Below are 70,297 nucleotides of genomic sequence, written 5' to 3'. Positions count from 1 at the left end.
TTGGGGGATTAGAAATTGATTTGTATAACAGTTGACAATGCTAGTGCTAATGACACTGCAATTGATTAATTCAGGCGGAATACGATGGTAAAAGAGGATATCATTCATGAGCACGAGTTTATCCATGTTTGATGTTGTGCTCATATCATCAACCTCATAGTTGCCGAAGGGTTGGAGGAGATTGATGATTCAATTACCAAAGTCTGCAATCTTGTGAGACATGAGAGGGCTTCCCCCCAAAGGCTTCACAAGTTTAAAGCTAGCCGAACAACTTAACATTCCATCTTCTAGTGTGTTGAGCTTGAACGTTTCAACTCAATGAAATTCTACATACACAATGTTGAATGTAATGTAGAAGTATCAAAGAGCGTTCGTGCAGATGGAGGTCGAGGATGGGGGCTAGAGGTATGCTTTCCTGGAGTCAGTAGGGGGGAGGTATATTTGGGCCAATGTGAGATATTTTGTTCAAATTTTGAAGTTATTTTATAACATAATTATGTGCATATCCAGTTCCAAATATTGTACTGCGAACATATACTTCGAGGAGCTCTCGAGATTTTATGACTACTTGCTACAAAGTTGTACTGATACTGTCTAATCATTGCATGGTATAACTATGAGGATGAAATCCAAATATAATAAATATTGGAGGATGTTGAGAAGATAAATAGATTATTATTTGTGGCTGCGATTCATGACCCCTGATATAAGTTAGCTATTGTAGAATTTTGGACTAGGGAAGTCCTCGGTGTTGAGAAGTCAGATTAGTTTATTAGAGAGCTGAAGAGTGATATTGATGACTTATATATAGGGCTGTAAATGAACCAGTTTGTTTGATAGTCCGCTTGGTACTTGCTCGGTTAAACTCAAATCAAACTCGATTGGTGAAAAAAAAAAGTTCGTTCGTGATAGCAGATACCCGCTCGATTTGTAAATGACACATACCTAACAAAACTCGACTCGATTCAGATAAGGCTCGTTAAGGCCCGCTCGTTTATGCTTGAGTCGACTCGTTAGGTCGACTTGATTAAAACTCATTCATATATTAATAAATAAATACGTACACGTATGTATATATACATATATATGTATTAACTAATAATATAAGCATGCCACTTTTATAATTAAATATATAATATGTAGTCTAATTACTTATGTCTATATAGTGAATATACTTCATAAGTATATTTTATAATTTGTATAATAATTAGTTGATAAAATTTAATAATTTCATATACTAGTATGTGAGAACCATATGCAAAATAAATATATGCTATTATATTAAGTGTATGCATTAATAATATATGTAGGCATATAATATATTATTATTTTGGATAAATATCAACTAGTTAGATATTAATTATTTATAATTTTTTTAAAATTTTATAATTCAATAGAGGTTATACTTGTTAGTTGTATAATTCAATATTAGATATTTTATTTATTTATTTATTTTATTAATTATTAAGTCTTATTTAAAAAATAAAAAAATTAACAATTCAAGCTGACTCGAACTCATTTGTGAGACGAGTTCAAGCTCGAGTTGAGAGTTTAGCTTATCAAGTAAAGAATAAAAACAAATCTCGAGCTCGGGCTCGACCTCGACCTCGATTATTTTGAGTCGAGCCGAGCTCGGCAAGCCAAAGACCGGCTCAGCTTAGTTCGATTACAGCCCTACTTATATAGCCATTATGACATTAGTGGTCAATCTTCAACCAAATGTGGTAGCTCCTCACACCCCACCGGCTCGACATCTTCCTAAGATGACACACGTGCACAAAGTTCATTTGTTTTGATGCGACGGTATCATCAAATTCGTGCATCGAGAAATATTATACAGTGCAACTTTGAGGTTGAACCCTACTTTATGGAAGATGTCGAGGTACCTAGTGGTGCATTTCAGATATTAACTTGGTGGAATGTTTCAGCCATTTCCCGAATAGTCCGGGATGTGCTAGCCATTCATATGACTACAGTTGTCTCTAAGTCGATGTTTAGTACTAGAGGTCACATGTTAGATACTTATTGAAATTTATTGGCTCCGACCACCATAGAGGCCCTCGTTTGCACACAGAACTGGTTAACTACAATGCCCATTGGATAAATATCGTTGCTGTTGAGAGCTATAAACTTGAATCAGGTAACTTTATCCTATTAAATGATTATTTACATATTTGTAATGTTTTAATTATTTAACTTATAATTTTTATAATTTTGTAGACTTAGCTGTGAATCCCATAATAATTGTGGATGACTAAGAAGGACAGACCGTGGGATGAAGAGCCCATTTATAGGTGAGAAATAAAATACCATTAACAAAAAAGTCTTGTTTGTTTTTGTTAGTTCAAAATAATGTTTTAGTTCTAACTTTTTTTTAATTTCCAAAACAATGCATTAATTTCCAAAACAATGCATGATGCTTGGGACTGGAGGTTGATAGTGGTGAAAATTTGGAAATTCTTAACTCGATGTAATTACTAATTTGTAGTTTTTTGTTTTATTGTGATACATTATTACATTGTGAATTGGTTGTGATTGTGGCGGACGGGTTGTTTGGTCCTGATTCAATCATTGTTGTGGTGGTTGACATGTTGTGAATTTGTGATTGTGGAGGTTGTTTGGTCATGATTGCGCTAGTTGTTTGGAGTTCATTTGCATTTTTGGTTTACATTGTGCGTGTCATTATGCGTTTATTTATGTTTGATTTTGTAATGCATGTAATTTAGTCATTTTGTTTAAGTTTTTATTTAATTATTTTTTATAGTATTTTTTGAAAATGGAAAGACCACCAGGGCTTTGGTGATTTTCTCTTTTCTAAAAATAAAAAATTGAAACAAGTTTTTCAAAAATGAGAAGCCCAAATATCAGATTGGGCGTTGGGTGAAAGTGAGCCCTTGCCCAATCACTCCAATCAGAGCTCCAAACTCACAGTCGGAGTCCGTTATGCCCTCCGACTCTAGTCAGAAGTGGGCTTTCCGACTCCGTCGGAATTGGAACCTACCCGTAACTAGGCACTCTCAGAACGCACCTCTCGTCGACTTCTATAAAAGTTTTGCCAGTACATCTGGCACTCACTGTCTGCAGCTACACAAAATTTTTAGAACAGCATCTGTTTCAATGACAAATTTAATCAATCCTCCATATTGCCATGTTAGCAGACAGAAAAACCATGGAGATGAAAATTTACAGAAAAGAAAAATGTCTCGAATTATACAGCAAACCCTTAATTTTCCCATAATATGTGACAAACTCTATGGTCCTGGTTTGATCAAACTGGTATCCTTTCAGTATATAAAAATAAACTATAAGAAATGGGAAAGCAAATGGGAAAAGTGGGGTAATTCAGGGAAAATAATTACAAACTATTAAGAGCACCAAAGATTCGCTTCTTGTTCAGAGCCGCGAAACTTTTCTGGATAGAGAAGCTTCTTGCAACCACTTCACATGTACATGTTTTGAGACATCATGAACGTCAGAATCCATCCAACTGGCGCATGAAGGGAATACGTGCTATAGCTCGTTAACTTTGATAATCAGCTGAGCATGGCTGGATGCCCAGTTTGGAGCATCCTCTTGATCATGTCCATTCCAAATGTAGAATCTGACGAACTGGCAAATGGCAGCACAACATAAACTCAGCATTCTAATCATGAGCTCGGGAGGAATTTCTTGACAGACATTTATAAGGAACAACAAATAAAATTTCTTGACAGTCAATTTTTTTATTTGTTTATGCATGTAAAGGGCAGTCAATAAATTTTCTCCAACACCAAGCACAGTATTTTAGTTGCATTTGTTGTACAAAGACGGAGCTTGTTAGTTCAGAAGAACAACAAATACTTATCTAAGTATTAAAGACATCTACTTATAAAAAAAAGTATTAGAGACATAGACCTAAGCTTGACCCAATTATCAACTAGGAATAGCTTGTCAAGAGCCAAGCTGATGGTACTGAAGAATGGATGGTTTTGGTAGGAGGAATAGACAGAAAGTGATAAAACAAAATCACCAAATGAAATCCTTTGGGAAACTCAGGACTTTGATCATTGATTGGTATGACGCATATTTTAATTTCTAGCATCGCTAAATTCAGTAAATATATATTATATTGGGCCATTGGCCCTATATTTAAGAGGCAAACCCTTTTGAGAGTTCGAAACCTTTGTCTATATACATATAAAGAAATCATGTCCTAATTTCATCAATGCAGGCATGACAAACAGGAGCAACTATCAGACAACGTCATAACAGAGACCATATATAGCCATCAATATCTTCTTTCTGAAATGAAAAAAATTTCTGAAAGTTACTATAATGAAAGGTATGCATCACAACGGCCTGCCTTTGGTATTTATGTTATTTGATGCAAACTAGCAACTGTAACCACAACCTACCCGGCTCCATAACCAACTATGCAGGGATTTGAAAAATAGGGGGAGGACATTTTGTTTTCTTTTTGAAGGGGGGATGACAACTCTTCAAGCTGATCTACTTGGCCCCATCAACAGTTATACTAAAATTATACAATATATGGTACTGACACCAATTCTGCCACTTCATACCTATGATACATTAAGTTCTTTAGTTTGAAACATTAAAGGTTCCCACAGTCACTCTGCTTCCTTGATGTCCTCACCCATGATCACCAATTCACGCCTTCAAAATAATATCTTAGCCCTAACCTCCTCATTGTAGGAATAAAACTATCTGAAACAAAATATGAGTTCAGACAAGCGAAAAAAAGGAAGAAAAAAGGAAAAATAGTCACAATCAATAAACAGAACCCACCTGCACATCTGGACAAAAACAACTTTATCATGCCTATTTAGAAAATAATAAGTTATTTCGTAGCTTTAACATATATGCAGTTTTCCCAGCCTCAAAGACAAGTTGTAAGTTATATGTCGACTATTTGGTTGAAATAGCAGAAAGCTATCTAACATTTCTATTAATTATATAATATACATGAACATGCCTAAAGGAAAAATTTTGCCAGCATAATAATATACCCAATGAACACCCCATTCTACCAGTGTAAAAAATAGAAGCAACAAACTTTATAAGATTTAAAAAGAATAGAGGAGAAAGAAAATATAGCTTCTAGATCAATGCATTAAACAACTAAATATATCTATAGCAACAAGGACACCACTTAAATGAGATGAGACGAGACGACAACTCACCTTGGGATAGTGATTTCATAGGGAAAACAGGCAACACCTTCAAGATTTGGTATGGGAGGAACATGATCCTTCTTCTCATTCAAAAATTTTATGATTTGAAACAATACCTCGCGGAGAGATGCTTCAAGTGCTGCTCTGCGAGCATTTGTCTCCTCCACTGCACTCTCTGCACTCACAGTAAGCAAATAAGATATTAGTTTACCTTAGGTTAGAGTAAAGCAATTGAAATCTTTAAATCAATGCACAATGGGAACTGCACCTCCTGGATCAAGTACAACTTTGGAATGATGAGACTTGCTAGAATGTGCTTTGGGGTGTTGGGCCACATTCAAATTGACATACCATTGTTCCCAATATAGGCGTTCAATTTTATTGAACCAAGAAGGCGGTTTGTTTTTCACCTCATAGAAAGATAAGCATATCTGCAATATGGCAGTAAAATTGGTGAGATTGAAAAAAAGGAAAAAACAACCACAACATGACAGAGACTAATGCAACAGAAGCTCTGACAACAAAAATAAAATGTGTGATGCAGAAGTCCTCTGAAAACCACTTTCAGTTGTATAATCTATTTTCTAGAACAAAGACCCAAATCCTTCTATTTAGGAAAGTGACAGGAGTTTGGATGCCCACTAAAACGAAAAATAGATATACATTTAAAAAATATTATTTTATGCATCTCTGATAGATAAAACAAGACCTAGCAATGGTGAAAAACAAATGAGGACCAACTGGTAAAGTAGTTAATTCAACTTTGAGTATTGACAGCGTCACCTTCTAGGAGCATTCTATCAATTTATAAAGAATATCTTTAGGATATTTACAACTTACCTTCGTATTGTATCATAAGGTAAAACTTATAGCCACTGAAAAGCCACAGACCTGACTTTTTTTGTTTGGGTGTTTCTCTACCCAACCGATGAACTGCTCAATCTTCTCTTCTAGTTTCTTTTCAAGGTCCACATCTCCACATTGCACCTATACAACAGGAAACGTTGCATTAACAAGAAATATATTTAAAGACTTTAATCATCAACCAAGCCAATTAAAAGTCGAACACAGAATGAAACTAGCACAAGTTGGCAAATACATCTAGAAAATATTTGTAAAAGATGTAATAAGATAATATCCTAATGTTGGACCAAAAAAGGTAGTCAGTTTGCTATCTTAGGCCAACATTAACTGAAAAAGAAAAAAAAAATGCAGCTTCTATTAAGGTATCCAAACAGATGGATATATGCCTCTAATAATGTAGATTGCAACACAATTTGCATGTACCGGTGTCTTCAAGTATACAAGTAAGTGGATGCATATTTCAGTTCAAATTCCTGATTACTTCAGTGGGCCTTAACTACACAAAATATATGAGAAACTAAGATGCATCCAACCAAGAACAACCAATCAATAGGAAAATATGAATAACTTACATATGTAATATCAAAGAGTTCCAAATCAATATCTTTGGGACGCACTAGACCTAAAGCCCGATGAAACACTATCGTGTGTAGTATGCCTGCACTTATTATCACGGAGTTGTCAGAAAAGATGAAATCAAATATTAAAATGCTTTGAAGTTCAGATGAAGTCAACACCAAAAATATAGATATAATAATACAGAAACTACTGTGCAACTTCAAATTTAGATTGCTTGTCAAGAAAATTAATAAACACTTGGCGTGCTAGGCTACCATACAAGTATAATTATCTCAGTTCTAAACATATCCATAAGCATTGGGAAATAATCAATCACCATTCATCAAAGAAAACAAACTGAATACTCTGACTTTCTAGATCCGTCCATCTTCTCAGTCTTTTAACCGTTTCGTCCGTAGCAAAGCATGCAGAACTCAGAAGAAATAAAGTCTTACACCAAATGATAATTTTATTCTGGTTAGAGATCACATCCTTCTACGCTGCCATAAACATAAGTTTTTCTATCAATTTTCAACCGTGTCAAAAGTACGCGTATTAAACACAAAATACCACGAGTTGCTTGACTCTGAGCTTAAATAACTGGTCCTGACTGATTACATACTGATCTAAATACCAATTTGAAAGTTAGAATAAGAAGATATATAGTGTATCCCCAGTAGTGTAAATGTAACACATTTATAAATAATAATATACCCTAATTACAAACTAAATTAACTTGGATATCAGGGTTCAGCGAAATTGTCAAAACTGTACAAATTGAAGAATCAAAGCGTCATACAGTAACCCAAAAGGCTCAGCAAAAGTAACAACTTTAAAAAGCAGGCTAAAAATTTGAAATGGTTTCTTACAGCGTAGAACTTCCCGTATCTCGTAGTGCTCCACTTCCTACAAACAAACATTTATGAAAGATAGAAATTTTACCGATAAGATGTTGCAACTAATTTCAATAAGAAAAAGACTGATCAAATTAATTAGTCAGTGCGCATGTGTCTGTGGGGGAAAAGCTTACCAATTCTTTGAGTTGGCAAACTTCGCAGTTCATGGTGCCCGGTGATCAAAGGGTACTTTTCACAGAGAAATTAAGAGACTCAAACCCTATCTTTTTGGTGCGAGATTGACGGACAGAGTGTAATCGTCGAATCGGTAATGGTCTGATCGGTGTATTTCAAGTTTCAACTTTGAACTTGGAGTGTAAGCAAATACAACCTGGGTTGGGAAAATGACATTTAATTTTGAAATTACTTTTGGATCCTGTTTATTTAGGTTAATCTATTTGGGCCCCTAAGGTAACAAGGCCCCCAAGGAGCAAAATAGTAAATTCCTAGAAAAATGTATTTATTTTCTTTTCTCTTTTCCATTGAACGATGTGTTTGTTCAGTTTTATTATTGAGAAATGATAGGTATACTATTTTTTTTTATAATTATGTAATAAAATAATATGATTTTAAATTTTATTTTGAATTTTTCTTTTGATTTTATGGGTTTAAATTTAATAAAAAATATTATTATATTTAAAATTGTATATAAACTGTAAATAGATTGTAAGCCTATTATTAACGTGTTAGTGTGCCAAACACATTAAAGGTGTACTGAGTAAGTGCATGCAAATACATTTTTTCTTAAATTATTATTCTATTTTGTGAGGAAAAAATAATGTGTTTTATATTTTTTTAGTTATTATTTTCCTTAACCCAAGGGATTGCATGGTAATCCCATGGCAACTCGTATGCATTCACAAGCTTGAGGCCATCGGGCTGGACTATTTTTTCTTATTTGGATTTACAAAAAAAATATGTCTTCTGTTTGAAATTATGCATTCACATCCTTGAGGCCATAGGTATTTTTTTTTTTTTTTTTTAAATTAAGGTGCATTTGTGTGAAGAGAAGTGTAAACGACGTGTCCTATCATCGGTCGTGATCGTTAACTTACAAATTGTTAAGTGGGTGGCGTGGTGCGCTTGTGACACTTTCGATGCTTAAATAATAATGAGTGAGAGATAATAATTCAAAAATGCTTAATCAGATTGATCAAAAGTTACATGTTACCCATATATATAGGTATGGAGAATATTGGATTAATACTATAAACTGATTAAGTTTGCACAATACGAAAGCTTATCCCTAATGTATCGACATATCTAATCACCATGTGGTCTATATCTATAATGTGAGATTTATTCTTTCCTAATAAATAGGGCTGTTAGAGTCTTTGTTAGGATACACGACTCATTTAAATTCTTTATGGGTGATGGGCCTTGGCCCAGTTTGAGCTAGACCACTATTAACTCATTCATTGAACTTAAAAATTAAGAGTTAAAATGAATCATAAAAGCTATGGGTTTTTGTTTGTGTTATAAGAGACAAAAGAAGGGTTGAAGTCTGTCAGACAGCCGTGTGACCATCCCAGCCAGCCAAAGATGGAATGGGTGGAAACGATCCTCTACCGCACCAGTGGTCCGAAGGACGATGCTGTTACTCACGCTCTGGTCACAGAGGCCGTAGTTCATCAACCAGACTTGGATTCCTGTCTCCTAAGAACTCAAGGAAACAGATGTACGTCCCTATAGAACAAATCCTGTTCAAGTAAGGTCGTGACATATGCATGCCTGCTGTTTTCTATATAAACCCGTAGATTGTTTCCTGAGTTTCCAATGTGGGAGACTAGTCTGTTACCTTTGCCCAATTGTCCTTGAAAGAATCAAAGGCAATTATCGTGGCTTTCCAGTTGTTTTAATAATATACATCGATTTCTGAAAAATCAGATCAGTCTGTTATACGTTGAGGCTTTTGTCAAATGAATTTGGATGCTGCTATTCAGTTTTGATTTTGTCTTCATAAAGTTATTATTATATAATTTTATTTTTTCTTTTAAATATCTTTTAAACATCTTTAAATATTAAAAAAAATATAAATTTATTAATAATTATTTCCTTAATTATTAAAAAAATAAAATTAAAATACGTGAGTATTCAAAATGAGAGACAAAATGGCTAACTAATATTATCAAATGAATTTATTCAGTTTTGAGTCTTGACCATATTTTTTTTTTTAATTTTTTTATAGCATTCCAAATGACTTATCTAAATTTTTATTTAAAATATTTAATCAAATTAATCCATTTTTTCTATTTTACCTAGCTAACAACTTTTACAATATACTATATATCAACTTATCTATTTTTTCTTTCTTTCATTTAAATATATATATTTTTATTCATTTTAAATACTTTTCTTACTACCGTTGAATTTGTAATATTCTCAAATATTTTAATATTTCTCATATATTAATGTGAACGTCAAAATAACATCAATAGCCCAATACGAAATCAAAAATAAAATAAAGATCTCATTTATCCTATTTTTTATGAACTTTTATTCTTGTCATATTTTGAAAAATTTCTAAGATGAGTATTTTATTTTTTATTAAAATAAAAGATGAATGGTGCATGTTAAATGTAGAGAAACACTTTAACTCATATGTATTTTATATTTATTCTACATAGTTCAATATATAAAAGCCTTATTTTGACATATTGTTAATTAATTGTTTTACAAAAAAAAAAAAAAAAAAAAATTACAAAATAGAAAAGCCTGCATGCAGCTCTTAGAATTACAGTAGTCAGCTTTTAACGGGATGAAATAATTTATAGTAAGTGGAGGATGCAGCCATGGCCCCCAAGCAAACTGAGAAACCTCAGCCTTCCCAGCTTTAATTATTTAAAAATTAATTTTTTTTTTTCTTTTTGAAAAATAAAAATAAAAATCCATCTTATTTATATACCAACAACTACTGCACTTTTCAAATTCGTAGCCATCATTACATTGAGAATGAGTGGGAAGTTCCCTTCGATATTGCACGTCGACACCCCTGTCATGTAACTTGATGATGATCATTAACGTCGTAATCCCACTTAATTTCTATCATTAATCTTATCAATAATAGGACAAAAACTACTCCATACAATAAATAATAAACAATCAAATATTGTTAAAAGTAATTATATTAATGAAGTGTTTGATATATATATCTGAGTTGTTGCACGAAGAGTAGTATAAGTACTGCATGGCCCAGTACTACTCCGCGCAGATTCTTGATACAACTTGGCTATCTGCCTGCTTGTTCAAGTATTTTCTGAAATATTGTTTATGTCATGCACATAAGATCGATGGAGGGGGCTTCGTTGCTACCCGTTTTCTCTCTGTTTTTTAATTTAGTTTCCGGACAACACATATATATATATATAAAGAGACCCGCCAACATGCAGCTAAATAACGTGAATCTATGAAAGATGTTTAGCTGCCTAAGGTATCTATCTAGCAGTAGATCTAGATTGCACAAGTGCTTCCCCCCAAGAAAAAACGCTCCCCTACCGATGCCTTTTTACATCCCACAGCTTCGGCATATTGTTTACTACTCCCGCTCATCTTCAGCGGAGGAGCTCTTGATTTGTTATCATGCACTCTTTTAAGGAGTTCGATATATTCCTGACTTGGGATGAATATTGCTGTCAGCATGCTTAACACATGTAAGTCATAAAACGGGTGAGTAACACAAAAGAACATGTCTTACTTGGGAAGGAAACAACAGCTGAAAACGGCTACTAATATTACCCCGTAGGCTGAGGAGTAGGTAGCAAATTAAAATTGGAATTTGCACAATTCACAGAATTAAATGATTTTTATATATCGATAATACGTATATATTGCGGAGATCAGTCTTCACCTTCCTGCAAGCATAATAGAAAGAGTGTTCCATTTGTTTTCGTTTTTCTTTTTTACGAGTGACAGCACCTTTATTCGATACCGCGCGCATACATACATACATCATAAATATATATAGTTAAGAATATAATACAAATAATAAAAATATAATTCTTCCCATCAGTTTAAATTTTGTAGACAAGTGGTGATTTCATATGATATCAAAATAAAGATCTTGAATTCGATCCCTAACTTGACACTCTATCTATTTAATTAAATATTATACGTGTTGAGCCTATTCATTAAGAAAAAATATTAAGAATATAATATAAATAATAAAAAACTACCTCCATCCATTAACAAAATCCGCCCAAATATATATATAATATATAATTCCGAGCGAGCTAGCTAGCTAGTCAGCATCTCGATCTTGGTCTTTTGATTCCGCTAGCTTGAATATCGAGATCTGTTCCAAATACAGATCATATATTTGCAAAATCAACATGGCTTGTTCCGCATCATGTTTCATATATATATGGACTAGTGCTACGTACGTACGTACGTAGATATTCGATAACATCTTTAATTGGATAGATCATACATAATGTTGAAATGGACGAATAAATGTCAAATCTGATAAAACAATGCATGCATGAGTAGTAGTGGTTTTTTTAATTTGGAAAGTGACAGTGGCATTATTCTCATGTATATATCTTAGGAAATCTGGAATAATTGGAAAAAGAAAGAGTTCATCTTCAAATGATCCAGTGATGGATAGAAAAAAATTAATTAATGGTCTGCATGTAGGCCGGCAAAGTGGATCACGCAATCGAACTTTATGATTTTGTATTTATTTGCTCCATCGAGAGACGTACAATGTCATTCATTCATAGGATAATTCATCATGCATGTTACATCAAACTTTACAACTATTTGTATTTATATATTTGCGTGGAAGACAATGTCCTAATGATCATGTCACTCGTGAGATTGTTCAATATCTTGTTCCAACCAAAGTAGTTGTATGTGGGCTCCATATATATATATATATATATATATATATATATATATATATATATATATATAGTACGTCAATTTCATTTCACGATCGAATAATGTCATATATATATATATATATATATATATATATATATATATATAGCTAGCTAGCTTACACCACTTAGGGTTGTTTCCATGCAATAATTTACAGATGAGGTACTATATATAGTTTCGTCATCCGTGCTGATGGACATATATACATATACATATATATATAGATATAATATAGTTAGAATTTCGTAATTCAATCTCGTTGAATATTGCTTGCTCTGCAATATGATGCTATATTTGTATAAATAAATAGATAAAGGATTTTGGATTTCTTAGAATTTTTATTCAAACGCTAAGATCATCTATAACGAATGACAGGTAGCTATATAAAGAAGACATAGTGGAAGTTTATACAGTTATAGACAAGTAGGGCTACCTAGCCTACCTTAATTTGTAATATATGATAGCTCCTCCTGTTTGGGCTTTTGTGCTAATTGGAACTATGCAAGTACGTACAATGCATGATACCATTTAGGGATGAAAATCGACCCCTTCGACGTTGTTTTGGGGCAAAACCAACATCAATAGACACTTAAGTTGCAGAGGAGAAAACCGATCAATGGGGAGGAGAAATGCCGACGCCGGCCGATGCTTAATTTCTGTGGCAGTTCAAGGTCAGTTCTCAGACCGAGCTTCGTCTGAGAGAGTATAGACTAGAGAGAGAGAGAGAGAGTTGCAGATGTGTGAGAGAGAGAGGATGAGAACTGAGACGCGATGAAGAAGACGAATTGATATCAAAACGATGCCGTTTGATTTAAACCAAATGTCATTGTTCTACTTTTTTTTTTTAATACGTTATGAATAAAACGACGCCGTTTGGTTTAATACCAAATGACATCGTTTGAGTTGTGTTTAAAACACAACTATAGGATTAAAATGACGTCATTCTACTTAAACTTAAGTGGAACGACGTCGTTTTGAATTCAAAATATATATAAAAAAAATTAATTTCTTTAGTCGGCAGGTTCAGTGGTTTGAACCAAGTTCGAACTGACACTGAACCGGCCGATATCGATTTTCTCAATTTTGTACCACACGCCGACCGGTTCTCCACCGGTTTTAGCCGGTTCCGAGATCGGCCGGCCAGTCTAGTCGGTCCTGACAGGTTCTTCGATTTGTTGTACAACCTTAATACCATTAAAGCCCTAACTTACTTTAAAAGGGGAAAATATGTATATATTGTTTGCGGATGGGAATCTTTTCCCATCAATTGGGTCGATCTTTGATTTTTCTGAAGCACATTTTTATGCATTCTCTGGACTTTGGTAAAATCTAATTAACCACAAACGACACCGTATGTGCCCCAACTATAGGCGTACGTTCAGGTCTCTAGATATGCCATGCATGACAATATTGCACGTTGTCATCCATTTTGACCTAATGATCACTAAGCAGTTGAGCCATCATCTGGCTCTACATTTAGTGGCCCAAAATTAGTAGTCTTCTAATATATATATATATATATATATATATATATATATATGGTTTGCAGAGCATGAGTTTTTTTTTAGGAAATTAATACTCTAGCTAGCCACAAAGATATTACACAAAAACAATCTATCAAACTGATGTGGTTTGATGTGGTTCGTCAGATAAAATTACTTTTATTATAAAGTAGATAGATCTAACGGATCAGATAAAACCACATCAATTTGTGATATTGCTTTTGTGTAATTCATTTGTGGATGTAGAATTACTTTTTTTTATTATTACATATATATACATATATATATATTATAATCATTGAGCCCCAATAAGGGAATGACGATCCTACCAACTCTCGAACTCCACAAGGTGACATTTTCAAAATTAATTCCCTTTTTAAGTAACCAACATCAGACATTCCATATCTCATTCTCAGACATTGATCAGGATTTTCAATGTAGATCCCAGATCACTTAAAATTGGTCTCTAATCACGTGGAAACTGAACCTTAAAATATATGGTACGCTTAAAGAGAGATTAGCTTGTTACCAAAGCCTGCAACAGAAATGCTAACTCCTACGAAAGAAATTCAAACCCTAGTCTCGGGTAACAGAAAAATGGATTGCAAATTGGCAGACAGTACACCCAATGCATATATAGTGGGTGGGGCCTTGGGATGTGAGTAAGAAATTCCCTCTGCGGCCTGTATCATAATCTTTCACCCTTTTGTAAGTTCTTGAGAGCCAATCCAATAAGAATCAACCCACATGCAGAGCATTGTCCAGAAACAATAATAATATTATCTATGCGCGCGCTAGTCCTGAAGGAAGGATCTTGTCCATGTCTTAGCTTTTGTCAGGAATAATATTGAACCCCTCCATTGGATTTCCCAAGAGGCCGAGGGAGGGGCCCTCGTGAGAGGAATGCATGTTACTTGTTTGAATATAGGTAGCTAAGAATCATCCATGGCTCTCCTTACAAGTAATCTCCTCCTCATCTTTAACTGATCTATATTTTGCTTGCCAAATATATACAAGCAATGTCCTTTTGCTTCATCAATGGCGCCTTTAGAGAGAGAGAGAAAGAGTACTATATGTGCATATATGCATTCATATAACCGCGCGCGTATAGATTAATTAAAAGTAGTTCCACTTGCTGTACAAAGTTACAGGGCGCAATAATAATAATAATAATAATTAGGAATGATTAAAAGGGACAATATTTTCGTGTGTTTGCAGTTTGAAAGACTGATTTGAAGTGATGAACGGAACCAGCTGCAACGGTCTAGGGGTACAGTACTACTACGTTGCTGATTGCTGACAATCATGTTGTCGTCCAATTCATTTTTTTCTCCATCCTTGAAGTATGCGGGTCACAATAGGTCACCATATGTATTACGTGCATATATAGTTTTCCTGGTATATATTGTCCGGTTCTATATAAATATAAATATAAATATAAATATATTTCAGCTCTAAGATTAATGTTAATTTGTTGCAGGGAAATATGCTTTTCGATTGGCTTTTAAGTCATTTTAAGAGGAAAAAACAATAGTGATCTGGTCTCGCTTGACACCAACCCATAAAAGAAATTAAGACAAATAATTGATCCAATCAAATGAAAACACATGTAATTGTTGTTATCTGTGATATAATTAATAAATAAAATCGGAGTTAATTTATCAACAAATACAAGTCCCAGTATATTTTCTTGGAACCTTTAAATTAAACTGATCATATTGTCATAATTAAATTTTCATCATGTGTTTAAATCATGATGGCAAAACTACTCTTGATCTCCTTAGAAGAACCCATATTTATCTATATGATCACCATCATAATCTTCCTTAGAAGAAAACTATAAATAGAAGAAACTAATTTGCATGACTCCGACCAGTACTCATGACTTGTTTCGAATTAACTGGATGTGTAGTACCAGAGATCAGGATACCGGCCAGCTAGCTTGTAGTTGATCTTTCTAATATCAACGTTATTTATGCTTGCTTGCTTGCTTGTTTCTTTTTGTTTTGATATGATTCTATTCTGTTATTTACACTTCATGAGAGAAAAATCAAACAGCTAGCTCTCTTTTCTACTAACGAACAGTTTGATAAAACCTGCATGACGACGGGAAAAAAACTGATATTTTGGAAAGGATCAGACAGTTCATGAAGTACTTCATGGAAAATGACTTCTAGCTATGCTATAGCTAGCTAGGATGTTCATGACAACCAGTACCCAAATTATTAGAATGAATTATTGAACGTATTTTAGTAGAAAAAAGGAACAAGCTACCCATATTCTAACTTAAAAATCAATAAAATAAAAGGAATGAGGGGCATGCAGAAGGTGAGCCGGAGACCTAGAAAATCTGTACTGCGGCAGAAGCGGAGACAATGGGAGGGGTCCATAAAGAATGAGGGAATTCGATGCTATCACATCCCCATCTCATGCGCGCATTGTTGTCAATTCACTGTTGAAGGCTGGAAACTACATTAATGCTGATCAAGAAGCTGCTAATATTAATAGGTACCAACGCCCCGGGCCCTGTCCTACCTTTTTAGACCGTGTTAATTTGGTAAGTGAATATTACTTCTTTATTATTCATTATTATTTATAATTTATTTCTTAATTTTTCATTATTATTTACTATTTTTACATTATTATTTACAAATTATCTAATATCAGTACTCAGCAATAATATTCAAACGTAGCCTTAGTCATTCCTCCCCTATCCCTTTATACAGCTAGGCTTGTTGAAATATATGCCCCACCTTTTTTTTGGAGTGTAATGTCCATGCATATTGTATAGATTTATTATTGTTCCATCTTTGTTTATGATGATCTGTAATGCCCTTTAATTAATTATGCGGATAATTAATATTACTCCAGCAATATCTAAGATTTTAGAGGATAAAATTTTGTTTGAAAAGTTTTTAGTAAGATAATTTCAGAACCCTAGAGAGCATTTTTGTCACTGATATTGTTTACAATTTAAATGTATTTTTAATCCTGAATTTCTTTTATCATAATTATAATCTGTTGATACCTTTCACCATACTAGCTACTAAGTGATATCTCACTCGGGGATTATTCGTGAGATGGCATATTTTACTTTTAAAATGAAAACAAAAAGGCCGTATTATTTTAATTTTTCTTATGTAAAAAGAATTTAGAAATATCGGACCAAATACAGTACTGAATCGCAGAACTTTTTGAAGATTTTTCCCATTTCAATGCAAACATCTTTTAAATATGAAAAAATTAATTTCATATAATAATTTACCTAATTTTTCGTAAAAAATTATAAAACTTAAAATAACCTTAAAAAAAATACATATTCACAATTTTTTTTTAAAACATACTTTTTTAATAGAGAAATGGTATTTGCAATTATAGAGTGCTTAAATGTCACGTAATCTCTTTAAAAAAAATAAGTAAATATGAGAATCAGGTGAAAAAAAAAATTAATTTTTTAATAGTGAATCTCACTATTTTTTTAAAGTAATTGCGTGACGCTTGTGTACTTTACGACTGTATATATCATTTCTCTTTTTAATATGGCTACACACAAAATTGAACATAAAACACAGTTGATCAACAAAATTTATAAAAATGACATTGTATTCTACCTACAATATTTATCGTAAAACACAATACAAAATATATCTCAAGTTTTTTTTTAACAAATCTAAAAATTAGTAAGAAACATCTTCACTTCCCAAAATTTATGGATTGTTACCAATATATATATCTATGGAAAACATAAGATAAAATTTTTATCTCATCTCATCTCATCATTAAACATTTTTCAAATCCTCATACAAAATATAATAAACAATTCAACTTTTTCAAATTTCAATTTAACTTTTTCAAATCTCAAAATAATAATAATATTAAAACATAATATTTTAAACTTTCAAACAAAACACAAAATTCTCATCTCATCCACCAAACCTGCCCAGGTACTGATAGTATTTTTTTAATTATATGGAAAAAAAACACTAATGATTAGATGCATCGTTACCATATATATAGGGGTATAAAAAAAACCAGTGAACCAGTAAATCGGATTGAACCAGTGAGTTTGGTCTGGTACCGAGTTTGGTTCGGTTCGATTTCGGTTTTATTTTTCTTAAAACGGGTCAAAATCGGTCCGGTTCTGGTTTTTCTTTTTCTAAAACAGGATCGGACAGAAGGAGACCGGTTCATATATATATATTATAATTTTTTATATTGTATATAATTTTTATATATAATATATAATTATATATAAAATAGTTTTGTATTATATAATAAAGTACTAATTAATATAATATTAAATTTTAAAATCTTATATCACTATAGTCTATTGTATTAATAGCTAAACTAAAACTATATCACTATATATTATAATATACTATAATATATCACTCTATTATATATTATAATATACCACTATAGTTTATAATACAATTATAATATATATTATAATATACTATAATATATTATCACTATAGCATTATATACTATAATATACTATTATATATTATATAATATAGTATATTAAACCGAAAAACCGGACCGAATCGGATCGAAACAGATAAAATTGGAAGTATCAGTTTTTGGAGGTAATCGGAACGGAATCAATTCTTGAAAATGCAAAATCGGTGCATATCAGTTCGGTCTCAAATTTTGTCTAAAACCGGACCAAACCGAACACATTACACCCCTACATATATATATATATATATATATATATATAGCACTTTCAACATTTATATCATATATATATGCAAGCATGTCAATAATTTACCAAGTATACCCTAACATATTAAAATGAGTTTATGGGTTTTTATCATAAGAACAGTAGAAAAAAAGACAGATTTATTACTGAAAAGGAAATCAAAAGTATAAAAAAAAGCAACTCTTTAACTGCATGAATAAAAAAAAAACAAATCTTAGAGCTGACATAAACTTGTTTAAAATGGAACGGCGAAAGGAATTATGGGGGAGAGGACCAGAGGTTGCAGTAAGGGTTGGATAAATTTCGGAGAGACTAGGCGCGAATCGAATCTCTCTTTGTAGGATCCTAAAAAAGAGAAAGCAGAAGATTGTGACTGATCGCAGAGAGAGAGAGAAGAGAGCCCGAGGATCGAGGGGAGCACTGACCTAGCTCCCTACAGACACACCTTTGACGGCGACTAGATTATTGTCTGACGACTGTATCTCCTGCCCTATTTGCCCGCCATGTGTATCAGACGTATCATAGCTCGCGTCGTTTTCTGCTGCCCGTCCCATACTACCAACCCGATAAAGTCGGACGGGCAGCTGAGGCTCGTAATAATCGTAGGGCTTTTAGAGTTGTTGTTATCGGTCTTCCCGGTCCCACCAGGGTCCTTGCGCTCCGGACGGCACGCGCGGTCAGGTTCCCGTATGGTAGTCAGTCTGTACCATCTTAAGACCGATCCAACATCCCCCCAATAATTCCGAGAAACAAAAGCAAAGAACGGAAGAAATAAAGAAAAAAGCCCCCAATCAACGTGTTGTCAAATTTAGACTCCATTTTTGCAAGCTCACAAAACACGGTTTTTTTACCCTTTTTTTTTTTTTTTTTTTTTAATTTCCTGTGGTGCGTTCTTGCTTTTCCTTTTGCATTCATATTTCATTTTCTTTTGGGTCTTAAAATGTCAGTTTATGTCGGTCTCTCCAAATATAATGCTGCTCACGTGCTTTCAGTGTAGACACAATCCTGAGTCTTCTGCAAATTGCAACAATGTTTGCCTAGCTTTTTTTTTCTGAACATGACTCTACCTAATAGAAACATCCACAAACTCTTGCTGATCAGCTTTGATGGGCTTGCTTCGAAAGAAAAGAGCATAAGCTAGTTTCCAACTTTAATGACACGCTTCGTGATTCATGGACTGTCTAAGCCCCTCAATCTGATGAATTATCTCAGCACCAGTTATGTCTCCTAATTAGATTTCCTTGTTCACACTGATCAAATCGATCACGATTTGGTTCGCTCTAGCATTAACCCAACAGCTACCAGCTACCAGCTTTCTTCGTGTCGTCCAAGTTGAGTTTAATTCCTTTGGCTCATGACATTATCTGTTGCATCCTGCCATGGCATGAATATATAGTCTACTGCCCTCTCATGTTAATTAAAAACATTATATGGGGGATGTTTTCAGGAAACCAGATTGTTGGCCGGGATCGAATTTATCTAGTGGCGCCTTAGAGGATATTAAATTTTATGACTTGAAAGAATGTGGACGGTATACTTTGAAAGCAGCCATTATTCAATTAGTATTAAAACACTAATTGAGGCCCACAGGGCTTATATATATATATATATATATATATATATATATATATATATATATATATATAGCAATAATTATACGTTGGTAGCGGAAGATTATGATGATCTTGTGACTTAAGTGATAAGATTTTCCCCTAATTCATCGATCATAATCAATAATCTGATGAGATCTATCAAGATAATATTCATTGACGAAAGGTACCACTAATCTGAGACATGTAGACCCCTCCAATCCTTATCTCCCAATCGCATCGATCTACGCGGTACGTACCTCCATCTATTCTGTACGCGTGTCACTTCTTATAATGATCTTTGTGAGTTGATAATCTGCCTTCTAATTTTCTTTCTTATTTCGTACTACAAGAAGGTTGAATTTATTTCAAACTGATCCAAATACACAGAAGGCATGATAATTATTTGGTCAAAATTAATATATATGCTTAATTATACAGTGCATGGTCTTCAACTAGAAAATTGATTATCGCTAGGGTTACATCGATCTGATTTAAGATTTGTCTTATGTTTCTTTTCTTTAGGTAGAACAGTTATAAATGCTAAATGCCAGACCGACCGAAGCAAGAACACAAGACCTTTTTCAGCGTTAAGTCAATGGTCAGAGTCTTCTGATCCGCGTATCGATCGAGCTTTTTAAATATGCAATATTAATTGTTATTGAAAACTTGCCCTCAAAGTTGTATGGCCGACTGATCATCACCGAACATGTAACCTGTCAACTCAATTAGATCGATCAGTGTTTTGATAATATTCTCTCAAATTCCTAGATGATTGATCCCCTTGGTGGAGAATACGCTCATAATTGCACCGAAATCGAATTAATTGGCCGTGATCTCAGTGATTAGATCATCATCTAATTCGATGATCATATTATTTGCTTCGTCAATATTGTCGTTGAAGCTTCAATTAGCAATAGTAATTAGGTATGTACCGTACGTACGTGCTTGGAGAAGCAGACTATACATGTCATACATGCCTTCATGGAATAAATTCACTAACTCTACGTATCCTAAACACGCTACAAAAATATTACTTATTTTTAATCAGTTATTTTTCATAAAAATAATTATTTTTTATCAAAATAAATCTATTTTATTACAAATAATCATTATCGTCGTAAATAATTCATCACAAATGCTTATTTTTCAAGTAGTAACGTCACGTCTAATTAGCTTGTTAAACTAATTTTATAAAAAATAATTCTACACACAACTATGAAGTACGTAAACGCCGCTTAATCGTTTTAAAAAAGCGTATAATCCATTATTAAAAAATTAATTTTTTCATGTAGGTCTAATGTTTTATTAGTTTTTTTCAAAATGATTACGCGGCGGTTGTACAATTCACTTCACGATTACAAATATATTTTTTCTTTTATAAATACTATAAAAAAATATTTATAATGAATGATTTACTTATAAGAGAATGACTATTAATTAGGATGAAAATAAATTTATTTTAATATAAAATAATGTAAAAAATAATTAATCACATATACACAAGAATTTTCTTTTAGTGAATTAAAATAGAGAAATTTTATTTGTAGTCTCTAAATATGTAAACCTTTCTTTAAATGAAAAAAAATACTATTTTAGTAAAAATATTATTATAATTTTAAAAAAATTTAAAAATAAAATTAATTGAACTTATTTAAGGACTTACGTACCATTGCTGATTAAAATAAGTAAGATCACGAGGCTGGATATCGATGATGACGTCATACGAGTATAACTAGTATGTGGCTAAGATGATCACACGTGTAAGTAGTACAGTTTGTAATGAATTAATCCATGTGTGGTAGTACGTACACGAAGGTATGTGTATGTTTGGTTATTTGGTCGCAAAAATCAAGCAATAAGTTTCGGGCAGTGGCTTTGGTTGGTGTGGGGACATTAGCTAATTTTACACGTACTTCCACGTGATTTCTCCTTTGTACTCGTAATGATGGTTCTTGAACAGCATCTTTCAGCAAGAGCTTCCCCACAAGAAAGATTATTCTTTTAGAAAACTTGATTACCATTATCATTATATATTCTCTGCTCTACTCCCCCACTTGCTGCAAACATCCCTCGACAATACCAAGGGATCGGATAATAATACAACTTATCATTAGGGACCTTAATTGCTATATATTAATTACTATTCATCTCATATCATACACTTAATAATTTTTTTTATAAAGTGTAAAGTTTGAGATAGTAAATAGTAACTGATAAGAAGAATTATTTTATTAAAAAAAAAAAGTTTGTAGAGATGACATAAAGGACACCATGATGAATTAGGAATAGAAGAATGGGTTTGTAACAGACTTTTTCATTGTTTATAGGCTAGGGACGCGGATCTTTGCACATATATAAAAATATAAAATTTTTTTATAATTAAGTTAAAAACATGACTTCTTATAATAAGATGAGAGTATCATGTATTAATATATTCGTACCAAAAAAATACGTAATATTAATTATTCAGATGAGAAAATAACAAAAGCTATAGGGTGCTTCTATATAGGATATGAAAGACTACCATCATATATAGGATATGAAAGAAAGAAGCACACCCTAGCTAATTGGTGGTTAATTATTGCCAAAATACGTTATTATAATTTATACTTGTGGCAATAATTTTGGCTTGGCAAGACCAACATGATCATATAGGATATGAAAGAAAAGATGCATGGCACCCCCTCTTAACCACCAATTCGTTAACGTTTGTAATTCCGACTGTTATAATCGGAATCATTAAGGTAATAATGGGGTCTTGTCGAGTTAGATTTTCGTAGGAATAGCTCATGTATGATTAGAAAGGGTAGTGTGGGAATGGACAAAAGACCACTTCCCTCCAAACCCACTGACAAGCAATTTCCAAAATCCAGAAAAAGCAACTTGTTGATTAAAATAGTCTAAAGTTTTGTGCTTTCTTTCACATTGCATATTATATGTTTATTCTATGTGTGTGTGTGTATATATATATATATATATATTAATGCTTTCCCATCTCAATCCCTACTATTCTTTTACACCCACAAATGACTGGCCAACAACAAAGCCATATAACTGATCAATTTACAAAGGCAAGTTATGTAGTTCCACATGATCCATTCCCTCGCCCCCCCCCCCCCCCCCCTTCTCTCTCTCTCTCGTACATATAGATGATCATATACAATATGCACTCTTATACACAACAAAACCTACTTTCTTAATTAGCTTTTCCACTCACTCAAAAAGACTAACCCTTCTAAATTCTGCTTTTCTAGCTTGTTTTTGGATTGTTGTAGATCTACAAGGAAGAGATTAAAGATGATCCAAGAACTGTTGGGAGGTGCAAGCCTTAATATAGCAGGAGAGAGGAAAATCTCAACTAATGGGGGAGTTTTACAAGCCATACCTTCTTCGTCTTCAATATCTCCTGCAGTACTACCCTCTTCTTCTTCCTCCTCAACAACGAGTACTACTACTGCTACGACCACTACAACAACCTCGAATTCTGATAACCAAAACTTGAGGTGTCCACGATGTGATTCATCCAACACAAAGTTTTGTTACTATAACAACTACAACCTCACTCAGCCTCGCCACTTCTGCAAGACATGTCGCCGGTATTGGACAAAAGGAGGTGCACTCAGGAATGTTCCAATTGGAGGTGGATGCCGAAAGAGCAAGAGTCCTACTATCTCAACATCTGTTGGAAAATCAAGCTCTGGCAGGATGAAGAGCATCTCTTCTGAGATTGGAAGTTCAGGCCTGGGATGTGGGTCTGATCCTGAGCTCTCAACGGGCCCAATTCTGTGGGGTTCGCCTCAGAATTCTCATCTCTTGGCCTTACTGAGATCTCAAAACCCTAACCCTAATCCCTTTTCTAATTCTGTTAATGTAAAGGAGGAGGGAAATATGATTGGATCACACATGATGACTGAAACAGCAGTCACAGCAGGTGGATTAAATGCTCGGACCCTGGGCTTGGATCCTCTTGGCCAGGTCCCTTCTCTTGGTCTATGTGGCTCTTTCTGGAGAAATAATCAACATCAAGCTCAACAGCAAAATGGCCTAGTAATTGGTGAAGTTCAAAACAGTGGGATTCAAGAACTGTATCAGAGGCTCAGATCATCAACTAATTACTATGCTGATCACTCATCAGTAGTCCTGGGCAACGTGGCTTCTTCATCTAATTCATCTTCCTCATCCATTTTGGAGTCAGCTTCGCTTGCTGGGGGTGAATTGGGGTACTGGAATCCTACCTTTTCTTGGTCCGATCTCCCAACAACAAATGGTGCATATCCTTGAAAATCTTTCCTAGCTTTTTTTCTCTTTTTTACTTTTTTTTCCCTTCATATGCTAGGACTAGCTAGCTGCCTCTGGTGCACCTGTGCTTGTTTGGATTGTGGAATATTAAAGAACGTGACTGTAGCATCAATCTTTATCTTTATCTGTTTTTTTTTTTTTTTCCTTTTTTGCCGTGTACGTGTGTGCTTTCAGGTGTGTTTAACTTATGAGACTGTACCAATGACCTAGAAGATTAATATGGGAAATGTTAGGTGTTTCGCAATACTTGATCTTGATGTTGCAAATACAATATATATATATATATTAATTTCACATGAAATATCATGATTTTTTCTTGAATTAGTGCCTAATGCAAAGGGCTTGCGCTTTAAAGTTTAATGATCTAGTACTATAAGTTTTGGTATTGTGGGTTAATCTTAGGCAGATGAATAAAGAATTGTAAGGAATTAATTAAAATACCTTAATTACGAGTCAGTATATGTGTGTGCATGTGTGTGGAAGAACAAACAATAATCGTAGAAAAGATGAGAGGTTTTCTTTTGATATATATATTAAGTGTGGGTACTGCTAGTGTGATGCATGGGTGCCATATGAAGATCATCCTTTCATTGTTTTGTTACGAGAAAGTGATGCTAAAGTAACCATATTCATATATATATATATATATATATATATATATATATCTGGGGAAGAGTTTCCTTTGACTATAATTTGATTTCACTGTCGGTAAGAATAAGAATTCCATTTGCAGCCTTGTTTGTCCCTGCCCAGCTTTCCTCCTCTAATATCGGCTTACTTTCCATTAATTCCTTCCAGCACTCAATACCCTCTCTCTCTCTCTCACACACACACACACACACGCAGAGACATTTTGGCAGCTTATTCACTACAGTAGTTTGAAGATGGGAGCTCATGTATAAATATATTAGCAGGCTGGAGTTTCGTTTAATCGGTAGTTTCCAATGATTGACTAGTACTACAATTAGGTTCTTGGAAGATACAATCAAAATATTCGTACTAAGTAGCTAGCTAGGAGAATGTACGTACGTTGTCATGGAGGCCGTCCATCACAATGGTTTGTGATCTCCTCTGGGTTATCAACATATACTACTATATTAATGGAGCTAATTCCAAGAAACCATGAGGGCTTGGAGTAGGTTCATGTCATAATGTCGCCCATGATAATTGAATGCTTGCATCAAATTTTGGGAAAGTAATTAATTCGCATAGAATTATTAGTAAGCGGGGAATTAAGGTTCTCCGCATGCATGCACATGCATGAGTTCAGATATATATATAAATATATATATATATATATATATATATATATACACGTCATGTGTGTGTGTCTGAGTGGAGGAGATCGATCACATATGATCAGCCCTTTTTTTTTAGCTTTAAACATTATTAAAAGTATTAAAAATTATTCTTAAATAATGATACGCATACAAATTATGAATAGGAAGTTATAATATCTAAGACACCGAGAATTGAAAACTTCTCCTAATTGACAGTCACACCCTCGTAACTGAGATTTAGAACAAAAAGAATAAAGTTAGAAAAAAGATCGATGTTTGATCAGAAGATAAAAAAGATCTTCCTATGAGTGCTTGTGCTTGGCGAGACCACAAAGTAATGCATTCGCAGGGATGCCAGTCTCAGTGAACAGACTCTGTTCGTTGCTCCAAACTCTAACGTACAATTGCTGTCCTAAATATCTCCTCGACCAAATTGCAGACCTCAAGTTCCACATACCTTTGTTGTCCAAAGACACCAAAACTGCACTCCAGGATGTCGGATATACCTATCATTTGCATCCCAATGTGTATGAGTCAGCATTGGATCAAATACACAGATCATCACATCTAAGGAATGATAAAGTTGAAATCTTCATGCAGTTCTTTGAGAGTCTTTCACTTACCTGAACAGTGTGTCTGGGAATGCCATCGATCAAATTGTATCGTTTTTTCATGTCAGGTGTCCATGAACCAGAACCATAACTGAAAATTAGCAGTACATGCAAAGAAAATCAATATCACATCAAGGAGCATGGAGATTTGTCTATTATTAACTTATGATATATATATATATATATATATATATATATATATATATATATATATAGGTTCTTCGAAATTTTCCAGGCAAGCACGTTAAATAGCGAAGTAAATGTTGTGTTTTTAATTGGCACTTAATGATCATAAACGATTGGAAATTAACTCTTACGAGAAACTAGAGACCTACCCGACAACGTAGAAGCTGTATCCATCCAAATGCCAAGATTGTATCTTAGGTTCAGTGTTTTGGAAAACGATTTCAATAAAGTCATGGAGGGTGGTTCCAATGACAGAGGTGCCAAGGCCAAGGGTTGGGAGGCCAGAAGTTGGCCCGTCCTTGATTGTGTTCAAGCTGAAGACCCCCGGAATATTAAACCAGTCAGCGAGCTTCAAAGAGGTGGCTGGATCGAGGTAGGAGATCCCGTTAACAGCATATCGTAGCTTGTCATTTATCTTGGCTTGGGTATTAGCTAAAACAATCGTCCTTGCAATTTTTATGGTCCCATAATGGAATGAACCTTGTGGGTTAGGCCTGGCTGCATTGGCTGTCAAGTTCGACCTTCTCGCACAAAAAATGAAACAGTATACATAAGCAACAGTGAATAGCACTAAAAGTTAGGGGAAAAAAATGAAGAAATTTATGACCTAAGTCATTCTATAAAATCGATTCTATAAAATTAGATTATTTATTCCTTATAAACATGTTTAAGACCTTGTCCACAGATAATGTATGATTATTTCTCAACACTCTCCCTCACGTGTAAGACAGTATTTTCTTGGTCCTAATCAAGGGATAAGTAGTGTGGGCCTTCATTCGTCTTGTGACAGACTCTAATACCATGAAAAAATTTATAAGCCTAACTCATCTCATAAAATCAATTCTGTAAGAGATAATTGCTTATTTCTTATAAACATGCCTAAGACTTTGTCAACAAGCAATTGTGGAATTATTCCTCAACCAAAAAATAAAAAATCAAACTCAAAACTTGGTTAGTAAAAAGTACCATGCATATAGTAGCATATAGTATTTGACATAGCTCAGATATATTTACCTGATGGTTCTGGCTTGCTTCATAGACCAGTGAATGTGATAAGTTGGACCGGTAGGTAAGGGCCCTGAGGCTTGGGTTGTGGAACCAGCATAGCGAAGATATGCGGTTGTTGTAAGAATAGGCTTTGTGAAACGGGTAGAAGCAACAATGAAATAGTCCTTGGATGGTCCATTTAGGGTAACCAAAACAGCCAAAGATTGACCCACATGAACATCAAGGGACTGATATGTGTCCTGCAGAGTATGAGCTCCCTCTACTTCAATAAGCTTTAATGCATGTCCTTGAATCCTGAAGTTGATTGAAGTTTCTATCCCTACATTTGACACCCTGAATTTGTACGTTTTCCCTGAAAAAACCCAACCCAACCCAACCAAACCTCACTTTATACACAATAATGAGGGAATCAAATGCTAAAACATATATTCACTTCGTAATTATGATAATAGCGTACCTGGTTCACCGGTGAAGACAGAGCCGTTAGAAATCCCATTTATGAGGAGACCATCAGGTAAAGGAAGAGAAGTATTGCCGAGGTCCAACGTTCGCCGCAATACCTGTAAATATGAGTTAATCATGTATTAGACCTCAGATACAAGCTACAACTTTATCTAATCATGATATTATATGTCACCTAAACAGGACATCTACAAGCATTTTGGATGAAGTCATTTAAGGTTTCAACCATTAATTACTTGGATTCGAGGAAGATAGAAGCAGAGTTATTATATTTTACAGAACCTTGTGGTCAGTCTTGTACCAATCGCCAACAAGCAGTGTAAATTCTCCATCAGGTTTAGGATATGGGATTGATATGACGGATCTCTGTGCAATATTGAAACCTCCAAAACCCCCAGCAGCTCTGTGCAATTTAGTTGAAGGGAAGTAGGTGAAAGTTCCAATCTGATCCTTGGCTTGAAATTTGTATGTCCAGTTTGTGTTTGGAGGGATGGGGCAATTGGTTCCAAGTACACCATCTTGCCATGATGTTCTCCTCTGTTTTATTCCATTCCTGGTTTCCCACCAAAACAAAAAGAAAGGAAAAAAAAAAAAAAAAACAATACTAATTTGTAAGTCAACACTCATAATTATTTGTAAAGATAATTTTCATTTCGATAATATAATTGAACAGTGAAAACTCAGAGAAAAGGGAAGAAACTACAAACCATGTGATGAGGAAAGGTTCATCCAGCTTATTAATGACATTAAGGACTATGTTTTCGTTAGTCACACATTCAATTGTAGGGCCCGGGAATTGTCCATTGATAAGAATTCCCTACAAAATTATGCAGCAAATGAGCATGCATGCAAAAACAGAAAAAGATAAGCAAATTAACATGCTAGCTACAAATGGCGCCCAACATCTATATATGCATGATCATGTAGAGGCGATCGAGAAACCAACCTGTTGAGGAACACCAAGAGGATAAATAGTTCCATTTGTAACTGTCCATGTATAATATCTATATGCATCTTCTGCTTTCACCGAGAAAACGCTTAAGCAAATTAAGGTCAATATCGACGTTCCAAGAAAAAATTGCCGATGATCAGAACCGGCTGCCTCGGCCTGCCTCATCGTATCAGATATAATATTCTTTCAAATTTCAAATATCTGTCCGATAGAAACAAACAACCAAAATCAGTTGCTGTACATGGATGTTCAATTCACTCAACTTAAATCTGTTTATAAAAAATTCTAAACGTTTTTGTAAACCACAATTAATCAAGTACCTACTTTACCTATGATCAGGTTATATTAATTTGCTTTTAAATTTCGTTCGGTTACATTATTATTTAAAATATATATGGAACCGATTCTCTTAATAAATTTATCTGAGTACTTTGTATATATATATATATATATATGAGGTAATTAAATACTGAAAACAGACAACTTACTTACATAATTGAGACAATAGTATTTAGTTGCATATGAACTAATTAACAGATCGAGCAGAAGCTTTACCTGATGATCTCAAATTTCCCGAACGAATTATGTTGAGGAAACAGATGGAAGTGGTGGAATTACTTGTAGTACTGCAGCTGCGTAGCATGAATTACCACTTATATATATATATATATACACACACAATAAGAGATGTGCGCATGATTAAGAATGAATTGAAAATCGTGACGGTGCCTGCAACGCGCGTACGTTGACCGATGGATCGAACAGTACTCGTGATCGTGGGAATCCCATGCATGGCTCATTTAATTTGCGGCGCAATTCATGCTAGCTTAAACTACGTACTAACAACACCCAATAAATGATATATATATATATATATATATATATACGCTCTCTTTCACAACTCATCACAGGCTTTCAAAATTAATTAATATTAAAACCCAGTTGCAATTTTGACCAGAATTTATTGTATGTCGGCTATATATATATATATATATATATATATATATCCATACATTAGGGAACGGCCCAGGTGCGTTAGCCCGCAGTGCACCTGATATAATGATTTAAATAAAAAATAATAAAAAATTTAATAACTTATTTGTCTGGAAAAGAAAATATAAGGTTAAAGAAAAATAAAATCAAAATTAAAAAAAATTTAAACTTCAGCAAAGTGAGCATTGGTCTGCATCCATATTAGATTATCTATTTATTCTCTATATAATAATAAAATATTATTAATTTTTTATTTAAAAAAATTGAAACAAAAAGAAAGGAAAATGAATACACTGTCATGACAAAAAGAACATGAAAAATAGACGTCAATTCATATGCACCACGGGGCTATTAAGGATCTTTTGGTAAGACATGATTATTCATTAAATTCTATAAGTGAACTACACATCAAATGATCAAGGGTCTTAAGGACCTTTTGGTAAAACATGACAATCCTTCGTTAAATTTTACAAGAGAGCTACACGTTAAATGATCAATGTTTTTAAGGGCCTTTTGGTAAAATAAGACTTAACCAAAAAACAAGAAAAGTTAATAAAAAAAATAAGAAAATTTATTATTCACAGTTAGATAGCCACTTATTATAATAGTGTAGATCATATCTTCAAATATATAACTTTATCATTCTTCTTCGTTTCTCGTTTACTAGCTAGGTTTCTTTAAGGTGAAAATATGAAACTGGCATATTAATTTTGGAATTTAATAAGAACTTGGACGTAGATAAGTCGGTGGGGATCGAAGGAAGAAAGAAAGAACAGAAGGCGCTGGAAGGATCTTAGAAATTAAGCTAGCGCCACCGGGAGCAGCGCAGCCTAGAACGGATCGTAGATATTAAAATAGAAGAAATTGCATGATCAGAAAACGTGTTAAGGAGACGTTGAAACTGACTGCCAATTGATTAGGGTAACATGCATGATGCATGGAGCATGCATGCAGTAGCTAGGTACTTGGAGAAATATGCTTGCATATATATATATATATATATATATATGGCCTGGATCTGAGGTAGATGTCTTCCAGTTTTTATGGATTTCTAGCTAGCCGAGGAGTTTGCATTACAACGTTGTCAAATAAGTCGTGTGTTGTCGGCCTGATCATGATGATCATATATATAAGTTATGTAACTTTGTTTTGACTTTTTAAATTTGTTTTGTGATCTGAACAAAAAAACAAAAAGCTGAACATATATGCAATATATATATATATATATATACACACACACTAATAATAATAATAATTGTCGGTCTTCTGGCAGCTTGTTTCTTCTCCTACGCGCTCCTTTTCCGCCTTCGCTAGGCGCCGGGCCTGGCTAATTCCACCAATATTAATATTGTAATATCGAATTGATAGAGTTGCTTCTTATATATATATATATATATATATATATATATATATATATGATCTGTGTGTGTATATATTTTGGTTTCACGAAATTAGCTGTAGCTAGATTAATATGGATTAAGTACGTCTATACGTGCTAGTATTTTGCAACGATCGAGATGATGATAAAAACACTCGGACGATGTTATCATCAAAGCTTTAATTTTGATCCTTTTTGGGGAAATTAGTACGTTGTCAGAATTATTAATTTTGGGCACCCAAAAAAAAAAAAAAAAAAAAACTTAGATCTCTTGAATAATCAAATTCTCTTTATTGATGTAACACTTATATATAGATATGCGTGTGTATGCGCATCGATCACAAACATTCTATTAGTTTCATGCTATATATCATGTTTAGAAAAACGTCACTCTATCGCATCAAATGTACTGCTCGGTTTGACCGATTGGTAAATTTTTTTTTTTATTAAATGATGATAGAAGTGATTTTAAATATATTAATTAATTTTTTTATTTTTTAAATATATTAAAATATATTAAAAAATGTGAATACAAAAAAATGAAGAAGAAGTTATTTTATAACTAACAGTAACACCGAACGCCGCTCATCATGTTTATCGGGACTACTTTTTATTAATATATTGAAAATTAACATACCTTGTCATGTAATTAAAAAAAGAGAAGGAACATCAGATAATAACATCAGACCTTTTATTTGTACGTGAACAATGCAATTATATATAGAAATAATTTTGGAAGAAGATCAGAGTTTTACTTATCTTTCAGCTACATCATTCACTATCACGTCATGTCATGAAAAATCATTAATTTTATATATATATAATCAAGTTAATTTAAAGTTATTATTAAATTAAAAATAAAATATCTAATTAATTAAGTTAATAATCTTTTAGTTTTGCAAAAGCGTGTATATTTTTTTTAGTTATGATCAACACGTGCAAGCATTTTAATTATTTCGTAATTATACAGGCCAGTATTCATAAATGTTAATGAATTTAATATTATAAGGAAGTCAAAGGGTTATTTGGACTCATAAATGTTGGTCTATCTTTCCATTCAAACAAAGGTTGTAAGTTGAAGAGATGCTTTTTAGTAGGTTTGAATAGTGAGTTAAGTTAAGTTGAGATGAGTTGAGATGAAAATTTAAAATTGAATAAAATATTATTAAAATAATATTTTTATAATATTATTATTATTTTGAGATTTGAAAAAATTAAATTGTTTATTATATATTTTATGTAGAAATTTATGAAAATTATCGTAATGATGAGATGAGATAAGATGGATTCAAATCACCTCTCAATTCAAACCTAGCCAATTTATTTATTTATTGGTGGGCAAGTCAACTACTCCGCATAACTAAAAAAAGCATGCTACAAAACCGGTAGACCAACAACTACACATGTGAAATTAATTAATTCTTATCATCTATGTGTTAAGAGGAAAAAAAAAAAAAAACTTAATTACACGCTATACAAGATTTATGTAATTCAACAACATACCTAAGCTGCAGAAGATCATTTTATTTAGATGATAATCAAATACAACATTATAATATATAGTAAACTTTGGTCAGCAGTCCTTTATCAAATCGGGACTCTAGAAATACAACTAGACTCTATACATAGAGGTCCAACAGTACTAGCCTATATATATAGAGTAATTCTATATACAAAAGTAAAATGCATAAACGCCATGTAATCGCTTTGAAAATGAGTGGGTTCTACTATTAAAAAATTAATTTTTTTATATGGGTCCTATATTTTATTCACTTTTTTCAAAGTGATTACGTGATTATTACACAATTCACGGTTACAAATATCTTTTCTCATATATGTATAAATATATATATATTTATATTTGAAAAATGTCTCATCTCATTCATAAAAAGATTCAGAATACACATTGAAGATGGCGGGGAGTTTCCTCCAAGTCCACTAGACAGTCTGAAACTTGTAAAACATGTTTACCTAGTTTATGTGCAACAACATTTCATTCCCTATAGACACGATTAGTAATACAAACATAAAAAAGTTGTAATTTCTGTTTGATGTCTTCTATGATCATCCCAAAATAGCTCTCATCTTCTATTTGTTTATGAATTGCCATAACAACTGTTTTTGAATCCCATTCAAGTACCACTCGTTTCATACCCAATTGAATACCAAATTCTGCTGCAATAAGTGCTCCTTTTGCCTCTGCTGTAGATTGATCATTAGTATAACTTCCCTTTTTTTTCTTGTTGTAGCAAAGAATTGACCTTCCTCATCTCTTACTGCTATGCCAATCCCTAACATATACTGCATGTTATCCATAACTACATCCCAATTAATTTTACAAAAACATGGTGGTGCGCAATTCCATGTGACATTCCTTCGAAGATTGAACTCATTTTGGGCCATACTTGTAAGGTTGCTTCTTCTTGTCTCATGCTATTAACTCTATTCATCAATGACTTGGGATCAATTAATATGTTTTTAAAAACATATTCATTCATTCTCCACCACAAATTCCATAGGATTAAAGCCAATTCTTTCATGTCTCATTGTACAGTATATTGAGCATATCTTCTATAAGTGCTTTGATGTTCTTGATTGATGTTTTTCTTTTTTGTATTCTCTTTGATCCTTGCCCGAGAATATCAGAAGTTGATATGCAATCCCATAATATATGGTCAGTAGTTTCTGGTTCTACTAGGCATAATATATGTTCAGCAGTTTCTGGTTCTACTAGGCATAATGGACGCATTTGATCATTAGAACCTTCCTTTTGTATAAATTGACTTTTTGTTGGTAGAGTGTCAAGACATGCTCTCCATAAGAAATTTTTTGATGCTGGTGGAATGTTAAGTTTCCAAATCCTTGTCTAGTCTTCACATTTCTCTGATCTGTGGGAGCATTGACTTTTGTTTCTGTCTTGAATATCATCTTGCATGAAATAAGCACTTCTAACTGTGAAAATACCATTGTCAGTTCCTCTCCACATCAACTTATCTTGTCTATTTTTCTACTGATGGGGATTTGACAAATTACTTTTGCCTCTTCTTGAGAGAAAACTTCTCTGATGAGAATAGTCCTAAATTGCTTTGTTTCCTGGTCAATCAGTTCCTCGACTCTCATGTTTGCTCTGAGTGAATTGTGTCCACTTTGAGGAGTGAAGGTAGTAGGTGCATGTTGGGAGCCATTTGTCTGACCATATCTTTATAGTTTTTCCATTTGCAACCCTCCATATCAACCCTTCTTTAAGCAATGATCTTGCATAAAAGAAGTTTCTCAAAATATAAGATAGATTAGTACCCAGTTTGGCATTGAGAAAAATACTTGTGTTGCAGTACTTGTGAAGATGATAAATGTAGAAATTGAATCATCCTTCAATACTGCTTTGCTAATAAAGCTTTATTAAAATTTCAAAATTTCAAAATTCCAAACCCCCCTTCATTCTTTGATTTCTCCATTTGAGTCCAATTAATCCAACTCACTTTTTTCTCCTGATTAATCTGTCCCCACTTTCATAAATATAGCATTCTGATAATTCTTTTCTCAACCTGGGCCATGACCACTTTGCAAATTAATTGGATTCAAATTAACAGCTACCTTCTCGCAATATGCATGCCTTTTCTCCTTAAGAATAATTAATCTAGCCAAATATTACAGTTTAGCCGCTACAAGAAAAATGAACTTTTATGATGAATTATTTATGACGAGAATAAACTCATTTTGTAAGAGATAGCAAATAAACAATTTACTTGAATTGAATCGCCAACTTTGAGCCACACGAAGCAGACTAGGGTTAAAGATCATCAATTTGCAAAGCTAGACGTTGCCTCTGAGAGGTAAATCTCTTGTCCTCTCGTACCTTTACAGCTTGATGAGCTTAAAAGTGTGTATATATATATATGTATATAGTTAAGGATTTTGTCAAAGTGCACCATCACTAATTCATGTAGAAAGTCATATGTACCAGCTATGAGCCAAAGCCACCCACCGAATTAAAGCTCTCCGTAGCTCTTTAATATTTGGAAAAAAAAAATGCTTATACACTTACATCTCCAGCAAGCCCATCGATAGACCCTGAAAGCTCTTTGTTTTTCAGCACTTGCAGATCCCGCCGACGAGAAATGGATCATAGCCAAGTTAATTGACATTTTTATTTTCAGGATCATAAATATATATATATATATATATATATATATATTTATAGAACTACAAACTTCCACCAAAAAATGGATCAAAAGATGAACAATGGACACAATCATTCAAGCAAATTAAAGGAAAATTCAACTAAGAAGATTGTGAGAGATACATATAATGAAGCTCCCGAACGTATAACTACACCCTCTTCGCTCTCCCCTAATTATATTTTTACAGGCAGTCAAACCCTCATGACTGGGGAAAAAAAAAATAAACAGGAAAGAAAAAGAAAATGAAAAGGACTTCAAATAAATAGTCAGTCATACGTACTAAGGGTGCACTCCTACAGCTTTGCCACAAAATAAAACATTAGAAGGAATGTCATATTCATTAGCAAGGTTGTGGTCCGCATTCCAGACCCTGAGATAGAACTGTTGCCCAAGATACTGCCTTTCCCATATTGCAGACCTCATGTTCCACATGCCTTGGTTGTCCAAGGAAACCAATATGGTGGTCCAAGAATTTGGATACACCTGCAACAAAATTTAAAATTAAATAAAAAGAATGTACAAAAAATTATAGATCTATTGTCCCATGAATTATCTCTTTATGGTTAAGATGTAAGTTGCATAGATAACTAAAGGAAGACAATCTTCTGATCGATTAAATTGTGCATACTCTACCATTAAGCTGACTGATGTGGTCAGACTTAGTTGAGAATAATACGCAAATGGTGAATTCACAACAAATTCAAATGAGAAAGGCTTGGTCACATCTTGATCTTTCTACAACGCCCTGTTATCCTTACCCTTGAAAGAGTATTCGACACACTCACACCCATCCGAGAGATGTGTTTTTTGCCACGACAGTATCTCTATGAAAGATTTTCACCTTGGATAATTTAAGGCAAAGACATATTGTGGTGATTGATTAGAGCTGTAAGTGCAAAAGTAGCCGGGGAGGTCTGTTGACCACCTTTTACTTCATTGCAAAGTGGCTAGTGCTTTGTGGAATGATTTCTTTTGACAAGTTGGTTTAGCTTGAGTCGTGTTAAGAAAAGTACCGGTGGACCTTTTGAATTCCTGGAGAGGTTGAAAGGAAGCTCACAAATTGCATCAATGTGAAAGATGGTTCATACCTGCCTCGTATAGTGTATTTGGAGGGAAGTGAATGACATGAACTTTGAGAACTCTGAACAAGTGTTGGAAGAGCTCAGAACTTTATTTTATAATGCTTTATTCCTTTGGAGTTTGGACAACCTCTAGACTTTAATGGGCTAACTTTTTATGATTTTCTTGTATCTTTTTCTTTTTCTAGATAGGTTACTTTATTATGCACCTGGATGCACCTTTACACTTTCTCAATGAGTTTTTATAAGCCACAAATAAAAGGATTCTTACAGCAGCAAATAATAAGCAAGGCATTCCCAAGATAATCTAGAAAAATATCAAGTGAAAATTTATCAATATTGTATAATAACCTGAGCAGTATGTCTAGTCAGAGCATCAACTAGATTATAGCTACTTCTATTAGCTGGTGTCCACTGTCCAGAACCATAACTACAGTGTTGAAATAAAAATTATTAGAATATACTTAACTCAAGAAAATTAAGACAGACAAAACAATTTGCCTTACCCAACAACCCAGAAATCATAGCCATCAAGATGCCAAGATTGAATGGTGCTTTCATTGTTTTGGAGAACAACTTCAATAAAATCATGGAGGGATGCTGGCATAACAGAGGTAGCTATGAATGTAGGACCACTAGAGGGAATCACTTGGATTGTATCTACACTGAAGACTTTAGGGATGTTAAAATGATCGGCAAGTTTCAGAGGGGTGTCAGGATTGATGTAGGAGACTCGGTTAACAGCATAACGCTGCTTTCCATTTATTAAAGGTGCAGAATTGACCAACACAATCGTCTTTGATGGCGTTATCTTCCCATAATGGAATGAGCCCTGAGGATTAGGCCTTGCTGCACTTGCTGTCAAATTCCACCTTTAAGAAGAACAAAGTTTGCAAGGATCAAGATCAAAGCATTGGACTATAAAATTATCTACAATCACTCTTAAAATTTATTTGGGTCAAAGCTTGTTATTGTATACCTGTAGGTTCTGGCTTGCTCGATAGACCACTGTATTTGGTCAGTAGGACCAATGGGCAAGGGTCCAGAGACGGGGGTGTGAGAGTTTGTGTAGTGTAAAACTGCAGTTGCTGTAAGAACATGTTTAGTGAATCGTGTGGATGCAACAATGTAGTAGTCCTTTGGTGGCTGGTTCAAGGTTACTAAGACAGCCACAGATTGGCCAACATGCACATCAAGAGAGTCATAAATGTTTTGAAGAGTATGAGATCCTTCAACCTCAACTAACTTCAATTTGTGGCCTTGAATCCTGAAGTTCAATGAGGTTGACAAGCCCACATTTGAGATCCTGAACATGTAGGTTTTTCCTGAAAGATTAACAAGCAGATAGATGTTGGTAAACCATTCACCATAAGAACATAAATAGGATTTAGTTAGAGAACTCAAAACCAGCCAAGTGCCAAGTTATTCTTCAGTGAATCAAGAACATATTTACTCAAGTATTGAGAATGACCTTGGTCACCACTGAAGGTATTCTGAGCCTGGCCATTTATAAGGACGCCATCAGGAAAGGAAAGAGATCTCCCCGAGTCCAATGATTGCTGCAATATCTGCAAACATCATGATAACTTATGAGGGAAGGTCTAGACAAGACAAGACAAGACAGGTATCACTAGGAACATTACAAAATGTAAACGTTAACACAATCAATTTCGTTGAGATAGCATGTAGCATGAAAGCAATCTTTACTAGAAAGATAAGGCAGCCAGCCTTCTCAATAAAATGATTCCCAGTCATTTAACGATCTAAACATCCAGCTAGACTCAGAAAATTCTCATCTTACCTTCTTTAGTCGTTTAGATATAAGAGGAAAATGTAAAAATGGGAACTGGGAAATTTAAACAAACTTCATCTCAAACCTATTTCTAAAAGGATAGCAGTGATTAGTAAAATATGCATTTGTGAAGTGTGAACAAAGACGGAACATTATATCTTGCTGACCTTATGGTTGGTTTTGTACCAATCACCAATAAGTAAAGTGAAATCTCCGTCAGGATTCGGAAAAGGGATTGGTATACGAGGTCTCTCATATACATTGAGTCCTCCAAACCCTCCAGCAGCTTTGTGCAGTAGAGTTGAGGGGAAATATGTGTAGGACCCAATCTGGTCCTTGGTTTGAAACTTGTAAGTGTAGTTCGAGTTTGGAGGGACAGGGCAGTTGGTACCCAATACTCCATCTTGCCATGAATTCTTCCTTTGTTTAATACCATTCCTAGTTGTCACAAAATAACTTATCAGTAAAACATGTTATTGATTACGATGCTGAAATCAAATAATCAGATGTGAAGCCAAAGAAATTGCAAATGCCGATTTGAGATCATGCTAGTACAAGTCCTTCATATAAACCCACAGCATTAAACATGTCAAGTAGTGTATTTCTCGGCTCAATCTTACACAGCTGTGCAGTAAGAAGGCATAGACCAAGTAGGAAAAGAAAAGGAGTCAAGATTTTGAAATGATCAGATTCTTTTTCCATTTGAGTTCTATCTTCACTACTCATCCGTACAATATCCAGGGAACAGCACCCATTAAGAGTATGATAACATCTTCCTCTTTATAACTGCGCCTAGTGGATTTTCAGTTAACTTGAATCCAATAAAATTTTAGCATCGGAAATAACAAAGGTCACTAGACTTTTGTATGGTATACTGAAAGCAGGGAATGACATCCTTAAGCCAAGATGAAATGCACAATAAAAACAGGTGATAGAACAGAAGAAGCTCACCATGTTAGTAGAAATGGCTGGTCTATCTTGTTAATGAGGTTGAGGATGATGTTGTCATTAGTCACCACATCAAGTCTAGGACCAGGAAACTGACCATTGATAAGGATTACCTTAAAGAAAGCAAAGACCAAATCTTTTAGATACCCAAATTCTCATTTTTTAGCCAGTGATCCAATGCTGGATCTAAAAGCATAACAACGGTTAGAATCACCAACCTGTTGAGGGATACCCAGAGGAGAAAGAGTCCCATAAGTAACAGTCCAGGTATAGTACCTATACGGATCGTCTGCTTTGACATGAGCAACAACCAAAACAGCCAAAACCGCACAAATCACGTGGAGCAAGACTGCTTTTTCCATTGAATCTGCAAACGCACACTGAACAAAGCCACCATTAGTCACACATTGCCAAATCTAGGTTATTGCTACGACGAACTGAAACTTAACCGCAAAATTCATTAATCAACAAACAAATGGGAACTTACCAGATTGTTGGGGGGTATTCTTTTGGGCCACAGTGGGAGAGAAGCTGTCAGTGACAACCTTAAATAAGAACAGCGCGGGAAAAAAGCTTCACCGGATATGTGTGGAATTTTCCTACTACTATTGCAACTTTCTTTTTGATTAGTTGTTCTTTTTTGTTGTTAACCAAAAAAATACCTGCTTTGAGGTTTCCACCGTGCCGGGATTCGGCGCATTTCACGCGTTTCCGCGTGATAATAATTTTGCTTCAAACAAAAGCTATATAGATTCCACTCGAACTCCATTCATGAGTGGTGTAAATGCACAAGTCACACTTGCCCTTTAACTTCGCCCCTGATTACTGCTCCCATTACTTTTTAAAGTTTTTAAAGTTTTCTTTCACTCATCCTCGTTTTATATTATAAAGTTGGGATTTTTTTTTTTTGCTTCTCCTAAAATGTGTCATGCTGACGACAAAAATATAGTTATAGAAAGCCAGTGCTACTCCTAACTAATGTAATTCTGTTTTCTTCCATCTGATTTGCCAAAGTTCTCAGCTTTATAACAGTATTGGTAGCTCCATATTGTGCCTCCGTCGGGATTTAGAAATACTTTTAACTCATTTTATCTCATCATTATAATTTTTTTAAATTTTCATACAAAATATAATAAATAATTTAATTTTTTTTAAATCTCAAAACAATAATAATATTAATAAATAATATTCTAACAATACTTTATTTAACTCGTCTAAAATAATATCGTCCCATCTCATCTCAACCTATTATTCTATTTCCTTCGTTTATTCTCTGAAGAAGTTGCGCTTTGCAAAGGAGCCTATGGCTAAAGATAATACCGTCCCCCTCTCTCATCGACATTTCTATCAGCATCAGTAATCAACAAGAACAGAAAGAACCTCATAAGCTTGGTTAATACATTAAAAAAAAAAGTCCCGAAACATAGCTTGAATCGACGTACTTGTGATTGAGAATATTATAAGACTACCATCAAGTCATCAAACACAAAAAAACACGATAATTATAATGAAGTCAACCACGTACTCAGTTTGGCAGAAGAAACATCCTAAGATGAATATTCTCTGTTTTTGTTTTTTAATCATCTCGTCTGATAGTACGATGATATTTTAAAAATATTTGCCTAAATGGTCGGAAATGATGCACATTTAAACATACATTTCAAAATAATTAATCAATATTCAGTTAAAACTCGTTATAATAATGGGCCACAAGGGATTAGTTTGGTAATTTTCATCATCCTTAATACTAGAATAATAAGCATAAACTCCAGCTAGAAACAGGACAAAGGGGGGGTTGGGGTCTGGAAATGAAGGGCAGCCACGTGAACTGCCGCTAATATGTGGATGCCAGGAGGATTGACAATTTGACACCACGCATGACGCGGTGTTCGGTGTTCAATGACTTCGAAAAAGGAAGACCCGTGGTCTTGAACATAATGCGATGGATAGCGAAAAAGCTTGCACTATTATTTGCTTACGAACCGATGCTGATTCATGGGGATATTGGGTTGTGTAATTAAGTAGTGCAGGCCACATCTGGTGCATGCCTTTTCATGGTTGTCGCTGCCAACTCATTCAAAGGACGGATGAATCCCGAGAAAATAACACCGAAAAATGATTTGTCCAATCTCTACAGATTTTGCCAGAGAACTGTTACTTAATTACGTAAAAATAAATTCATAAATTATTACGATTTTTTAATTTTGTGATCTTATAGATTTATTTTAGAATAAAAATAATTTTACAATCTAACGTATCACATCAATTTATAAATTTATCTTTATATAATCTATTTGTATCTAAAGTATTTTTCTTGTAAAAAAGTAGATCACATTTTAAAAAATTATAAAAAAAACCTATTCTTTAATAGTGAGATCCATTGTTTTAATAAAAATCTTGTATGAGACTTATTTATTTGAGATTTATTTATTTGAGATTTGTATCTTACATTACTCGATAGCATCACTTAAACTATTCCATTTTTTATAAAAATAAAAACAAAAATCTATTGGCACTTTTCTTTTGTACACTCGTAACGCCATACCCAAGGACGGAATTAGAATTTGGTGTATAAGGGGTAATTAGCAAAGTGTATCTTATGTAAAGTATGTCATTGACATTTAACATTAACCATATAATGTGTTTAATTATCTAGAGACAAACTAAATTATTAAAGCACTCATCTAAACCTCTCACTTGAATTCCATCAGACTCAAGTAAACAATAAAAATTAAGATAAAAATAATCATGTAAGACTTTTTGAAGCAAATGATAAAAATTAAGCAAATAAAGATAAATTTTTTTGTTGAATTTAAGATTGAATATTGTAAAATCTCTATAATATAGATAGAAATAGCTATGTGAAATTTATTATATTCATTCCTAATTCTTAACTCAATAGTAGTATATATGTACTTACTAACAAAACTAATCCAAACAAACTAGCTAGCGGAAGACTCGAAAGAAAAAGTATTTTACAACCTCATTTTTCCTATTTATTTACCAAACAGCTTATAAAAAGAGACAAATATATTTTCTTACATTTTATTAAAAAATTAAAAGAAATTTAGACAACTAAGTACTAAATGAGATTTTTGAAAATGTTTTTTTTTTTTTTTTTAGGGGAGGAATCCATCAACATAGGTCTGCCCTGACCATACCGCTTAAGTGGGTTACACAATGAAGAAATTTATAGGTCTAACTCATCTCATATAATTGTTTCAACAAGAGATGATTGCTCATTCCTTTTAAATATGTCTAAGACCTTATTCATAGGTAATGTGAGATTATTCCTCAACACCCTCCCTCACATACAGATCAGTATTTTTCCTGATTATTGTCACGAGATAAGTAGTGTGGGTTCCCATTTGTCCTATGACAAGCTCTGATATCATGGAGAAATTCATGGGCCTAACTCATCTCAAAAAATTGATTCAACATGAGATGATTGTTTATTTCTTATAAACATGCTTAAGACTTTGTCTACATGCAATATGAGATTATTCATCAACACATGATAGTAAAAAAGAGAAATATTTTAGTTACATAGAGATCTCATAAAAATAAACTTACAAACTAATGTGAATTGATATGATACGTTATATTATAAAACTATTTTTATTATAAAATAGATCTAAAGTATCGTATGAAACTATGTCAATTTATGAGTTTATTTTTGTGAGATATTTTCATAGCTGTAGCACTTTTTTAATAAAAAAAATTGATGTTTTAATTGTTTATACTTATAATAAATTCCATAAAAATAATGTGTTAATACTGTATTAAAAACTCAATAATGAGCCTATATAAAAAAAAAAAAATTAAATCATGCCGTTCCAAGTTATAAAGATGACATAATTGCTTGGGACACGGGGGGATCTATTTACACGGACACTCGTGAAATGCCAATTTATTAGGTTTGAGTAGTCAAAGTATTTGAGAATGTTTGTAAATAATAGTAAAAAAGTATTGAAAAAATAATAATAGAATATTGAATAGTAATAATAAATAATAATAAAAAATAGGTAAAAAATAATAAATAATAATAAATAATAGTATTGATGTATGAGAGTACCTCAAGTACTCAAACGTTTCTACGTTTGGATAGTGAGTTTAAATGAGATAAGTTGAGAGGAAAGTTGAAAATTGAATAAAATATTATTAGAATATTATTTTTTAAATATTATTATTATTTTAGAATTTAAAAATATTGAATTATTTATTAGATTTTGTGTGAAAATTAAATTTTCATTTCTACTGGTTGGGCTTAACTAAAATATGTTTGCGTTTGAAAAATTAAACGAAGTGTTTTTTGAAGGCGTTGCTTGTGAAGGTCCGATTAATGTTTTTTTAGGTAAGAAAAGAGAAAGGTGTGAAGGGCCGATTAATGTTTGAATATATCTAAACCAGGCCTACTATACTTAAAGTTAAGGTCCGTACTCCGTAGTGTACAAACTCTTGGGCTGGGCCTACTAAGTTCAGGGCCCACCTTTCTTTGTTTTTTGTTTTTTATATTATTGATGCATTAATTAAAGATAAACTATTTTCTACTCTATCAACTCCAAGTAAATAAATAAAAAGTTCTCACTGATTATAGTAATTATCGAAAAGAAAAAAAAAAAAAAACAATATTTGGGTTTAAATCTGGTCGATCTCAATCTCAGTATATAAAGTATTATATCAAAGCCAATCAATCGAATCGAATCGTTATTTTGAAAAATAAGAAATATTAATTTTAAAGTCTCGTTTGATTAGACAAATCATCTTATTTCATCTAATTATTATAATTTTTTTAAACTCTCACATAAAATATAATAAATAATTTAACTTTATCAAATCTCAAAATAAAATTATATTAAAAAATTATATTCTAATAATATTTTATTTAACTTTTAATTTTATCTCATATTATCAGTATAATCAACTAGACTGGTCTAACTTGAGTTTGTTATAAAGGCATCCTAAGCTTTTTAAAAATTTAAAAAATATATCAATTAATTTATTTATTAACGCATCAAACGCATGATTATCACTAGAAATATCTATCGCATTAACTTTCGATATTTTTTTCATAATTATTATAATAAATTTCAATAATATATAAGTTATATATAAATAGGGATAAGTTATGTAAGCTATATACTATCTAAGGTAAGCTTAAATGTAGGAGAAATATCTGTAGCCTTAATGGTCATTAAAGAATCAGAAAAGTTGAAGTTAAGAAAAGTAATTTTAGAAAGTGATTCAAAAGTCACTATCCAAGCAATCTCAAATATTTCTCCAATCTAAAAATGGATCACGAGCCCAATCATTAACGATATCAGACACCACCTAGATTCATTTAAGGAATGAAATGTGAGGAAAATTCATCGATCAAAAAATCGATACGCTCATAACTTAGCGCAATAGATAGCGGCAATACAAGCCTTTAGTAATATCTCTCTAATCCAAATCCCCTCATCAATGCTGCAATTTCATAGTGAAGGATTCTCTCAACAATGATGTATTTTGTTAATTTCTAATTTCTAGAACTTATTGCATGCAATTTCTATTAACATCATGCATCTTGCTTTAAAGAAAAAAGAAAAAAAAAAAAGGAAAAAAAAAAAAAAAGAGCTATATACCGTCCACGACAGTGTTGTACGAACGTCATATGCGTTGCCACAAGCTCTAGCTGCATGGTTTCCACGTTTTTTTGTTACTCCCACGTGTAAGCCTTTAAAGCACTCTGGATCACTTTAGCCACCCTTCCACCGAATAAAAACAAATTCAAGAAAATTTCCCAAATTTAAAACCTGATCATCAAGAGAAACGCACGCGCTTGCTTGCTTCCTTCCCCCCGTCTTCTTCGTCCTCGATCTGCTTCATTTCCATCTTCAGACATGTCTACTGCATCACAGTCCTCTTCATTGCCCACATCAGGTGATTGCTTAAACTCCTTAAAGAGTAGTAGACGTTCTAATTAATTAGTTATAAGTTTTTACTCATCTCCGTATTTGTAATAATTCTTCTATATATGGCACAGACACTCTGAAGGATATATTCCTTTGGAGAAGAAAGAGGCTGAGTGTGGCGGTTCTTTTAGTAGCAACAGCAATATGGGTGCTTATGGAAGTGTATCAATTCAACTTCATCACAGTTATTTCATGGACAGCCATGTTCGTTGTTGTTGCACTTTTCCTCTGGGCCAATATTCTCAGGCTTCTTGGCAAGTAAGCCAGCTCTGATCTCCCACAATCAATCAAAACCCTTCCTGTATAATTCTTTTGAAAGGGATATTTGCGTGCGTACGTTCTAGCTATTATAAGAGAGTATTCGATGATCATTTTGAATTTCAGAGAGCCGCCAAACATGTCGGGTTTGGAAATACCAGAGGAATCCGCTATTGAAACGGCGAATTGTGTTCGAGCATGGATTGAAGAAGGAATCCGGTGGGTGTTCCGAGTGAGTGCAGAGAGAGACTGGTTTGCCTTTGCCGGAACTGTCTCTGGTTTGTGGTTACTTTCCTACGTAGGAAAGTTGTTCGATCTTCTAACACTTCTCTACATAGGTACATACGTACAATCCCTTTGAAGAGAATCCCCTCCACTCTCTCTCTCTAGCTATCTCTCTCTCTTTCAAGTGGGATTGATTTGTGATCATCTTGCAGGTATTATAATGGGCATGACTGTTCCTGCATTATATATCAAGTTCGAGGAGCAGATAAAGAGGATATGGGAGAGGGTGAAGATGCAATGTAGAAGATTATACGACATGGTTGATGAGAAAGTGGTTAAGAACATGAAGAACAGGGTCGTCAAAATGAAGGAGGTGGAAAAGGAGAAGAAGGCCGAATAGATAGTACTTCCTTTACTGGGAAAAGGCCGGCCGTATATGTATATGATCATCATCTTCATTACGTTGTTAGTAGGCTTTTGGCTACTTGGAGTGCTTACTGATTCATCGTGTAATTTAAACTTCGTTTTGTATAAATCAGTAAGGCTATGATTAATTATGTGATAAAAAATAATTAAGGTGGTTTGTAAGCTGATCATTGTATATATATACACGTATATATAAAGTTGTTTCCCCATCTTTTTCTTGATTATCATTTGGGGTCAGAAATAAAAACTCTATTTACAAATTAGGGTGAAAATTTAAATTAAGTTTTTTTTTTTATCATTTTAGAAAACATAATTCAACTCATCATCTTAATTTTCATTATCTTCACATCATCTCATAATATGACATTAGATGATTGTAGATTATTTATTATATTTCATTTGTAAACTTATTATTTAATGTCACATCATCGTAAGATGATGAGAAAATAGATGATAAATAAATTTTTTCAATATATTCTGCATACCGATTTGCAAATAGAAGAACTTTATATAGAATCATGAGCACCAAGCAATCGCCTATGGTTGGAAAAAAAACTATATATCTTCATATATTCTAGATCTTAATTATATTGTTGTCTGTTATTGTGATATCTATTTTAATTTGGGAGGGAAAAAAAAAAAACAGAATGAAAAACATTTCTAGCAAGAGAGAGAATGCTCCAAAGACAGTCTTGAGGTTTTTAAACTTAATTGAGGATAATTAAGATAATTAAAGAGATTTATGCAAGTGGATCCGTGGCGCAATGGTAGCGCGTCTGACTCCAGATCAGAAGGTTGCGTGTTCGATTCACGTCGGGTTCAAATCCTATACATTTTTGTTTTTATCCTACTTTCCTTTGATTCGCTGCAATAGAAAAACGAAGTGGCAGGAACATTGTTAATAGAGAAATGCTTTGGTCCCCCGAATTCGGGATTCAAAAATATTCCGAATGATTTTTTATTTTTTTTTATTTAGTCATTAAGAAAATATTTTTTAATAATATTATGAATTTTTTTTAAAATATTTGAGTTCCGAATTTGGGATTCAAAAAGTGTCCTGAATGATTTTTTTTTTTTTATTTAGTGATTAAAAAAGTGTTTTTTAATGATGTTGTAAATTTTTTTATTTTTTTAAAAGTATTTATGATAATTAAAAAAATACATAAAAAAATAAAAAAAATAAAGTGTGATTTTTGGGACACACATTCCAAACATATTTTCGGTAAGTATAGTGTTTCTCTTGTTAGTATAAAAGAAAGAGAAATGCTTTGGGTCCCTAATTCGGGACTCAAAACGTGTCCTGAATGATTTTTTTTTTCACTTAGTGATTAAGAAATTATTTTTTAATGAGATTGTGAATTTTTTTATTTTTTTAAAAATGTGCTGCTCTTATCGAAAATATATCCCGAATGTTTGTTTCGAAAAGCACACTTCATTTTTTTATTTTTCTTTTCTTTTTTTCATATATTTTTTAATCATTATAAATATTTTTAAAAAAATAAAAAAATTCACAATATTATTAAAAAACACTTTCTTAATCATTAAGTAAAAAAAAAAAAATCATTCAGGATACTTTTTAGATTCCTGGACCTAAAGCATTTCTTTTTCGGTAAGTGTAGTGCTACTCTTAATAAAAAATACTTTCTTAATCATTAAGTAAAAAAAAAAAATCATTCGAGACACTTTTTAAATTCCTGAACCTAAAGTATTTCTTTTTCGGTAAGTGTAGTGCTCCTCTTAATATTAAGAGTAGCACTACACTTACCAAATATATGTCCCGAATGTGTGTCACCAAAAACACATTTCATTTTTTTATTTTTTATTTTTTATTTCTTTTTTTATGTATTTTTTTAATCATAATAAATAATTTTAAAAAAATAAAAAAATTTACAATATCATGAAAAAATACTTTCATAATTACTAAATAAAAGAAAAAAAAAATTCATTCGGGACACTTTTTTAATCCGAATTCGGCATCCAAAGCATTTCTCTAATATAAACAGGGTAGATCGAATTGGGGGAAGAACGGTAGCTGCGCGCTCTGCTTAGTTCCCAAGTCGTTTGATATTGTCGGTGAACATGGACATTGGACCCTAGGAATAATCTAAGAAGCTGCATGCTATGAAACCGACCAAATCAGAAGCAATAATAGACTTACTATTCTCTTATATCTATTTATTATTATTTTATTTATTTATTTACTTTTATTTAATAGTTAAAAAAATAACTATTAGTTAAGTTATATATATTTTTAATTTTTTTCTTAATAATTAAAGATGTTAAAAAAACTTAAAAGAAAATAATAAAAAAATAAAAATTCTAAATATATTATAGAGTAGTAAAATGATAGTAGGAAAATAATAAGTCTATCATTATCCAAAATTTAAATGTACAAGTTTTGCTTTATAAAAAAAAATCCCATCAAAAATAAAAAATAAAAAATTATTTTGGTACAATTTTATAAAAAGATATGTTTTAACTAAAAAAAAATTCATAAAATAATGTAATTTAATGTCATACATTATATTATAAAATTATTTTTATTACAAAATCTTTTTATAAGAATATCATTTTCTTGATTTCTTCTATAAAAGCTGACGTGTCAGGTACGTAGGTAATATTACTCTGGATAGAGTGGCACTGCCGCATGCCTTTTCGTTGTCGTCGCTGCCAACTCATTCAACGAAAGTTTGGAATACGAATCGAACAGTAAACTATAACTCTTTCAAAAAGGTCGTCGCTTCGCTGCTACGCTATCAATCGTATACTAAAATGAACAAGTCAACTCGCTTTGTACTCGTTAAGTTCGAAGGAGTTTCGAAATTTCATGGCGTGAGATTCACATGCTTGCTCAGTCGCAGGAAAACTTAGGCCTAGTTTATTTTTAAGAAATATTTCATCTCTTCTCACTTTATTATTATAATTTTTTTAAATTTTTATATAAAATAAAATAAACAATTCAATTTTTTAAAATTTTAAAATAAAAATAATATTAAAAAATATATTTTAATAATATTTTATTTAATTTTTTAACTTTAATCTCATTTCATCTTATCTCATCTCTAAAAACAAAGGATCCTTAATTATAAATTGCTCCGTGGTTGGCAAAGTTGAGTATTGCGTGTCTTTATTTCAGAGTTTCACGTATTGGAGCTTTGGATTGGTTGGCAAAGCAAAGTTATATATGGCACTGGCGTTTGTCGGATCGGCTGCTCTGGGAGCAGCATTTGGAGAGGCATTTGCTGTGTTGTATTCAACGGTTAAGGATGTGATAACCAAAACCCTTGCATTCAAATCCATTCTCCAACAACTGAAAAGCACGCTAGATGTGTTGGATCCACTGGTTAAAGATATACAACAATCAAACAGAGAATTGGGTCGGTCAGAGAAGGAAACACATGACCTTATCCAACAAATGAAGAAGGGCGAGAAGCTCGTAAGTAAGTACTCGAACCTTACAGGGTGGAAACACTTCGTGAGATACCATTATGCGAACAAGCTTCGCAGTTTGGACGAGGCCCTTTGCAGGTTCTTTCAGATTCATATACCAGCATGGGGTTTGAGGAATGGGATAGAGGTTTTGAGGGGGGTGAATCATCTTTGTGCGCAGATGAATTCGGCTGGGATAAACGGTGTGTTGCCGTGTGCGGTTCCTGAACCCCCTGATTTTACTGTTGGATTGGATGTGTCTTTGAAGGAATTGAAGATGGAGCTGCTGAAAAAAGAGGTACTCATGCTGGTGTTGACTGCTCCTGGAGGATGTGGGAAGACCACATTGGTTAAAATGCTCTGTCAGGATGAGGACATCAAAGGTACTTAATCTCAATTTCTTTTGGATTGTTGCTTGCTTAAGGTGTCTTGACTCGTGTGTGGAAAAAAAAAAAAAAAAGGTTTGTTATGACCAAATCTTTGTCTCATTAGGTAAAACATATTAGGCTGCGGCTATGTTGGTTTCTTTCTTTCTTTTGGTTTACTCTTTGAACAGTCATAGCAGAATAGCAATCTCTTGAACATATCACACTTTGAAATTAGAGAAATGATAGTTGCAGCAGTGAGTACGCAAGCGCCGCGCAATTATTTTAAAAAAAATAAATATATATGAAACCCATATGAAAAAAAATTAATTTTTTAATAGTAGATCTGCTCTTTTTCAAAACGACTATACGGCGCTTGTACACTCCACGACTATATGTATCATTACTCTTGACATTTTGGCCTTGGAAGAGTAAGGAAAGAAGAGAATGGAAGTAACAATTATCATATTGCGATAATTGGTGGCACTGTCTTAGAATCATATTGCGATAATTGGTGGCACTGTCTTAGAAAGTTGTTTTTTTGCTCATATTTTTATCCTTTGCTGGGATTGTGTTGGTAATTCCATTCGTATGGCTTGCCATTATCTATATTCCTGCATAGAAATGTTATAAGACATTACACGTACTTCACAGGCAGATTTCTTACCACATTGTGTTTGACTAGGCAAATATGAGATTTTCTTTGTCATCGTTACAAAAACTCCAAACCTGAAGGACATTATACGAAGGATTTTTCGCCATAAGGGTGATCGAGCTCCTGAGTTTCAAAGTGATGAAGATGCAATTAACCATCTGAAGCAACTGCTGAATCGAATTACGCAACAAAATCCTATATTGTTGATCCTGGATGATGTCTGGTCTGGATCAGAATCCCTCCTTGAGATGTTTAAGTTCCACATGACAAGTTACAAGATTCTAGTAACTTCAAGAACTGCATTTCCAAGGTTTAGCTGTAAATATAAGTTAGAACCTTTAAGTGATGAGGATGCAACAAAACTTTTTCGCCACTCAGCAATTCTGCAAGATGGGAACTCTTACATTCCGGATGATGATACTGTCAGAAAGGTATTTTTGTCACTATGGATATTTGTTTGAAATACGAAATATATATTATTGCAAGGGTAAAATACACAGACACCCTCAAACTCTCACTATTGATGTTATGTTTTTTCTTGTTTAAATTCGTTTTTATTTTTAATTAGCAAGGGGTATTTTCTTTTTTGAGAATTTCAGGACATAATTTAGTTTTTTGAAGGGAAAATGGTACGTTGCACTTTTTTGATGTCTTCCTGGGAACTTGTTTTGTTTTTTATGCATCAGTTGTCCATAAAAACTTGTATATGGAGAAAACGCAGAGATACGAACCATGTTTTCTTATGTCCAAACAATTAATGTTGTTTAGATACCTAGAGCCGTGGACAATGTTACCCCTTTAAACAACCAATAACTGATTTCTTCCTTTTTTTGTGGCCTTGAACCGCAGATAGTGAAATTCTGTGGGGGGTTTCCACTGGCCCTTGAAGTGATTGGTAGTTCCCTCCGTGGTGAGTCTGCAGCAACCTGGGAAAACAGAATGCAGAACTGGACTTCTGGTGATTCTATTCTTGATTCTGTGCCGGAAATTGATCTGCTTGAACGTCTCCAAAGCAGTCTAGAATTCTCAGATAAGAAGGTCAAGCCCAAGTATGAGGTCATCATGAAGGAGTGTTTCATGGACATAGGTTCATTCCCAGAAGACCAAAGGATCCGTGTTGCTTCACTCATTGATATGTGGGAAGAATTATATGAGCTAGATGAAGTTGGCACCATTGCCAACCTTCTTGAAATCAGTTCGCGGAATTTGGCTAGTCTTGTGGTCACAAGGTATGATGGCTTTTTATATTTGTCCTATGATTTTATTGGGGGTTGATTTCTTCTGTATTCACTCCTAGTTGCTAGTTGCTAGTTGCAATATGCTGTATATACACAGATCAATATATTCTAATTTCTTACAGTTAGATAAACTTTGACGTTGTGTTAATAAGAGGAAAAAAAGGAAAGCCTATTACAAGAAAGAAATTCAAGAAAAGGAAAGTTGTTCCAACAGGAACCAATGAGGGATTTACCCTTATCCAATTCATCCCGTTACACAATCTCATATTGTTAACTTCTCTCCAATATTTTTAGTCGTGGAACTTATATTTTCTTGTCTGAAGACTGGAGAACTTGAATCTCTTCTAAGCATCTATTTCTTATTTACCAGGAGAGATGCAAGTGAGGTTGGCAGATACTACGCTGAAGACTTTGTCTTACAACATGATCTTCTTAGAGAGCTAGCTATCCATCAGTGCAGACAGGAGCCAGTAGAAAAGAGGAAAAAATTGATTATGGACATTAGTGGTAACAATCTTCCCAAGTGGTGGACTGAACAGAAGCAGCAACATATCAGCTCCCACCTTTTGTCTATCTCAACTGGTCAGTTCATTTTTCTCACTCTTAAACACTCCCGCACACATGAACACAGTCTTGTTTGGCAGGATCTTGTTTTTTTCTTTATTTTTCAGAGCATTTTTTGTTCCCTATCACAACATATAGGATGTTGTTTGCAGATGAAAATTTCTCATCAAATTGGTGTAAGATTCAACCACCTGAAGTTAAGGTTCTAGTTCTGAATTTTCAAACAGAGAATTACACCTTGCCCGAGTTTGTGGAGAAAATGGAGGAACTAAAGGTTCTTATAGTTACCAATTATGGTTCTTTTCCTGTTGAATTAGGTAACTTTCAGCTACTTGGGTCTGTACCCAATCTAAAGAGAATCCGATTGGAGAAGGTTTCAATTCCTTCCATTTGCAAGACTCTATCAGCATCAAGGAGTTTGGAGAAGATATCCCTGTTTATGTGTCATATTGGTCATGCATTTAGGAATTGCAGTATCCAGATCTCAGATGCACTGCCAAATCTAAGGGAGATAAACATTGACTACTGCATTGAACTGGTGGAATTGCCTGCTGGGATCTTTGATATTATCAGCCTTAAGAAACTCAACATCACCAATTGTCATAAGCTGTCTACATTGCCAGAAGGGTTAGGAAAGCTGAGGAATTTAGAAGTTTTAAGGCTTAGGTCATGTACTAAGTTGTTGGAGTTACCGGAGTCGAGTAGAAGCCTCCATAACTTGGTGGTTCTTGACATCTCCGACTGCCTAAGCATTATCAAGTTGCCAAAGCACATTGGCGAGTTGTGTAATCTGAAAGAGTTCCATATGAAAGGGTGCTTGGCATTGCGTAATCAGTTGCTACTATCAATCCTGGATCTTAAGCACTTGAAACTTGTGGTATGTGACGAAGAGAGGGCCAAACGATGGGAGCCTATCATGGAGTTACGCGCGGACTGCTCCCGGCCACAGATAAAAGTGGCGGAAAAAGATGACAACTTGAAATGGCTTGGTAATCGTTTCTGAGCATGGTTTCCGAGCAAGCCAGAGTTTCAATCCTATTCCTGCTAGGCTATGTGCGAGCACCCTGTTTCAAAGTCTGTCTTGAAGAATAAAGTTGGTTTTGTAAATGCACGCATTTGTCCATAGTATTATCACCATATGATTATTGAAAGATAGAAAAAGAAAGTTTCCATAACACATGAATTACGAGCTGCAAATGATTTTGGCCTTCTCTTGCAGAAATATGCATCCTTTTTTACTCTGAATTCTGAACAATACAGTTCATTTGATCTCACAAATAAAGAGGAATTGAATGCAATAAACGGCTACTAAGCTCAGTTCTATGCCATAGAGGAATGATGGTAGTTCCAAGATGTCTAATTTTCGAAAGCATGATGCTCGATACAATATAAGTTGAGAAGTCAATAACAAAGAGATTTTATAAAATTAAATTCATAAATTGACTTATATTTAAAATCTATATCAACTACGCTAATTTATTAGTTTATTTTTATTAAATTAAGTTGTGATCAAATATAACTTCCATAAATTGAATAATATATTGAATCCATTTTATTGTCAACAACTGTGGTGGCGTTACTTTATCAAAAATATTAAAATTTTCATTTTAAATTCAATATCAGAGTAATGTTAGATTTATTTTTATGTTTTTTAAAAAGGACTCACAAAAATAAATACCTTCTATTTAAAATAGAATTTTAAAAAAATTATAAGATGAATAATATAATTCCTTATCATAAATTACTAGATGTAAAATGCTACTTTGTCATCTCATTTTGACATTTTTTATATTTTAATATTTTTACTTAATAGTTAAATAAGTAACTATTAATATATTAATATTTTTTTTTCTATTTTTTAAAAATATTTAAAAATGATAAAAAAAAATATGAATAAAAAAATTTAAAAAAATAAGAAGATGAATTTGTCTGGACCACGCCCAGTCGGCGGGCTTTGAATGTGACGGTAGAGTTGGGTGAGCTGGGTTGATGGTTCCTATGCATCTTAAAAGGACAAATGCGTTGCTTCGTTTCTAAGTCGAATAACAAGAGGACGAAGTCAATGCGATCAAACTTGGAATGGGTCGAGGTTCAGTGCCTGAGATTTACAGGCACGCTCAGTCGCAGAGAATTGTTCTTTTTTCTTTTTCTGCGAAGAGGCATCTATATATTTCCTTTCTCTGATTGCTTTTGTTTTATATTTTTCTGCCCCGTTTCCTCCTATCACCACAACGAAAATGAGAGACATGGAAGTTCCCGGTGGAAGATTTTGAGAGAGATTGTCTTTTTGTTTGCTTGGGTTCCAAAGAAATCGACCACAAAATCTTTTCTTTCCATCCAATTCTTGTACATTAAGAAGATTGAAATATTCTTTGTCCTCTGAGCTTATTTTGTTTGGAGTTTCTGCTTTGCTTGCTTTCAGTGTAAAGAGAAATGAAAATTAGAAGAAACTGAAACATAAATTGTTTCCACTTTTGGGTTAGTTGGCGGAGCAAAGTTATGGCAGGAGCATTAATCGGAGAGGCTGCTTTGGGAGCAGTACTTGGAGAGGTATTTTCACTGTTGTTTGAAACCGTCAAGGATGTGACAAAGAAAGCCCGTCTGTTCGAACCCACTCTGAAATGCCTCCAATCCACGCTACTTTCTTTGACGCCAATATTCGAAGATATAAAACGGTTAAACAGAGATCTGGAACACCGTGAAGAGGAAACGAAGAAATTGATTGATCAAATGAAAAAGGGTGAGAAGCTAGTTAGCAAGTGCTTGAAAATTCAGTGGTGGAATTACTGCATGAAACCCCATTACGCAGGCAAACTCATGGAGTTAGACGAGGAAATTTCCAGGTTCTTTCGGTTTGATTTGCAAGCATTGAATGCGAGGAATGTGTTAGAGACTTTGGTTGGGGTGAACGATATTCGTAAGCACATGAATTTGTCCGTTAAGAATTCTCGGTTGAGTTGCGCGGTGCCTGTGCCCCCAGATTATATTGTTGGGTTGGATGTGTCTATAAAGGAGTTGAAGATGCAGCTGCTGAAGAAGGAGGTGCCAGTGCTTGTATTGACTGCTGCTGGAGGATGCGGGAAGACCACGTTGGTGAAAATGCTTTGTCAGGATGAGGAAATTAAAGGTACTTCATCTCAAAATCTTTTTGGTGCCAGTTTTGCAAAAGGGCAAATATTATATGCATAGTCTCTAAACTAATTTTTGGATCCTTTTATACTAAGAGTGTACCGTTGGGTTTTACCAAAACAAAATTACATCGAGTACTGTACTTGATATGTTTAAGGAAGTAATCACCTTGGGAAATTTTTGATGGAATGATAATATTACATATTGGGAAACCACTCAACCCAAAATTTTGGTCTATGGTTTTAGGTCCAACTAGCTAAAACCAATTACTCTCCAAGGTACTTTGGACCAGAAGACATAAGGTCTGGTCTCCAAATGGGAGAACTAGGTTCGAACCCACCATCCTGTAAAAAAAATTAAAAAAAAAAAAAAAAAAAAAAAAACTACTCTTCCTTGTACATCTTTCCAGCATGGGGCTAACCTTTTTGCACACATGTGCATACTCGGTGGAAATTAATGGGTTTGCACTCACGCATGATGACTCCATTTTCTCCAAGTGTATGTGAACTGTTGTCAGAAATAAATCTGTATCATTAGGTAAAACATTTGTTTCACTTACTGCCTTGCTAATCTAGGCTCATTCTTTTGTTTTACTTCTGCAGCAATCTTTGTAGTTTTTTTTTTTCAATAAATTGTACTTTGGAATTACTGCCTTGGAAGACTAGCAATAGGAAATGGGGAAAAAAGGCACTTGTCATATCTTCATAATTGGTTTATTGTCTCAGAAAATTGCTTTTGTTCATTTCTTACTCTATGCTGGGATTGGGTTTGGGAATTCCGCTCAACAGGACTTTGGGTTTTGTATATTTTTGTTTGCAAATGTTGATCTTGTGATTTAAGGGCGAACTTGTGTGCATGAGCCCCATGTTACAAGTTCGATTCTCCTTGTGATCAAACTTCGATTTAAGTGGGATGCCATAGTGGTGGGTTGCTGTCTAGTCTCCCCAGGGGTATACGTTCTATAGGTGAGTCCTAAGGACTGCTGTGGAGTGGTTCCATGTCATAAAAAAAATATATATATATATATATATTTTTGTTTGCAAATGTTGAAAGAGCTGAAATATGCTTTTAGTGGGAGCTTTCTGACTATATTGTATTTGGACAGGCACATATAAGGACAATATTTTCTTTGTCCCCGTTTCAAAAACTCCAAACCTGAAGGTCATTACACAGAGGCTATTTTCTCATAGGGGTGAGCAGAAGCTTGAGTTTCAAAGTGATGAAGATGCAATCAACCAGCTTGAGCAACTTCTGAAACAAATTGAAGATCCTAAACTGTTAATACTGGATGACGTCTGGTCCGGGTCCCATCTTGAGAAGTTTGAGTTTCGTATGCCAAATTACAAGATTCTTGTGACTTCAAGAACTGCATTTCCTGGTTTTAGCTTCACGTATAACATGAAACCATTAAATGATAAAGATGCAAGGACTCTTTTTCATCACTCAGCAAACTTGCAAGATAGGAACTCTTCAATCCCAGATAAAGATATTAACAAGGTACTTTGTACATCTCTCGGATATAAACGTAGGAAATGTAGTTAATTTAATTTTTAATTTTACTCTTTTAGGTAACACATTTTTATAAACGAGGGAATATATGATACTATGTCAAAATCATATTTGCATGTATTTACAAGTTGCTTTTGATAGGCCAGCTGTCCCCAAAACTTGATTGAAAAAAGAAAAATTAGACATACAAACCACGTCATATTTACAAACAACTGTTGTGGATAGATAGCTAGAACTGTGGGCAAAATTACCCATGCAACCTCTAAAATGAGATGGTCTTGGATTGCAGATATTGAAATTCTGTGGGGGGCTCCCTCTGGCCATTAAAGTGATTGGCAGGTCACTCTGTGGACAGTCTGCTGAGGTCTGGCGCAGTAAAGCGATGAAATGGTCTACTGGTCATTCTATTCTTGGTTCTAACAGTGATCTGCTTAATTGTCTCGAAAAGAGCCTAGATTTCTTAGATGATGAGCTCATCATCAAGGAGTGTTTCATGGACCTAGGTTCATTTCCTGAAGGCCAAAGGATCCATGTTGCTACTCTCATTGATATGTGGACAGAGTTATACGAACTAGATGAAGATGGCATCCATGCCATTGCCAACCTATATGAAATCAGTGCTAGGAATCTGGCTAGTCTATTTGTCACAAGGTATGCTGGGTTGTTCTTTGTATCATTTGATTTTCTTGTAGGCTGATTTATATTCACCAGTAGTGCCTAGTTCTTATATGCTGTGACTGTGTGTATATGGCCAAAACATTGAATGTCTTACAGCTTGATAAACTTTAAATTTCAGTTGATGTTATATTGTAGCTTATTTGACATGTCGATGGCCGAAGTAAATATCTTTCATAGTAGCCCAGGGATCTCCATGAGGAAGTCCAATTACTATTAAGAACTAGAAAGAAAGGGAAGTTATAACAGTTCAAAAATATTCTGGTATGCAGTTCGTCTCATAGATGCTGGAGTTCTATTGTCATAAAAAATTATTCTTCTCATCGACTTCTCTTTTCTATGTTATTTAGTGTTCATTTCGTTGATAGGCATATGTGAAGACTGGAGATCTTGAATATCTTCATAGCGTCTAATTTTTGTTCTTTTAACAGGAAAGATGCAAGTGATTTTGCTAACTACTACAGTGAAGACTATGTCACACAGCATGATCTTCTTAGAGAGCTTGCTATCCATCAAAGCAGCCAGGGGTCGATAGAACAAAGGAAAAGACTGATTATTAATATTGGTGAAAACAATCTTCCCAAGTGGTGGACGGACCAGAAGCAGCAATCTCTCGCTGCTAATTTATTGTCTATCTCAACTGGTATGTACATTTTCTTGCTCTGAAAAACCACACACACAAGTTGTGACCTATATAATATTTGGTATCCAGTCATAACATGTAGGATATTATTTGCAGATGCAATGTTCTCATCAAGTTGGTGTAATATTCAACCACCCGAAGTTGAGGTTCTAGTTCTGAACTTCCAAACAAAGAATTACCCATTACCCAAGTTTGTGGAGAAAATGGATAAACTAAAGGTGTTAGTAGTCACAAATTATGGTTTCCTTCCTGCTGAAGTAAGTAATTTTCAGCTACTTGGGTCTCTACCCTATCTGAAGAGAATCAGATTAGAGAGGCTTTCAATTCCTTTCCTGTGCAAGACCCCAATGCAAATGACTAGTTTGAAGAAGATATCCCTGTTTATGTGTAGTATCGGCCAGGCTTTTAGGAATTTTACCGTCCAGGTTTCAAATGCATTGCCAAATCTTACAGACATAAACATTGACTATTGCAAAGACCTAGTGGAATTGCCTGATGGGCTGTGTGATATTGCCCACCTGAAGAAACTCAGTATTACCAATTGTCATAAGCTGTCCGCACTACCTGAAGCAATTGGAATGTTGGCGAATTTAGAAATGCTAAGGCTTAGGTCCTGCACTGATTTGTCAGAGTTGCCAGAGTCAATTAGAAGCCTCCAGAACTTACGCATTCTTGACATATCCGACTGCCTAAGCATTAGCAAGTTGACGAAACACATTGGTGAACTGTGTAATTTAGAAGAGCTCCACATGAAAGGATGCTTGAGATTGCGTGGACAGTTGCCAGAATCAATCATGGATCTTAAGCAGTTGAAGCTTGTTATATGTGATGAAGAGAGGGCCAGGTTATGGGAGCCTATAAAAGACTTCCTCACCAATCTAAAGGTAGTGGTGGCTGCTAAAGAGATAAGCTTGAATTGGCTTCCCAGTCGTTAGTGTAACGTTCTGTTCTTTTCCCTTCCGTCTTTCCCTTGTCTTTTTTTTCCTTCTGAAAAGAGCATGAAACAGAAGTGAGTTTGTACACCCAGAAAAAAGAAGGTATATTTGAGGAATTGCATGATAGAGGAATGCTTTTAGTGAAAAGGGTGCGGGAGATTTTGTGGTATGCTGTCAATGGAGATCATGTTATTAGGAAGAGTGATTTTAAATGTATTGATGTATTTTTTTTAAATATATTAAAAAAATATGAAAGGTAAAAGGAAAGAAAAAATAAAAATTCAGATTTTTGTTAGGTGGCCCACTCAGCAGTCATTACTGGACATAAAAAAATAAAAAAATAAAAAAATTCAGATTTGTGCGAGGCAGCCTAGCATGATGAAATATCACAGTTTTAAATTTCGTACCGTACTGGTCGGTACGGTCGAAATTTTTCGTTTCGGTCGTCCGGCCGGTACAGGTACTATACCTGTTCCGTATCAGCCAAAATATCGGCTGTACCGGCCGGTACTGGTCATACCGACCTAAATTTCGGCCTGTACCTGCCTATATTTCGGCTTGTGTTTTTTTTTTTTTTTTTTTTTTAAACTACAAACTTATTTTTTAACTCTCAATTCAGACTAGACTATTTATAATTTATATATATATATGTATATGTATTTAATTTATTTATATATAGACTATTATTTTAGAATATAATTTTTATATATATTTATATATATAATTTATTTATAGATCGACTATCTCGAAACGTTATCCCGAAACGTTATCTCGAAACGGTATCGGTATCGAAATATTTCGTTTCAGTGCCTTGACCAGTACAGTGTTCGGTACGGTATTCAAAACATTACGAAATACACTAATTATAGCTTTGCTGATAAAGTGGTTTATTGTCGCTGCTCACTAGGACTGACGTGATAGGTTAGTTGACCTTAATCCCATCCTCCTACCCAAAAGAATATCGCTTTCCACTAATCATTTGATGATATTTTTATAAGAAAATAATTTACACATAATATTTTATATAATATATTATATAATAATATATTAAATACGAGATATTTTTATAAAATATCTTATAAAAATAATATAATTTTATAAAAATATTTTTATTTTATATAATAATATATTATATAATTTATCATGTGTATATCATTACTATTTGATAATTTCATCCATATTTAAAATTCTGAATTTGAGCAATATGTTCGTACTTTTGCTGCATAGAACTCTCCCATGGAGTGAATGGATTTCCCATACTCTGATTTTGTTTCCTTTCCTTACGAGTAATCTAAATTCTTCTAATATTGTTGGACAGAAAATTCTTTGCATTTACAAATGCCACAAATTACGTAATTTTTTGGAAGAATAAAAAAGGGGTCGATGCTATATAACTTTCAAGAAAAATCTTATTTATATTTATAACTTTTACTTGTATAATGATATAGGTTGACGTATCAGTTATTGATATGATGAATGTTATAAAATTAAAAAAAAATAATAAAATGAGTTTATATATAAAATTATAAATATATATAATATTACTGTTTATTCTCAAATAAAATTATATTGATCTCCACACCCACTTAATTTTTCTTTCTATATCTCAAAGAAACGTAAATGCTTGCAATATTGCCAATAACGTTCCAAGTTCCAGCCACTGGCTTCCACGATTAGTTGCTGTCACTACCATGTCGTCTACCGAACGGCCAAAGTCAATGCGCCCAAATTACTTGGAAACTTCGAGGTTCATGGGATGAAATTTACATGCTTTCTCAATTCCAAAATAGTAATAATAGTTAAAAAATAATCGATTTCTTTTGCCTTTCCTTCCCTTCCCTTCCGATTCTTTTCCGCGGAATGACCCATGTTCTTCTTAATTTATCTCAAATAGCTTTACTTTTGAGTTTCTGCTTTGTTTCCTCATCAGAACAAAGAAGCTGGGAGGAAATTTAAGAAGTTTGATCAAAAGAGTTGGTCTCGGCTTTTGAGCTTATACTTCAGCACAGCAGAGCAGAGCAGAGCAGTGCCTGTGTCTTTATTTTCTTGGGTATCTGAGTGTTTGTGTACAAAATCCTTTTGTTTCTTTGATTTCTTCCCGACTTGGAGTTTTGGGTTTTATTGCGCAGCAAAGTTATGGCATCCGTACTTGTTGCAAACGCCGCTCTGGGTGGAGCATTTGAAAGGGTATTTTCGTTGTTGTATGAAGCAATTAAGGACGTGATAAACAAAACCCGCATGTACGAATCCATTCTCCAACGGCTCAAAGACACGCTAGATCTTATGCGCCCTCTGGTTGAGAAGATGTTGTTGTCAAACAGGGAACTGGATCTCCCGGAAGAGCCAACAAAGCGCTTGATCGAACGAATGGAGAAGGGCGAGAAGCGCGTTAGGAAGTACTCGAAGCTCCCATGGTGGAAATACCTCGTGCGGTTCCATTATGCGAACAAACTTTTGGAGTTGGAAAAGGACCTCCGCGGGTTCTTTAAAGTTGAGCTACCGGCTTGGAATGCGATGAATGTGTTGGAGTCTGTGAAGGGTGTAAAGGATATTCGTGAGCGACTGAGTTTGACCCGGCTGAATAGTGTTGCGTCGTGTTCGGTTCCTCGATTCCGGGATTTTGTAATTGGGTTGGATGTGCCTTTGAAGGAGTTGAAAATGCAGCTGCTGAAGGTGGAGGTGTCAATGCTTGTCTTGACTGCTCCCGGAGGATGCGGAAAGACCACTTTGGTGAAAATGCTTGGTCACGATGACCACATTAAAGGTTATTCATCTCTTTTTCTTTTTTAGTAGCTTTCAAGACTAGCTTGTGGATCTTTTATAGTATGTTCGGCTTTTAAACTTGAATGAAATGAATGGAAATGAATTCTCGCTTTTAGGATTCAAATTTCTGCAACAGTATTTGAAGCATTGATAGAAAAAAATCTCTGTCGAAATTTCTTTTCGGTGGCACTTTTCTGATTACATTTTATTTGAAATTTGAACAGGCATATTTAAGGAGAATATTTTCTTTGTCCCCGTCTCAAAAACTCCAAACCTGAAGGTCATTATACAAAAACTACTCGGTAAGGATGATCCTGCGTTTCAAAGTGATGAGGATGCAATCGACCAGCTGGAGCAAATGCTGCTAGCTAAGCTAAACAAACCTATATTGCTGATCCTGGATGATGTCTGGTCTGGATCGGAATCCCTTCTAGAGAAATTTGCGTTTGGTTTGCCTAATTACAAGATTCTAGTGACTTCAAGAACTGCCTTTCCAAGATTTAACTTCACATATAAGTTAAATCCATTAAATGATGATGATGCAATGGAACTCTTTCGTCATTCAGCAGGCCTGCAAGATGGGAGCTCCTCTTACATTCCAGATGGAGAAGTGGTTAAAAAGGTACCGTGCCAATCTGCAATAGTGTTAACAATTGTGCAATTTTTGGGAGGTATGCTTATGAGTGAAGAAATCCATGATAGGTTTATTAAGTGATTTAAAAGTATATAACACCCTACGTACCTACAAAATCATGTTTGCACTCTTGCGCTTGCTTGTTTTATTTTTGATACACCAATTGTTTCCAAAAGTTAAGAATATAAAGAAAAACTAGACATATAACCATCTTTTCGTATTTCATGATGATTAACATGGTTTAGATAAAATGAACTTTGACCAATATTAACCCCTTCAACCTTCAGCAAATAACTGATCCTTGAATTGCAGATAGTGAAAGGCTGTGGGGGGTTTCCACTGGCCCTTAAAGTGGTTGGAAAATCACTCTGTGGGCAGTCTGCTGCGATCTGGCTCCTTAGAGTGAAAAAATTGTCTGATGGTCATTCTATCCTTGATACTGATATTGACAGTGACCTGCTTGAGTGTCTTCAAAGCAGTCTAGAATTCAAAGGTAATGAGATGATCCTGAGGGAGTGTTTCATGGACTTGGGTTCATTTCCTGAGGACCAAAAGATCCCTGTTGGTGCCCTCATTGATATGTGGTCAGAACTATATGAACTTGTTGAAGATGGCCTCCATGTAATTGCCAACCTACATGAAATCAACACCCGGAATCTAGCTAATCTAGTGGTCACAAGGTATGCTGGATTTTATTTTATTTTATTTTATTTTTTTGTTTGTATAATTTGACTAATCTTCTTTTCATTGGATGGTCGTGGAACTTATATTCTGTTGACTGAGGAACTTGAATCGCTTCAAAGCATTTGTTTTCACTCATTTGTCAGGCAGGATGCAAGTGTGGTTGGCAGCTACTGCAGTGAAGACTTCGTCTTACAACATGATCTTCTTAGAGAGCTAGCTATCCATCAGTGTAGCCAGGAGCCAGTAGAACAAAGGAAAAGACTGATCATAGACATAAGTGGAAACAATATTCCCAAATGGTGGATGGAACAGAGGCTGCAACCTATCAATGCCCAACTCTTATCTATCTCAACTGGTTGGTTCATCTTCTCTCAAAACACTCTAGCACACATTCATACACAACTTGTGATGTTTAGAATATTTGGTACCCCGTCCGACCATATAGGATAATTTTGCAGATGAAATGTTCTCCTCAAGTTGGCGCAATCTTCTACCAGCCGAAGTTGAGGTTCTAGTTCTGAATTTTCAAACAAAGGACTACCGCATGCCTGGGTTTGTGGAGAAAATGGATAAATTAAAGGCTTTGATTGTCACAAACTATGGTTTCTTTCCAGCCGAATTAGGTAACATTCAGCTACTTGAGTCTTTACCGAATCTAAAGAGAATTAGGTTGCAAAAGGTTTCAATTCCTTCCATTTTCAAGACCCCACCGCCATTAAGGAATTTGGAGAAGATATCCTTGTTTATGTGTAATCTTGGTCAGAATTTTAGGAACTGCAGTATCGAGATCTCAAATGCATGGTCAAATCTGAAGGAGATAATCATTGACTACTGCAATGATTTGTTGGAATTTCCTACGTGGCTGTGTTATATTGTCAGCCTTAAGAAACTCGGCATAACCAATTGCCATAAGCTGTTTGCACTGCCCATAGAGATTAGGGAGCTGACGAGTTTAGAAGTCCTGAGTCTTAGGTCTTGTACTAATTTGTCAGAGTTGCCGGAGTCAGTTACAAGCCTCCAGAACTTACGCATTCTTGACATATCCGACTGCCTAAGCATTAGCAAGTTGCCAAAACATATTGGCGAGTTGCGGAATTTGAATGAGATCCACATGACAGGGTGCTTGAGATTGCGTAATCCATTGCCGCTATCAACTATGGATCTTGAGAAGTTGAAGCGTGTAGTATGTGACAAAGAGAGAGCCAAGTTATGGGAGCCTATCCAGGAGTTCTGCATGGACAGCAACCGTATAGAGATAAGGATAGCTGAGAAAGATATCAACTTGAACTGGCTTGTTAATCGTTTCTGAGAGTGAGAATTGCTTCTTCTTGGATAAATGTTGGTGGCATGATCAGGTATAATGTTCTTTTGTCTTTGTTCCTTTTCCCTTTTTATTACATCAAGAGCATGAAACTGGTAAATTTGAGGAATCTCAAGATTTGCACTCAAAGGGTAAGTTGGCAGCAGAAAAGGGATAGAGGCACTATTTATAGGTTGGACATGATTAATTTACAATTTTTGTACAACTATCTTACAACTCTATTGGGTAATTTTGTAAAATTCAAATTTGTTTTGTTTTAATGGAGTGGCATGCTTTCATTAATTGATTGTAAAATAGTTGTAAAAATGTTTTGAGTGTATCATTATTGCCCTTGTATGAGCACCTTCTCAATATATATATATATATATATATATATATATATATATATATATATTTTTATGTTTTGTGTTGCGCAAATCCGAAAGAGGCCCTACAAATATATAGAGAGATCGTGAAAAAGAAGTCAAGAGTTGGCAATAACATCAGTGAATCTTTTTTTTTTTTTTTTTTTCATTTGATAATTGGTAAAAAACGGTTGAAACGGATCGGATTCGAACTTGTCGGGTTTGGAAAAAATAAGATCCATGGTGGAGGATGTTTGGTCCGAGCATGAAGGATGTGAAGAAAGAAGCCACTGTGTTGGAAGCCATTATCAAACATAAACAAAGAAAAGAGGCATGGCACATCATTTGTGTTACTTTTGTTTATGAATTGTTAGCTTACAAAATCAATAAACGTAACCTCCTCCTTTTATTTTTTACACATCCTTCGAATAAAACAGAAAAATAAATAATTTGTCAAATATCCACGGCCACTCCCTCGTGATCAGATCATTTGTAATTTATTCGTCCCAATAATGATAGACATATAATTATTTTTACAACCTTTTATACATCTATATTTTAAATGAGAGACATCTTTATAAAATAACTTATAAAAATAATATCACCTTACATAAATATCCTAATTTTAAAACATAATTATATAAAAATTATAAAAATGGTTGTACATACATATTACCCTGTCCCAATAAAATATCTCAGTTTTCTTCTTGGGCCTTGTTGAGATAACAACAAAGTCTACAGAAGATAAACGTAAATCATACTGTCAAGACGAAGATAAAAGCCTATATAATAGGAAGAGTGATCATGATAAAAGTTTTGAATAATTGTACTTATCTTTGTACTTATCTCCTCTGTTTTACACCTATTTATATGTAACAATTTCTTCTATGAGTAATATATGCGGCTTTGCAATACATGTGCAAGCCAAGTTTTCTCAATACTCTTATATGGTATCAAGAGCCAAAAGACCAACGTCCTCCTTATGTCATCTTCCTCAGAAATGTCATCTACGTCCCCCTCAAGTCCTCCAAAAACCGAAACGACTATCACCACTCCTCACCATATCCAAGTCAAACTCACAAAAGACAACTATCCACCCTAGAAAACTCAACTCACATTGTATCTTTGCGGACAAAATTTGTACCGCATGTCGATGGCCAACTCTCTCCACCTCCCACACACATCTCTTCCTCTTCCTCCTCCATATCTCAAGCAAACCCATCGTATGATTCCTAGTTTGCCCAAGACCAAATTATTTTAAGCACTCTTCTTTCTACTTTATCGGATTCAATTTTAAATCAAGTTGTTGGTATAACCAGTTCTCGGGACCTCTGGCTCACCCAAGAATGGATGTTTTCCACCACGTCCAATGCCTGTGTTATGCATATTCGTTTTCAACTAGCCACACTGAAAAAAGATGGTCTTTCCATCCAAGATTATTTCCAAAAAGCTAAAAATTTAGCCGATGTTCTTGCTGCCATTGGTCAGCTGTTAAGTGACTCAGAAATCTCATCCTAGATACTTGCTGGCCTCCCATCTAAATATGAGTCATTAGTCACCTACATCACCACCAGATTAGAACCCATGCCTGTGGATATCCTATTTGATTTTCTTCTCCAACATGAACTACGGTTCGAACAACTATCTCTCTCGTCCAATATTGGCATCCCTTCTGCCAACTTCACCAATTGCTCTTCCTCAACTCCAGGCCGTGGTTCCCGAAACTCAAATGGTTTTTCATATTGTGGTGGGCGTTCTCGAGGACGGGGGCGTGGTCTTTTTGGCCAACCTTAATTCTCTGCATCTCAATCCACAAATGGTCCCTCCACCAGACCTTACTGCCAAATCTGCCATAAAGTTGGTCATATGGCACCATCATGCTAGTCTCGCTTCGACCAAAATTTTGAAACTCCCACTTCATCACCCTCGCATGCTTACATATCCACAACGGCACCTTCACAAAATAATGAGTGGTACCTGGACACTAGTGCTACAAATCATATCACATCTAATTTTGGAAATTTGCACCTAAATTTCGAGCAATATATTGGTCCAGATCAAGTTCAAGTCAGTAACGGTCAAGGTTTGCAAATTCATCATATTGGTTCCTCTACTTTATTATCTTCCTCTAAAGCTTTCTTTCTTCATAATATTCTTCATGTCCCTGCTCTTTGTAAAAATATTTTATCTGTCTATCAATTTACCAAAGACAATAACGCCTTTTTTGAATTTCATCCTAATTTTTTTTTGTGTCAAGGATCTATCATACGGGAGCCACCTTTCTCAAAGGCAAGAGAAACCATGGTCTATATCCCCTCACCAACCTTTCCTCCTGTCTTTGGCATCCTTTAGCCTGTCTTGGTGAACACGTGCCCCCCTAGTCATTGGCATTCCCGATTGGGTCGTCCTGCTCTTCGGATTGCTAGACAAGTCGTCTCCAAATTTAATCTCACCACTAGTTCTATTAAGTCAGTGTCTATTTGTAATGTTTGCCAATTAGGCAAGAGTCATCGTCTTTCTTTTATGCCCTCTCCATCAGTCTCTGCAGGACTACTGAACCTAATTTTCACTGATGTATGGGGTCCTGCATCTCAAGTGTCTGTCAATGGAAACAAATATTATGTTTGCTTTATTGATGATTTCTCAAAATTTATCTGGCTCTTTCCTATGTCTTCAACATTTGATGCATTTAACATCTTTGTAAAATTCAGTGCTCAGTTGAACGTTATTTCAATCGTAAAATTAAATGCGTTCAATCTGATTGGGGCAGTGAATTCCGCAAACTTCATAACTTATTTCAACAACTCGATATCTCTCATCGTCTTACTTGCCCCCATACTCATCACCAAAATGGCTCAGTTGAACGTAAACACCACCATATAGTTAAAACAGGTCTCACCCTCCTTGCTCATGCCTCAGTTCCCCATCCCTATTGGGGCGACGCCTTCCTCACAACCTCTTACTTGATAAACCGGCTTCCCTCTCCTATCACCAACCACAAAGTCCGCTTGAAGTACTCTTCCATCAGCAACTTGACTACAAGTTCTTAAAGATATTTGGTTGTGCATGTTGGCCTCACCTCTGCCCATATAATTCTCGCAAACTTGATTTTCAATCTACTCCCTGTGTATTCCTTGGCTATAGTCTTCATTATAAAGGATACAAGTGTCTTGATCTCTCCTCTAGGCACACAAATATTGCTTGACATGTGGTCTTCGCTGAAAATCAGTTTCCTTTCCTATCCTATATAACAACTACTCCATGCACCTTTACCTCTACCCGAGTCATCCTACCATCTAATCTTTCTCCAATTCCCACTTCATGTAATCATAATCAATCAGGTCCCACCAGCCCTCCTTACCTCCCATCTATTTCACCTACAAGACTTCCATCTTTGTCCCCTCCATCTGCCATATCTCTCGTCGAACACTCCACCAATATAATCCCATCACATATGCACCAATCTATGACCTCTCCCATGCCCAGTCATCCTATGCAAACCCGGACTCACAATAATATTACTCGGCCGAAGCAACTCTTCAATGGTCTTATTCACTACCCCCCCCCCCCCCCCCCCCCCCCGAGCTCTCATTGCCCCCACTATGTCCTATCTTGAGGAACCTACCTCATATTCATCTATAGTCCAGTTTCCAGAATGGCGTCAGGCCATGAATGAAGAGTTTGCTGCTTTACTACACAATGGCAGTTGGTCACTTGTTCCCCCCAAACCCAACATGAACCAATTGGATGATACCTTCACCAAAGCACTGCCTATAGCAAGATTTTCATTTCTAAGGGATAGTCTCAATATCCATGAACTCCCCTTGTGACTGCGGGGGTGTGTTGAGATAACAACAAAGTCTGCAGAAGATAAATGTAAATCATACTGTGAAGATGAAGATAAAAGCCTAAATAGTAGGAAGAGTGATCATGATAAAAGTTTTGAATAATTGTATTTATCTTTGTTCTTATCTCCTCTGTTTTACTCCTATGTAAATGTAACAATTTCTTCTATAAGTAGTATACACGGCTCTGCAATACATGTGCAAGCCAAGTTTTCTCAATACTCTTATAGTCCCTACAATTATCGAAGACGACAATATGATCTATTTATTGCCACTAACGTGTTAGGAATTTGGATCTCTCAAATTCACTTCCAGGATCCACTTTTTGGAGAAATATGAAGAAAAATAGAGAAATAATAACACAAGAATTTACGTGGAAACTCTCAAAAAAGGAGAAAAACCACCAGACCCAGAGAAGAAAATACACTATGTGAAAAATTATTATAATCACACAATTTTTCTCTTCACCCCAAATGACACCCACAAAGCTTCTCCACTAGCAAAACTTTAACTCTCACCTCTTTCGTTTTTACAAAAAAGGCTAATAGAGGAATTTTTTTAGAGTCACAAGTTACTAGTTAAGTTTATGACTTGGTGTAATTAACTAATAGGCCAAGCACCCTATTTATAGGCCTTGGGCCTTGGCTCCCTTTACAAATCCTATCGGTGTGGGACTCCAAAAGGAGCACAAACCCAATATAACATCTTCTTCTCGACTAAAGAAACAACCTAACTAAAGGATTGCACGTTGCCTTGCCTTCATCCAAGTGGGCAACTTGGAAATTCATGGCATTGCATTACAACTTCTTCTAACAGGGTACTCTCTCTTTCTTTCCCTTTTTGGATAGGCATTCTTGTGCTCACCAGGACAGAGGGTTGAGATTTCACATAAATGCCGAGCTTTAGTTATTTTCAAAACTTTCAAGTCAAAGGTTTCACATAAACAAACTCCGGAAGCTGGACAAGGAACTTCTAGCGTTCTTTCAGAGGGACATCGTGGCTTGCATTACGAGCGATTTGGCAAAGGTTTTGAAGTTGGTGGAAGAAATTCGTGAGAGAGTGGTTACCAGCACGAGTACTGGTAGTGATGATGATCAAGTCGAAGGGGGAGGAACTGCCTCCCATGGAGATGAAGATGCAGCTGCAGGACTCCATGTAAAATATGATTCTTCAGGACCAATTAATTTCAGAAGAAGAGCTCTGTTTGCCTCTTGGTTTTAGAAAGTTTTAGAGACGAAATTCAAATTTAGTCCTAAAAATAGCCCGACTTGTAAATACTGTTCAAACAATTATTTATCATTCGAATGAAAATATTTAGGACCAAATCATTTCTCCCTAAAAGTTGTTAATGTTGTTCGAATGT

General features: G+C 34.4%; 8 protein-coding genes and 2 non-coding genes across 13 annotated transcripts; 6 read left to right on the top strand and 4 right to left on the bottom strand.

The window, feature by feature from the left end:
* Nucleotides 1–3,157: 3,157 nt before the first annotated feature.
* LOC121239870 (autophagy-related protein 101-like) lies at nt 3,158–7,843 on the bottom strand. Of its 3 annotated transcripts, XR_005935404.1 has the most exons (8): nt 7,627–7,843; nt 7,466–7,502; nt 6,611–6,696; nt 6,066–6,161; nt 5,443–5,605; nt 5,184–5,349; nt 4,563–4,707; nt 3,158–3,609 (listed from the first exon to the last, which is right to left on the bottom strand). XR_005935404.1 is itself a non-coding variant. In XM_041137226.1 (7 exons), exons 1-7 carry the CDS (start codon nt 7,657–7,659, stop codon nt 3,534–3,536), a joined length of 657 nt encoding a protein of 218 aa, XP_040993160.1. In that variant the 5' UTR covers nt 7,660–7,842; the 3' UTR covers nt 3,158–3,533. The 3 variants fall into 3 exon arrangements, 2 of the variants coding, with proteins under 2 accessions (XP_040993160.1, XP_040993168.1); XM_041137226.1 differs by lacking the exon at nt 4,563–4,707 and having other exon boundaries at nt 7,627–7,842; XM_041137234.1 differs by lacking the exons at nt 4,563–4,707; nt 7,466–7,502; nt 7,627–7,843 and adding an exon at nt 6,934–6,955.
* Nucleotides 7,844–8,993: 1,150 nt separating this feature from the next.
* Nucleotides 8,994–9,210, bottom strand: LOC121243615. The gene has a single exon (XR_005936200.1). It is a non-coding gene; the product is annotated as a small nucleolar RNA U3 (small nucleolar RNA).
* Nucleotides 9,211–23,143: 13,933 nt separating this feature from the next.
* LOC121239956 (dof zinc finger protein DOF5.3-like) lies at nt 23,144–24,712 on the top strand. The gene is made up of 2 exons (XM_041137375.1): nt 23,144–23,240; nt 23,424–24,712. Exon 2 carries the CDS (start codon nt 23,467–23,469, stop codon nt 24,448–24,450), a length of 984 nt encoding a protein of 327 aa, XP_040993309.1. The 5' UTR covers nt 23,144–23,240; nt 23,424–23,466; the 3' UTR covers nt 24,451–24,712.
* A 1,124-nt stretch (nt 24,713–25,836) lies between these two features.
* On the bottom strand, nt 25,837–29,599 carry LOC121250239 (L-ascorbate oxidase homolog). Its single transcript, XM_041149286.1, has 9 exons — nt 29,523–29,599; nt 28,962–29,168; nt 28,723–28,832; nt 28,298–28,568; nt 28,011–28,113; nt 27,560–27,905; nt 26,695–27,066; nt 26,372–26,450; nt 25,837–26,254 (listed from the first exon to the last, which is right to left on the bottom strand). The coding sequence occupies exons 2-9, from the start codon at nt 29,130–29,132 to the stop codon at nt 26,051–26,053; spliced, it is 1,656 nt and encodes a 551-aa protein (XP_041005220.1). The 5' UTR covers nt 29,133–29,168; nt 29,523–29,599; the 3' UTR covers nt 25,837–26,050.
* A 5,994-nt stretch (nt 29,600–35,593) lies between these two features.
* On the bottom strand, nt 35,594–40,182 carry LOC121235778 (L-ascorbate oxidase homolog). 2 transcript variants are annotated; one of them, XM_041132186.1, is made up of 10 exons: nt 40,001–40,182; nt 39,826–39,844; nt 39,557–39,718; nt 39,342–39,451; nt 38,558–38,828; nt 38,070–38,166; nt 37,578–37,923; nt 37,105–37,470; nt 36,950–37,028; nt 35,594–36,002 (listed from the first exon to the last, which is right to left on the bottom strand). In XM_041132186.1, the coding sequence occupies exons 1-10, from the start codon at nt 40,105–40,107 to the stop codon at nt 35,799–35,801; spliced, it is 1,761 nt and encodes a 586-aa protein (XP_040988120.1). In that variant the 5' UTR covers nt 40,108–40,182; the 3' UTR covers nt 35,594–35,798. The 2 variants fall into 2 exon arrangements, with proteins under 2 accessions (XP_040988120.1, XP_040988129.1); XM_041132195.1 differs by having other exon boundaries at nt 39,826–39,869; nt 40,001–40,181.
* A 4,919-nt stretch (nt 40,183–45,101) lies between these two features.
* LOC121248773 (reticulon-like protein B13) lies at nt 45,102–46,425 on the top strand. The gene is made up of 4 exons (XM_041147332.1): nt 45,102–45,260; nt 45,364–45,550; nt 45,677–45,888; nt 45,988–46,425. Exons 1-4 carry the CDS (start codon nt 45,221–45,223, stop codon nt 46,173–46,175), a joined length of 627 nt encoding a protein of 208 aa, XP_041003266.1. The 5' UTR covers nt 45,102–45,220; the 3' UTR covers nt 46,176–46,425.
* A 526-nt stretch (nt 46,426–46,951) lies between these two features.
* Nucleotides 46,952–47,023, top strand: TRNAW-CCA. Its single transcript has one exon. It is a non-coding gene; the product is annotated as a tRNA-Trp (tRNA).
* Nucleotides 47,024–49,287: 2,264 nt separating this feature from the next.
* On the top strand, nt 49,288–53,627 carry LOC121251560 (probable disease resistance protein At5g66900). The gene is made up of 5 exons (XM_041150840.1): nt 49,288–50,013; nt 50,681–51,081; nt 51,500–51,879; nt 52,259–52,470; nt 52,605–53,627. The coding sequence occupies exons 1-5, from the start codon at nt 49,386–49,388 to the stop codon at nt 53,453–53,455; spliced, it is 2,472 nt and encodes an 823-aa protein (XP_041006774.1). The 5' UTR covers nt 49,288–49,385; the 3' UTR covers nt 53,456–53,627.
* A 774-nt stretch (nt 53,628–54,401) lies between these two features.
* LOC121251575 (probable disease resistance protein At5g66900) lies at nt 54,402–59,449 on the top strand. Its single transcript, XM_041150859.1, has 6 exons — nt 54,402–54,860; nt 54,897–55,579; nt 56,687–57,078; nt 57,380–57,741; nt 58,197–58,408; nt 58,505–59,449. The coding sequence occupies exons 2-6, from the start codon at nt 54,952–54,954 to the stop codon at nt 59,341–59,343; spliced, it is 2,433 nt and encodes an 810-aa protein (XP_041006793.1). The 5' UTR covers nt 54,402–54,860; nt 54,897–54,951; the 3' UTR covers nt 59,344–59,449.
* A 1,721-nt stretch (nt 59,450–61,170) lies between these two features.
* On the top strand, nt 61,171–65,029 carry LOC121251564 (probable disease resistance protein At5g66900). The gene is made up of 5 exons (XM_041150849.1): nt 61,171–62,107; nt 62,331–62,728; nt 63,053–63,420; nt 63,568–63,779; nt 63,883–65,029. Exons 1-5 carry the CDS (start codon nt 61,480–61,482, stop codon nt 64,731–64,733), a joined length of 2,457 nt encoding a protein of 818 aa, XP_041006783.1. The 5' UTR covers nt 61,171–61,479; the 3' UTR covers nt 64,734–65,029.
* Nucleotides 65,030–70,297: the final 5,268 nt, after the last annotated feature.

Source organism: Juglans microcarpa x Juglans regia, chromosome 1D (assembly GCF_004785595.1).
Source record: "Juglans microcarpa x Juglans regia isolate MS1-56 chromosome 1D, Jm3101_v1.0, whole genome shotgun sequence".
Taxonomy (NCBI): Eukaryota; Viridiplantae; Streptophyta; class Magnoliopsida; order Fagales; family Juglandaceae; genus Juglans; species Juglans microcarpa x Juglans regia.
Note: the sequence above shows the minus strand (reverse complement) of the source record. Positions and strands in the feature narration are given on the sequence as shown.

Excerpts from the sequence above, each read along its gene's own strand:
- LOC121239870 (XM_041137226.1), bottom strand. The coding sequence starts at position 7,659 with ATGAACTGCGAAGTTTGCCAACTCAAAGAATTG. Across the intron at positions 6,162-6,610 it reads AACTCTTTGATATTACATAT|GTGCAATGTGGAGATGTGGA; the intron begins GTAAGTTATTCA and ends CCTGTTGTATAG. Across the intron at positions 5,606-6,065 it reads ACCCAAACAAAAAAAGTCAG|ATATGCTTATCTTTCTATGA; the intron begins GTCTGTGGCTTT and ends GCCATATTGCAG.
- LOC121239956 (XM_041137375.1), top strand. The coding sequence starts at position 23,467 with ATGATCCAAGAACTGTTGGGAGGTGCAAGCCTTAATATAGCAGGAGAG.
- LOC121250239 (XM_041149286.1), bottom strand. The coding sequence starts at position 29,132 with ATGAGGCAGGCCGAGGCAGCCGGTTCTGATCATCGGCAATTTTTTCTT. Across the intron at positions 27,906-28,010 it reads TGTCTTCACCGGTGAACCAG|GGAAAACGTACAAATTCAGG; the intron begins GTACGCTATTAT and ends GGGTTTTTTCAG. Across the intron at positions 26,451-26,694 it reads TACAGCTTCTACGTTGTCGG|TTATGGTTCTGGTTCATGGA; the intron begins GTAGGTCTCTAG and ends GCTAATTTTCAG.
- LOC121235778 (XM_041132186.1), bottom strand. The coding sequence starts at position 40,107 with ATGGAGTTCGAGTGGAATCTATATAGCTTTTGTTTGAAGCAAAATTAT. Across the intron at positions 38,829-39,341 it reads CAGCCATTTCTACTAACATG|GAATGGTATTAAACAAAGGA; the intron begins GTGAGCTTCTTC and ends TGTGACAACTAG. Across the intron at positions 37,924-38,069 it reads TACCTTCAGTGGTGACCAAG|GAAAAACCTACATGTTCAGG; the intron begins GTCATTCTCAAT and ends TTAATCTTTCAG.
- LOC121248773 (XM_041147332.1), top strand. The coding sequence starts at position 45,221 with ATGTCTACTGCATCACAGTCCTCTTCATTGCCCACATCAG. Across the intron at positions 45,261-45,363 it reads CTCTTCATTGCCCACATCAG|ACACTCTGAAGGATATATTC; the intron begins GTGATTGCTTAA and ends TATATGGCACAG. Across the intron at positions 45,551-45,676 it reads ATTCTCAGGCTTCTTGGCAA|AGAGCCGCCAAACATGTCGG; the intron begins GTAAGCCAGCTC and ends TTTGAATTTCAG.
- LOC121251560 (XM_041150840.1), top strand. The coding sequence starts at position 49,386 with ATGGCACTGGCGTTTGTCGGATCGGCTGCTCTGGGAGCAGCATTTGGA. Across the intron at positions 50,014-50,680 it reads TCAGGATGAGGACATCAAAG|GCAAATATGAGATTTTCTTT; the intron begins GTACTTAATCTC and ends GTGTTTGACTAG. Across the intron at positions 51,082-51,499 it reads ATGATGATACTGTCAGAAAG|ATAGTGAAATTCTGTGGGGG; the intron begins GTATTTTTGTCA and ends CTTGAACCGCAG.
- LOC121251575 (XM_041150859.1), top strand. The coding sequence starts at position 54,952 with ATGGCAGGAGCATTAATCGGAGAGGCTGCTTTGGGAGCAGTACTTGGA. Across the intron at positions 57,079-57,379 it reads CAGATAAAGATATTAACAAG|ATATTGAAATTCTGTGGGGG; the intron begins GTACTTTGTACA and ends CTTGGATTGCAG. Across the intron at positions 58,409-58,504 it reads TTTATTGTCTATCTCAACTG|ATGCAATGTTCTCATCAAGT; the intron begins GTATGTACATTT and ends TATTATTTGCAG.
- LOC121251564 (XM_041150849.1), top strand. The coding sequence starts at position 61,480 with ATGGCATCCGTACTTGTTGCAAACGCCGCTCTGGGTGGAGCATTTGAA. Across the intron at positions 62,729-63,052 it reads ATGGAGAAGTGGTTAAAAAG|ATAGTGAAAGGCTGTGGGGG; the intron begins GTACCGTGCCAA and ends CTTGAATTGCAG. Across the intron at positions 63,780-63,882 it reads ACTCTTATCTATCTCAACTG|ATGAAATGTTCTCCTCAAGT; the intron begins GTTGGTTCATCT and ends ATAATTTTGCAG.